The sequence below is a fragment of the Capricornis sumatraensis genome, chromosome 2, assembly GCF_032405125.1.
Source record: "Capricornis sumatraensis isolate serow.1 chromosome 2, serow.2, whole genome shotgun sequence".
Classification (NCBI taxonomy): domain Eukaryota; kingdom Metazoa; phylum Chordata; class Mammalia; order Artiodactyla; family Bovidae; genus Capricornis; species Capricornis sumatraensis.
The window spans coordinates 129,954,798-130,026,886 of NC_091070.1; the positions used below are offsets into that span (position 1 = coordinate 129,954,798).

The 72,089-nt window shown below is 38.8% G+C and overlaps 2 protein-coding genes and 1 pseudogene across 3 annotated transcripts; 2 read left to right on the forward strand and 1 right to left on the reverse strand.

Moving 5' to 3' along the window:
• The first annotated feature begins 559 nt into the window (after positions 1-559).
• DENND2C (DENN domain containing 2C) lies at positions 560-38,896 on the forward strand. The gene is made up of 17 exons (XM_068964865.1): positions 560-1,365; positions 2,733-2,869; positions 3,287-3,399; positions 10,809-10,905; positions 15,059-15,103; positions 16,970-17,157; positions 20,247-20,356; positions 21,953-22,022; positions 22,548-22,625; positions 23,219-23,359; positions 23,824-23,972; positions 24,447-24,624; positions 29,705-29,746; positions 31,030-31,135; positions 37,136-37,372; positions 37,607-37,693; positions 38,746-38,896. The coding sequence occupies exons 1-17, from the start codon at positions 560-562 to the stop codon at positions 38,775-38,777; spliced, it is 2,616 nt and encodes an 871-aa protein (XP_068820966.1). The 3' UTR covers positions 38,778-38,896.
• Positions 38,897-41,720: 2,824 nt separating this feature from the next.
• On the forward strand, positions 41,721-54,935 carry BCAS2 (BCAS2 pre-mRNA processing factor). 2 transcript variants are annotated; one of them, XM_068965841.1, is made up of 7 exons: positions 41,721-41,862; positions 41,969-42,061; positions 44,665-44,735; positions 47,035-47,196; positions 52,971-53,021; positions 53,543-53,623; positions 54,730-54,935. In XM_068965841.1, exons 1-7 carry the CDS (start codon positions 41,770-41,772, stop codon positions 54,854-54,856), a joined length of 678 nt encoding a protein of 225 aa, XP_068821942.1. In that variant the 5' UTR covers positions 41,721-41,769; the 3' UTR covers positions 54,857-54,935. The 2 variants fall into 2 exon arrangements, with proteins under 2 accessions (XP_068821942.1, XP_068821943.1); XM_068965842.1 differs by lacking the exon at positions 52,971-53,021.
• On the reverse strand, positions 50,298-50,857 carry LOC138073546 (peptidyl-prolyl cis-trans isomerase FKBP1A pseudogene; annotated as a pseudogene).
• Positions 54,936-72,089: the final 17,154 nt, after the last annotated feature.

Genomic DNA, 72,089 nt, shown 5'->3' on the forward strand with positions numbered 1-72,089 from the left:
AAATCAATAAATAAATATTAAAGTTTCTTTAAAAAAAGAATTGATTTATTACAAAATAATGTTGTATACTACTATTATAATCTCTTATAAAACCTCATTCTACTTAATATTAGGAAATATGCAGAACATGAAAGCAGATAGTTTGAGAAATACCATAAATAGTATTTTCTCTGTAATATTATGCCACTATCTTAGGAATGCCTTAATGAAGTTGAATTACTTAATGGATGACAGGTACCTCTTTACATATGAAATATAAGTGAGTTATCTAGGGATAGGTGGGCAGTGTTTTAGTGTAATTTAAATTAGGAAATTATAAAACTGTTAACATATTCATCTCATTTTAATAGGATTATTCAAGATAGAGCTGTAGCCATTTTCAACAAGGATCGATGATAAGAATTTTTCTTCTTAAAAAAAGATTTTCAAGTTAAAGATGAAAGGAAAATACTGGAATTTTTTGGATTCTAACTCGTGAGATAATGAATATAGTTTTTCACAGTGACTTCTGATGGAACCTTAGTAAAATTCATTGTTTGTCATGCACACAACTGGGAACATGGATGTTGGCTTTTCTCGTTCTGCTGTTCATACACTGTCAAGAAGCCACTGCAAAAACATCAAGCAAAAAATTTCCCAGTGGGAAGGAAGAACTAATGGTATATCTAACCCAGATAAGTGGCATCCAAAGGACTTTGGAGTGAGATATAATAACTGTAATCAAGAGAGTCTTCTTAAGAAAACGCCTATTGCTGAGGGAAAGAGCAAAAAGCTGGATGTAACCAACACTCAAAATGTTGATCAAGGTATTAATGAAGACGCCAAAAGCCACAGTCAAAGTGAGGATGAAAGTGAAAAACGTGAATATGATGATACACGCTTATTTAAAAATGAATCAGAACCCAACTGGGTGTGTTCTCGGGTCAAACAAATTGAAAACTGGAAAGAAGTTTTAGATCCAGAGACTTCATTACCTCCGGGAAATTTCTATACCTCACAAATATTGTGGAAGAAAATAGAAGCACTTTCCCCAGATAAAGTCTTAAATTTGGCTTTGGAGCATTGTGGCTCTTCAGAAAAAGAACTGAATTTCAGAGTTCTGGATAGTTCATGTGGAGTAACGAAGAGCTTAGAAAACATTTACTCTGAGCCTGAGGGACAAGAATGCAGACCTTCTATAAATCCTTTGCCAAAACCTCGTAGGACATTCAGATATTTATCTGAATCTGGCGTTATGCCATATAAAGAAAAAAACTGTGACAGAGAATACTGTGAAAATAATTCTTGTGCAGAATCTTCTTTGGCCTCTTCTCAGGAACCTGAACCAAAGAAATATGGTGGAAAAATCAGAGGGAGATCTAAAAGGTATGTTTTTATTTGAAAGGTAATGATTTTCAGTATTCTCCTTATAGAACCATTGGGCTTTCTCCTTTTCAAACCAATTTCCATTTCCATGTGTGGGTTACACTTCTAATTTGAAATACAGATGTTGATTGACCCAAGGGGAAAATACCTACAAGAGTTTTAGGAGTACAGGTAATATCTAAGACAATATACTGACACAGCCATAGAAAAACTTTTATTTTTTAATTAAAAATTTTTATTGAAATATTATTGACATGTAACATTATATGAGTTTCAGGTATACAACATAGCAATTTGATATGTATATGTATTGTGAAATGATCACCACAATAAAGCTAGTTAATAACACGATAGTGCATACTTGAAATTTGCTAAGAGATGTTAAGAGTTCTCATCATAAGGAAAAAAATGTAATTATGTGTGCTGAGATAGTTTAATGATCATATCAAGTAATGTTCATAAAATATATGTACCTGGAAGAGAGTGGATCTACATGTTAGCCACGTTATTTTTTAAAAACTTTTTATTTTGTATTGGAGTGTAGCCGATTAACAATGTTATGTTAGTTTCAGGTGGACAGCAAAGGGACTAAATAAAACATATACATGTACCCCTTCTCCCCCAAACTCCCCTCCCAGCCAGGCTGCTCATTACATTGAGCAGAGTTCCCTGTGCTATACAGTAGGTCCTTCTTGGTTATCCATTTCAATTATAGCAGTGTATACATGTCAACCCCAAACTCCTTAAATATCCATTCCCCTCATCCTCCCCCTGGTAACCATAAGTTCATTCTAAGTCTGTGAGTCTGTTTCTGAAAAACTTCCATTTTCTATCTTTAAAAACATATAGGGAAGCTAGTACGTTCTTCTTTTTCATTTAGGGCATGCTAGCTGTAGGCTCACTTTTTATTAGAGAGTAAATTTAATAAAGTACCCAAAGAAGAACATGAATGTAATTGGCTGTGTGCCTGTTAAGTTGTTGCTTCAGTCGTGTCTGACTCTTTGCAATCCCATGGACTGTAGCCAGCGAGGCTCCTCTGTCCTTGGGATTCTTGAAGCAAGAATACTGGAGTGGGTTGCCATGCCTTCCTCCAGGGGATATTCCCAACCCAGGGATTGAACCAAGGTCTCTTGTCTCCTGCATCAGCAGATGGGTTCTTTACCAGTGGCACCACCTGGGAAGCCCATGCAATTGGCTAAAAACCTTCCGTTTTCTCATGGTTCATATAAGGCTCCAGCCTAATTTATTATTTTTAGGTATATGATAAAAACATCTTTGCAATTTTTCACACAAGTCCTTTACTTATTAATTTCTGTCATGCCATAGTTTTAAAAGATACAACCTTAAAGTATTTCTCCTTTCTTAAGGAAATCCTTTGAATTTGAGGACATTCAGCACTTTCGAAATCGGAACTCACGGAAGATTCATGAAGAACTTGGAAGACACTCTGGCTCAGCACTTTATTACACACAGTCTGAGGACAATATCTATGAGGATATCATATGTAGGTGTTCACAAACTCTGCAATTCAATTTAATGAGTATGTAGTTGGGGCAGCCCTTAAGTAGAGTATGGTGTTTTCTTTTACAGTCAAGCATGTCTTGCTCTAGATTTCCTTTTTAATATTGAAACCTTTGTTGTATAAATTCTTTTGTTCTCTAATGGATTTTACATCTAATTTAGTGGACTCTTCAGTTCAGAAATAGACTTTTCCAGTGTGGTATCTTGCAAATTCTTTTAGATTGGTTAGATGCCTGAGTGGTTTGTAAGTGTAAAATACCACTGATTTTAAGACCTATAGCAGTGTAGAGTAGAGAGCTGAATCAGTCAGTTTTTTCTTTTCTTTTTACGTGTAGTCACTTTGTTCTCATGTAATTATGTTCCTCTAAACTTCTTCATTTTCCTTTTTTTTTTTTTCAAGATCCTACCAAAGAAAATCCATATGAAGACATTCCAGTGCAGCCTTTGCCCCTGTGGAGATCCCCTTCAGCATGGAAGCTCCCACCCCCTAAAAGTGCTTTCAGAACACCCAAGGTATAACCAGAGAACTGATATAAAAAACATTAGAATCTTATTTATGCTACAAAAAAAGGTTAAAATGGTTTAATTAGAGCCGAAACTGAGAGGCACTGAAATATGGGTTTGTTGTTCTTTGTTTTGAGGGGGCAGCACAAAACTATCTTTAAATTTGGTTTTGGGGAGGGGTTTTGTTTGCTGTTTAACACTTGAGAAAACTTGAATGTAAACACCTCTGGACAAGCCATAAACCTCTCAGTTCACTCTAGTTACCACAGCTCCGTAATAGGTTTGCATCACCTATGGCCTAAATTACCTGTCTGGTCCCTGAGAGCACTCACCACCCCCAAAAGCAAAGGCTGCCTTGAGCTAATGAGGACTCTGAGCTGTTGTTCTCTGTAAATTCAGTTACATTGTTGTAGAAGAACTTTGGATTAGAATCCTGAGAAATTTCTCTACAGTGAAAAAGAAAGTATGGTATCCTCACTTCGTGGTGGTGGTAGTTGTGGTTTAGTCACTAAGTTGTGTTTGGCTCTTGTGACCCCATGGACTGTAGCCTGCCAGGCTCCTCTGTCCATGGGATTCTCCAGGCAAGAATACTGGAGTGGGTTGCCATTTCCTTCCCCAGGGGATCTTCCCCACCCAGGAATCGAACCCAGGTCTCCTACATTGCAGGCAGAATCCTCATTTGAAATGATTTTAAAGGAAAGATAAATATTTGGGAGAGAATAGCTTTGACTTTGAGAACATAGGCATTACCTAGGTGATCTTACCCTTACCAATACCTCTTCTTTTTTAGCTTCCTCCCAAACCTCATTTCCTTTACCGGAAGACTATGGAACTAAAGAACTCACAAGCTTATATAAGGTCAAAGCTCACAAAAGATACTACATTGCCAGTCACGTTAACAGAATGGAAGCTTTTCCGAGCTGGAGAAGTTGCAAACAGGAAAAGGAAAAATCTTCCAAGGGTAAGAACTCCAGTATTTTCATTCTTTGACTCTTACTTCAGCATTTCCACAAATGAGAATAAATAAACTTTAGACTGAAATGAATAGCAGGATAAAACTGACCTACTGGAATTAGAAGATTTGGAAAGCAGCCTTAAGTTTTAAGTTTTGCTCATGCAAGAAGAATGCATGAATGGCTTTTGCCAAGGTTTTTGTGTGTATGTGTATGGATTTGTGAAATTGATTTTAGGTGAGTGAGTGAGTGAAAGGCATTCAGTCATATCCTAGTCTTTGTGACCCCACGGACTGTAGCTGCCAGGCTCGACTGTCAATGGAATTCTCCAGGCAAGAATACTGGAGTGGGTTGCCATTCCCTTCTCCAAGGGATCTGATCAACCCAGGGATCGAACCCTCCTTTCCTGCATTTCAGGCAGACTCTTTACCATATGAGCCACCAGGGAAGCCCTTAGAGGGCTTCATTTTGGTAATCTTTGTTGTTATTCAGTCGCTCAGTCATCTCTGACTCTGCGACCCCATGGACTACAGCATGCTGGGCTCCTCTGTCCTCCGCTATCTCCTGGAGTTTGCTCGAATTCATGTCCATTGAGTCAGTGATGCTATCTAACCATCTCATCCCCTGTGCCCCCTTCTCCTTTTGCTTTCAATCCTTCCCACCTTTGGGGTCTTTTCCAGTGAGGCAGCTCTTCACATCAGGTGGCCAATGTGTTGGAGCTTCAGCTTCAGCATCAGTCCTTCCAAAGAATATTCAGGACTGATTTCCTTTAGGATTGACTGGTTGGATCTCCTTGCTGTCCAAGGGACTCTGAAGAGTCTTCTCCAGCACCACAGTTTGAAAGCATCAATTCTTTGTTGCTCAGCTTCTTTATGGTCCAACACTCACATCCATACATGACTACTGAAAAAGCCACAGCTTTGACTATATGGATCTTTGTGAGCAAAGTGATGTTTCTGCTTTTTAATACACTAAGTTTGTCATAGTTTATCCTCTGAGGAGCAAGCGCCTTTGAATTTCATGGCTGCAGTCACCTTCTGCAGTGATTTTGGAGCCCAAGAAAATAAAATCTGTCACTGCTTCCACTTTTCCCTCTTCTATTTGCTATGAAGTGATGGAACGGGATGCCATGTTCGTAGTTTTTTAAATATTGAGTTTTAAGCCAGCTTTTTCACTCTCTTCTTTCACCCTCATCATGAGGCTTTTTAATTCCTCTTCACTTTCTGCCATTAGAGTGTTATCATCTGCAGATCTGAGGTAGTTGATATTTCACCCAGCAATCTTGATTCCAGCTTGTGCTTCATGTAGCCCAGTATTTCACATGATGTACTCTGCATGTAGGGTTCCCTAGCAACCCAGCTGGTAAAGAATCCACCTGGAATGCAGGAGACCCCAGTTCGATTCCTGGGTTTGGCAGATCTCCTGGAGAAGGGATAGGCTACCCACTCCAATATTCTTGGGCTTCCTTGGTGGCTCAAATGGTAAAAGAATCCACCTGCAATGCAGGAGACCTGGGTTCAGTCCCTGGGTTGGGCAGATCCCCTGGAGGAGGGCATAGAAACCCACTCCAGTATTTTTGCCTGGAGAATCCCCGTGGACAGAGGAGCCTGGTGGGCTACAGTCCATAGGGTTGCAAAGATTCAGACACAGCTGAGTGACCAAGCACAGCACACAGCACTCTGCATATAAGTTAAATAAGCAGGGTGACAGTTTATAGCCTTGTCGTACTTTCCCAATTTGAACCAGTTGTTCCATGTGAGGTTCTAACTGTTGCTTCTTGACCTGCATACAGGTTTCTCAGGAGACAGATAAGGTGGTCTGGTATTTCCATCTCTAAGAATTTTCCACAGTTTGTTGTGATCCACACAGTCAAAGGCTTTTGTGTAGTCAATGAAGCAGAAGTATACATTTTTCTAGAACTCCCTTGCTTTCTCCATGATCCAGTGAATGTTGACAATTTGTTCATTCCTCTGTCTCTTCGAAATCCAGCTTATATATCCAGAAGTTCTCAGGTCATGTACTGCTGAAGCCTACGGAGCTTCAAGGATTTTGAGTATAACCTTGCTAGCACGTGAAATGAGTACAATTGTATGGTAGTTTGAACATTCTTGGCACTGCCTTTCTTTGGGATTGGAATGAAAACTGACCTTTTCCAGTTACCATGCTGCTGCTGCTAAGTCACTTCAGTCGTGTCTGACTCTGTGCGACCCCATAGACGGCAGCCCACCAGGCTCCCCCGTCCCTGGGATTCTCCAGGCAAGAGCACTGGAGTGGGTTGCCATTTCCTTCTCCAATGCATGAAAGTGAAAAGTAAAAGTGAAGTCGATTGGTTATGTCCAACCCTCAGCGACCTCATGGACTGCAGCCTACCAGGCTCCTCCATCCATGGAATTCTCTAGGCAAGAGTACTGGAGTGGGGTGCCATTGCCTTCTCTGTTCCAGTTACCTTAGTTATTAAAATCAGCTGCCCATGTGAAGGAAGCACTCAAATCTCATGTAAAAGAGCCTTCTATTAGGCTGGCTTCAGTGATTCTCACTCATTTGTGTAATAGCCAAAGTTAACTCAGCTTTGTGCCTGAGTTTATAAATTTTCAGTAATGACAAAGTATATGCCAAAATTTCCATTCAGAGGAAGGAAAAAAGAAATATTACTCTTAGAAATATAAATTTTTGCCAATTATACTGAAAAAATGACTTCTCTCTCAAAGGAGAAAAGGAAGTAAGTGTGTAAATCATCTCGATGAGAGCCATTGAACCAAAATGAAGAAATTTGGGTTATTTGTAATACATAATATTTTTAAGAGAGATACTGAAGAAATTACATGAAAATATTTAAAAACTCTTTATGTTACTCTGTTCTTCTGTAATTCAGAATGTTTTCAGGATTACTATGCTGAAATGAAGAAATGAAATCTTTTAAATAGTATTTCTTCCCTTAACCCCATCTCAATTAGTTATATGTATTCATTTAGCCCATGATTTTTGTATCTGATTTTAACTTTAAACAAAAGTCATAGCTGTTTCTTGGTTTAGTAACTGCTGATTGGTTCCTTGGGAAATACTCTTTCCACAGTTACTTTAATTCTTCTGATCCATTTCCTGCCCTTCCCTCTTTAACATATGAAGTGTTAAAGACACAGAGTTTTTTCTTAAGCATTAAACTGATCTCTCTGGGAAAACAAAATTTTCAGGTATTTATTTTCCTGTGTATGGTGAGGACTACTTAAAAATCAGAGGTTTAAAGAATTGCCAGGATATACATAATATATAGGGCTTCCCAGGTGGCTCAGTGATAAAGAATCTACCTGCCAATGCAGGAGACGTGGGTTTGATCCCTGGGTCGGGATGATCCCCTGGAGGAGCAAATGGCAACCCACTCCAGTATTCTTGCCTGGAGAATCCCGTGGACAGAGGAGCCTGATGGGCTATAGTCCATGGGATCGCAGAGTCAGTAGGGCTTAATGACTAAGCAACAACAACAAAGTATATATAATGTATAACTGAATCACTTTATTATTCACTAGGAACTAACACAACATTGTAAATCAGCTATGGAAGTGAAAGTTGCTTAGTCCTGTCTGACTCTTTGTGACCCCATGGGCTATACAGTCCATGGAATTCTCCAGGCCAGAATACTGGAGTGGGTATCTGTTCCCTTCTTCAGAGGATCTTCCCAACCCAGGGGTCTAACCCAGGTCTCCTGCATTGCAGGCGGATTCTTTACCCCCTGAGCTACCAGGGAAGCCCACAACATTGTAAATCAGCTATACTCCAAAAAAAAAAAGAATTGCCAGGCATTCTGCACAGTCCTCTTTGATGAATCATGCTGGCACAACAGAACAGATCATGTGTTCACAGGAGCTAGATCACAGACACCTAGTTCAGTTCAGTTGCTCAGTCGTGTCCAACTCTTTGTGACCCCATGAATCGCAGCACGCCAGGCCTCCCTGTCCATCACCAACTCCCGGAGTTCACCCAGACTCAGGTCTATCGAGTCCGTGATGCCATCCAGCAATCTCATCCTCTGTCGTCCCCTCCTCCTCCTGCCCCAATCCCTCCCAGCATCAGGGTCTTTTCCAATGAGTCAACTCTTCGCATGAGGTGGCCAAAGTATTGGAGTTTCAGCTTTAGCATCATTCCTTCCAAAGAAATCCCAGGGTTGATCTCCTTCAGAATGGACTGGTTGGATCTCCCTACAGTCCAAGGGACTCTCAAGAGTCTTCAACACCACAGTTCAAACGCATCAATTGTTTGGTGCTCAGCCTTCTTCACAGTCCAACTCTCACATCCATACATGACCACTGGAAAAACCATAGCCTTGACTAGACAGACCTTTGTTGGCAAAGTAATGTCTCTGCTTTGGAATGTGCTGTCTAAGTTGGTCATAACTTTTCTTCCAAGGAGTAAGCGTCTTTTAATTTCATGGCTGCAGTCACCATCTGCAGTGATTTTGGAGCCCCCCAAAATAAGGAATTGTATTAAAATATGGTTCTTGGAATAACATTAGCAATTATTTAGAAATTGTGGATTATGGAGTTTGATGAGACCCGAGGAGATTTGCAGTGCTTTTGATTTCATCCCTCAGTGTTTATGTACTGTGGATCCCTTGAGTACTCAAAGCTTGCTCTCTTTCTGATTATAGGTGAGATGATTCAACTTTTCCTGTTCTAATATTTTCCCAAAGGTTTTTTAGAGAAGTAAGGAAGACAGAATGGTTTTTGGAATTCTTGATTGTCAGGCAGGAACAAACTGTTAGCATTTCTGTTTGTAAGCCTCAAGCCTCATTGGATTAAACCCCTGTAGGATATTCTGTTTGCAATACAAATTTTGGTTTTGGACTATCTTTGAGAACAACATTCCATGAGGAAAGCAGTTTTTGCTTATTTCCTCTTTGATGACTAGAGCTTTCCCTGGAAGGGAAACTGGTTTCATAGTTTGAAAATAACTGATCTAGTCCATATGCCTCTTCCCCACCCTTCCTTTCTTTCTCTGCTGTGGAAATCTGTGTGGGATTGTTTGCTCGAGTAGGTTTCCTAATGTTTTATGTTGTTTGTCTCTAGTGTGTACACAGCAATATGGTTTCCATCATTCTTAGAAGAATATTCTACAGTATTTTCTATAGCTAGAAGGTAATATAGGCTCCTCTTCCTAGCTCACAATCAAAATTTTAATTTTATTATTTTATGTCATATTTCTGGAATAGTTCCCTTTCCTTTATAACATTTCAGTGTACTTTTGAGTATACTTCTCAAATGTACATGAATATTTTTACTATTTTTGGTCCTTGTGTACCCAAAATGCATGTTTACTCTCAAACATCTTTCCTATAACCCCTAACAATAACTTTATATGTCTGGATCCTCATATTTGTTTATAATGGTAATATTTAAGAATATGGGTAGCTTTTCATTTGAATTATAGCTGCAAATATCATTAAAGAAAAATCTTTTAAAAGGATAAACTCATCCAAAAATGTGGGAATAATCTGTGTATTTAAAGCACATGTTTTTCACATGTTATTTTTCTTGCAGTGGACTGACTCACTGCTTATGGATTGCCAGGATTGCTAGAGAGACAAGGACAAAGGAAAAAAGAGCATTTTTCTCAAGCAACTTTGTTGGTTATCATCTTACATTAATATAATGCTCCTAACAGTTGTTAATTCTGGGCACTAAATATGTTAAATCAAGATTAATAGTTAAGAAAAAACTTGGAATTTTAAGAAAAAAGAAAAATATACATAGAAAACCTAATCAGTTTCTCCTTTTAAAAGTAGCTGTTGATCTTTCCTTCTTTTTAGGCTCAGTCTGTATCTGTCTCTTGCTCACTTTTATACATACTTCTCAGAAGCAAAGAAAGAATTGTAATGAATAATGCATGTTAAATGGAACATGGTTTTTGTATTTAGGCATATTTGAGAATCTCCTACTTTTATGACATGTTTCTAAAATAAATTGTAATATTAGTGTTCCTGGTAGTAAAAAGAGTATTTCTTTTGACTAAAACTTTGTAAGTGTGATTATCCTCTTTTTGCAAAAGTTCCTGGGAGCAAAAATAACTGTGCCTCACCCTGCCTTCCAAATGAATAAATGTCTCACTTCTTACTCTGGGCATGCAAAACCTTGAGCCCATTGGTGAGGCTTGGTCAGTGCAGAGAGTGCAGTACCAAGATTTCCTGCATGTTGGGACATGGAATGACAAGCAATCTCTCTAGGAGCCTGTGCTGAATTCCTCTAGAAAGGAAATATCCTTTCCCACTTATCTTACCCAGATTAAATGGATTTTGTGTTAGAATAGCATGTCATCTTACTAAAGATAATTTTAGATTCAAAATTGAAAAATGTAAAGGTTTTATTTTTAAAATGGATCTTTCTCTGAATGAGAATCACTAATAAGTTAATATTATCAAGCTGCAAAACTTGTTGGTGTTTGTTTTAACTTGTACTTTTCTGGTCTGTTTTTTAGTTTGTATTAAAAATAGATGATATATTTGAGTCTAAGAGAGGGAAGAAAAGGGTAAAGTTACACCCTTACACTGGAAAAGATGTACCTCCCTCTAAAGGTAAGAATTGTTCCAGCTGTCCATAACAATTAGCATATGTTAGGCAGATCATTATATAATTTAATGGTTGATGTGAATTATAATTTTTGGTTTACTTTCCTGTCTCTCCCACTTAAACATAAAACTTCTTTAGCCTAAGGGATTATTTCTTGTTCTTCCTCAAATCCCTTTTATTTAGTTCTGGTTGTTGATGTTCACTCACTAAGTCATGTCTGACTCTTTACCAAGTAATAGCTACTGGATGAATAAGTAAATAAATTTTAAAATAGTTATAAACCAATGAGAATGATTTTTCATAGACAGATTTCATCCATATTTTATAGTCCTTTGATTTATAGTCTTTTGTCAGTGTAGACTCGTTCAATGGAGAAATGAAAATCTTAAGTGTGTATATACTGAAGGTATGTGGTATTCAACCTCTAGTCATCTAATAAGTTCAGTAGTTTTCTCCTTCAGATGCCTAGATAAAACTTAGATTGTCTTGACTGAGAACCTTTCAACATTCATAATGAACTATTAGACTTTTCTTTACAACAAACTTGCTTGTCTGGCACAGAATATGTAGAAGTTAACAATTTTTATATATGAGATTCATAGGTGAGAAACAACAGCCAAATCATACGAGAGAAGAATGTTTCATATTTTTGCAAAGACTTCCAAAGACAGAAATTTCTTAATTTCCATTAAAAATCTATTCCTCATTCTACGAGTGAACTATGTGAAAATAAACTTCTGCGTTCAGTAATTCAAAGCTCTTTCTTCTTTGTGATGATTAAAATCATCCTGTCATCACCATTTAAAATGTGAATTTTCATATTTTCAGAAGCAATTATTAAAACATTTTAGTCTTCTATAGAAGAAATACTTCTGGTCATTGTTAATAATAATAGCTACTGCTTAACTGAATGAAGTAATAGTTTCTTTATGTACTTTATCTGGTGTATAAATATGACCACACTGGGAGGTGTGGGACTATCCTAATTTTACAGAGTAAGAAGCTGAGTGAGAAGAGGAAGCATCAATTTGAATCAAGGAACATGACACCACAAAGTATTATTCTTCTTTATCACCAACAATTACTCAGCTTTTGATTTTTAGCAGTTTGACTATCTCCTCTCTATATGTTTTCATATGTCCAGTAAAGATACAGTCAAATGCTTTTTATTTGTATAATTCAAAAAGAGATACAGAAGATGAAAAGTAATGCCAGATATTCTGCTGGATCCTTTCAGATACATTATGACTGTCTTTTCTAAATAACTGTATGTAGCAAATATTATTATTTTATAGATAAGGAAATAAATTATAAATTGCAAGTTATATGAAATATCAAGACACTGGAACCAGGACAAATTCTTAGAAAAGATTGTCAATTTTCCCAGATTAACAGCAGTCTGTTGATAAGTATATTCACCAGATATGCTACTCTAAGGACATTATCACTGATCTGTTATTTTATGTGTATGTTTTCTGGATTAGGAAGATTTTAGTAAATTTGACTCTAAGAAAAGTTTTTGAAGCGTCAAATCCTTTTCTTCACTGTCTTTATTGAAAAGAACAAAAAATCAACAGCATAAACTGCCAACTTGTAGCATATACACACGAAAGGAGGAGTCCCTACAAGTTTATTTTCTTTTGTGTGGCTCAAAGGAAATGTGCATTTACCCGGTCCCTGGCCAGCCTCTTCCCTGGACAGGAGTTTCTCTCATGCTTGAGGACTCCTGGCTCAGTAGTCACAGTTCTCAGGTTTTTGTTTTCCTCCTTAAGCTTTTGTCTGTGTATCAACAATGCCTCGTAGAACCAGATAATTTTGTTTACCTACTCTTCCAGTACATGCTAGGTTTTAGTGAATCTATTCCAACCTAAATATTTCTTAATTCTCAATTCTCAAGTATCACAAAATGATTTACTGCCCTTCTTCAAAAGTACGGTTTTGTGTGTAAAAGTCAGTTATCAAAAAGGGACAACCTAGTACTTTTTTGATCCTTACAGATTCTCAATACTGGCTTTTAAACCCCTTAACCTTCATTCCATGTCTTGGAATGCAGGTCATCAAAACCCAGAGGTGAATATGTTAAAGCCATATAAATGATCTTTTGTAAGGTCTTTGCCAGGTAAATTGCCTTTCCTTCCTTCCCATTTTCTTCTTCTTTTCTTTTCTTTTTTTCCCAGATACCTCACAGGCTCCCAAGAGGTGCCTGGTGCCAAGGATATAGATAGGGTTCAGTAGCTCACAGTGTTTATTCTTACTTATTGATTAATAGGATAGAGCCCTAGTATACTTTGTGTCATTGTAGTTTGAAGTTATAAAACCTAGATAGTACACAATATTTAGATAGCTACCTTTTCTGTAACATCTCTTGTGTACTTTTCACGCCTGTCTTATGGACAGACAGCATTTTTTAATCTTCTCTTCTCCCTTATTACAAAACTAAAATGAGCACAGCAAGAAATTACAGGAATATAGAATAAGATAAAATAGAAAGCCAGTGTTTCCAGAACTTCCTGCTACTACTCCCAGAAAATTTTATGTACATGCAAATGTTTTTCCTCCCCAAATAACTTTATACTATGTCTTGCTTTTTTTTAAAAAAAGTATAATTAATATACTTTGGAGCTCTTTCAGTATCAACACACAGAGATCCACATATCTGTACTGCATTTCTTTGTATAAATGTAAAAGAATTTATTTAGCTGTTTCTAACATATTATTTAATCTGTGGATAATTAAGGTTTATAAAGAGATATAGGTTTTTTTCTCTTCAAACAATGCTGTGATGTACACTTTTTACTTATATATAATTTTGTATATTGGTTAGACTACATCTATAGAATGAGTTCTTAGCAGTGGACTTAATCAAAGCACACATACTTTAAAGAACACATAAATTAATATTTTTATAACTGCTAACCGAATTGTCTCATAGATTGTAACAGTTTACATTTCTATGAACAACTTTTGAAAATGATATTTTCCTCATTATCTTAGTTAATTAGAGATTTTTATTTTTTACCAGTATCATGGTTGAAAAGTATATCTTACTTATTGTCTTAATTTACATTTCTTTAATTATGAATTTGGACAGTTATGTTTATCAAGATTTATCAGTCTTTTTCTATAAATTGCCTATTCCTACCTTTTATTCATCTTTTGTTGTGCTGTGTTTTTCCATATTCATTTATGACAGCTATTTGAATATTAAGAAGACAGCCCGGTGTCTACAATGTATACTACAAATATTTTCCCAGGTTGTTCGCCTTTTGAATTTACTAATGATTTTTTGTTAGATTAGAAATTTTACATATTTATACAATCAGACTTACATATATTTTTCATTTACGACTCCTAGTCCTTGTTTTTCCTGATACTTAAAACTTTTTCCCTTTCTTTACATTTTAAAATTTTGCTTTAACTTTTTAAATTTAATTTAGAAATTTTTCATTCACTTGTTTACAGTGTTTTATCTTTTGGTTGCTTTGTTGTTGTTGTTTTATAAATTGACAATACACCTAGTATTGTACACAATATTCCCTTCTGAAAGCAAAGCCCCTTAGCCCCAAAACACTTAAAATCCAATTGTGGAAAATAAGAGCAGTTCAAAGCCATCTGAGTACTGTAAGAATTCAGAGTAAAGTTCAGTTCAGTTTGGCCTTCGAGGTGGCTTAGAAGCATCATAAAAGAGGTAGAATGTAATCTTTGGTAATCTCATTTGGTAATCTTTCTTAACTTTCTTAACTTCACATTTTCTTGTTAATCTAAACTCATAGTTTGTTCCATGTTGAGACTTTTGGTTAGCCAGGTTGATGCTTCTACCTGTGATACCTTATTTGGGAATCAAAAGACAAATATGTCTACATTCTGTGAATGTAGAAATAGAATCTACTCTAACCAAGACTTCCTGCAGCTAGTTTGAACTGCTGTTAAAGTCTAGATTTAGGGGTGCGAGGGGAATTAAGGAGGGAAGTGGGTGTGGGAAGAAGGTGGAATGGAGTAGTTTCTTCTCTGAGCCTTGATACAGCTAAGTGGTTTGGAGAAAGTTTCAGCCTCCTTATTATTCCTTGCTCTTAAGTCCCCAGGTCTTTTCCCTTATTCTCTTCCTCGTGTTCCTCCTGCTGTTGTTGGACAATACAAATGGAAATTCTTTCTTTTCAGGTGAACCTGGTGGGTACGAAAGTGATGCCGAGTATCTACCAAAGAGTGAGTGAGTCAGTGGGGCTGCTCCCTTTCGCGTGATGATCCTGGTTATAGGTGGAGTCACACCTACCTTTGTGATGAAGCATATGTTTTCTACACCAAGTTTCACTTTGTCGGTGATTTCTTCATTATAAGATCCTGTTGAGATTTAGGGAACTAAACAATACACTGTCAGATGTTATGACAGCATTCAAAATCTCCCATTAAAAAAAAAAAACTCCCATAATTGAGAATAGATACATGTATATATGTATGGCTGAGTCCCTTTGGTGTTAACTATCATAACATTGTTAATCAGCTATCCCCCAATACGAAATAAAAAGTTTAAAAAATCTCCCATGGTGGTGTGAGGCAAACCTATATAGTTCTTAAGATGGAATGTTCTGAGGGGAGCGGCAGAGCTGCGTGTTCAGACACATATGCAGCCATTTCCCAGCAACCAAAACAGAGCATGTGAGTCATCCTCTGAGACAAAAATATCTGATTTTTTCATAGTCATTCAAGTGTAATTCATTAAGTGTCTTGAGATAGGCAACACTGATCTGTTTCTTATTTGTAGGCATTTATATTCTAAATTACTGTGCCATTTACTTTCTGTTAGAGTACAAACTACGCCATGCATTTTTGGTTGTACTTGTTCAAGTACTCAAAGGCTCTGTATCCTGCATCTAATGGATTTTCACAGCAAATTATTTCGTTTCTGTTTAACTGAGGCATGGGAAAAGTAGGAGACATGAATTATCAAAGCCAAGAACAGGGCAGTTCCAAGTCTGATATTCTGACTTTATGATTAATAATCATGTGCTCCTACCAGTAGCCTCAGTTGCTTCAGGTGTTTGATTCAGTAGCCTGATTTAAGGTGAAACCTAAGTCATCATCAAGTTCAACTTGGATGTGTAAAGATGACTAACTTAGTGCTGTCGCTACTGAGAATCAGCCCCTAAAATTTTCTTGATATGAGCTAAGCCCTTTGGAGTAAGAAGGCTTGCCTAGAGCACTTTTTTAAGTGTTCTTAATATTTTGATCCACATCATAACTTCTTTGGGGCAGAATGCATCACATCTCGAAAGAAAAGCAAAACAATTAGAGGGTGAGTCTTTCAGTCTTTGGCTTAGAATGACACATAAGCAAATCTCTGGGATCCTTAGATTATTTCTTCTGCAAATACTGCGTTCCCCCTGGTGGAGACTATCCCAAATTATCCAGAATTTAGAGCGATGAGAATAAAGGATAAATGTTATCCACTTTTGAGTGGGATCGCTCACACTGTATAAATAGTATGCTTCTATAAATTCTTTCTTTTGAGAAACAATCTGCTAATGAATATCTTTTCCTCTTGTGTTAAGCACCATTTATTGATATAAGTATATGTCCATCATTCATAATACATGCCAAAGAGAGAAGGGAAAACAATAGTTTGTTTCATGTGAGGATAGTTTTGTTTTAATTTTATAAAAATTGTATCTTTATGTACTTACCTTCTATAGGGCTCAATTATTTTATCAGATCTTTTCCCCCACCTATGATTTCATGGTCTCAGCAGTGGCATCTGTGGTCTGGCCAGTGCTTTTACTGGTGTCATGCCATGAAAAATGGGATAACACAGAGTATGTGTTGGGACATGCCTAGGTATCAATTGGGACACAGAAGATCAGTCCCACTGCAGAGCCCCCAGGTGCCTGTGAGAGTCTGCACTTGTCCTCCACGTGTGTCATAGCCCTGACAAGCACGTCTGGGTGCAGACGTTCGTTAGTCAACACTCACTAACAACCACTGAATGAGGGTTAGCCCCGCATGGGTCATGACCTCTGGGTGCTAGAGGGAAGATAGGGCTACAAAGGAAGACAATGCTCCATGATCTCATTGCAGGTCGCCACAAGCGCATAGCACAACTGCAGCAGTCTTCCAAGAGGAATCCGCACTACCAAACTTTAGAGCGGGATCTGATTGAATTACAGGAGCAGCAGCTCTTTGAACTCTTTGTGGTGGTGTCTCTACAGAAGAAGCCGTCAGAAGCAAGCTACATTCCCCAGGTCATACAACAATTCCCTAGCAAGGTAGGTGCATAGAGACCATGAGACATCCAGGAACGGATGGCCTTCCTGTGTCTCTGTGTATTTATCCCTCTCCTCTTGTTTACTGTTGTCTCCATCAGCTTTTACTAACTCTATACTTCTTGTAGGACATGGATCTGACGATATCTTGTGTCAGGCGTGAGCTGCAACCAAGGGGGAATAAAACTCATTATTCAAGTTGGGTTTTTATTTTTTGCTCTACTGCTTACTAAGTGACCTTTAGCAAGTTACAAAGCCTCAGTTTTCTCCTTCTTAATGAGAGCGAGTGAGTGAGTGGAAGTTGCTCAGTCGTGTGTGACTCTGACCCCACGGATTGTAGCTCCCCAGGCTCCTTTGTCCATGAAATTCTTCAGGCAAGAATACTGAAGTGGGTTGCCATGCCCTCCTCCAGGGGATCTTCCCAACCCAGGGACTGAACTCAGGTCTCCTGCATTGTAGGCAGATTCTTTACCCTCTAAGCCACCAGGGAAGCCTCATTTTTAATGAGGTGAGTGATAAATGTGGCAGAGTAGGGTAGCAGGTCAGAGCACGGACTGTGAGCCAACTGTCTGCAGTCGCCACTTATTAACTCTGTGACTTAGAGTAATTAAACTGGTCTGCGTCTTGTTTTCTTCATTGGTGAAGGAGGGGTAATCGTAACAGTGTCTACCCCATTTAGTGAGGATTAAATGAGCTCATTATATAATAATTAATATAACGCACTAAGAACAGTGTCTAGCATATAGTAGCACAATATAATGTTATCCTGTATTAGTGAGGATTTAATGAGATAATGTATATAACATGCTTAATGCAGTTTCTGGCACATAGTAAGCATATGATAAATGGTTACTATTATTAACAGTGTTATTTCCTTTACTTTGCCTTTTCCACAAAATCATTCATTCATTTCATCAGTATTTCATAAATACCTACTTTTTGCCAAGATTACATGCTGAGAACACAACTAAAATAGATCTGTTTGGTCCCTGCCCTCACAGAGCTTACAAAATAGACCCTAAATGTGGCTCTGAGCTTTGTGAGTGTAAAAATAAAGAACATGATCATTACATCAGGGCTTACAAACTGATGGCCTCTGAGCTTATTAAGCCCACAGACATATTTGTCGGGGGGTGGGGGTTTGCCGTAATAGAGTAATAAAATAATAATAAAGTTTTTGTTGTTAGTTTTTTGTTTAAAAGTCAAATTTCATATAGAAATCTGTATTTCGGCTTTTTCCTGAGAAACTAGAAAGACTGCCGGCACTCAGCCCACATTCCTAAGTGGCATGAATTGGCTGAAGCTGAGTAAGGAGCAGGACTGACTTCATGGGTCTGTGACCAGTGCAGTCGCAAAAGGCATCTCTCTCCTAGAAGAGCCCAGCTCCACAGGAAACTCTCAATTTATATTTGAATTTGTGTTTTGTAAGTGAGGAGTGAGGTCTGATGAGACAATGGGGCGTGTACCAAAGTCTTAAAGCCTGGCTTCATGCATGGTCTCACCTGCTTCCTCCCCAAAATGGGTTCTCTAGGTGTCCTCACTCCTACTTCTTGGTTCCCCAGGTCCTGTCAGGCCTTCCCCCTTTCCAGCCTCACTCATTGGCTGCTGACACCCTCTGCGGCATGCATGGGGAGGGTCAGGATCAGACAAGCATTAACCCCGCAGTGTCTTAAGCAACGCGTGGCTTTGCTTAATGCCTTAATGCAGTGTCTTAATGCCCTGCCCCGGGCATTGCTACTACTATTCATTGGGTGGTCTAGAGGTGCAAGCCTTTTCATCACCCCCAGTCCAAGTACTGAGCATGTGCCTGTGTGGAGGCTACAGCCCATTGAGAGTTGCCCAGCTGCTGTGGGTTGGAATGGCGGGCTCATAGTAAGGGAGTTACCCCGGCTCAACTTCCCTACCCCTAGTCAGGACACAGGGTTTGAGTCCTGCACCTGGCCTGAGGGGGAAACCCCGCAGCTGGTGAGTCAGTTGTGCACCAGATTGTGAGCCAGGGTCCCTGAGCACCTGTGAATGTCCCCACTTACCCCCAAGATCCTCGTGCCTGAGGGAGCATGCCTTTGAATACAAAATCAAAAACCCTGTTTTGTTTTAGAAATTAAAAGGAAGGTCATTGATATAAGTTACATGAAGTCAATATGGTAATTAGACTTATCTGCTTATTTTTGTACTAATTTTTAAATGTCTTTTGACTTAACTAAATTTAGACTGTTCTCTAAAGTACAATACCAAACTTGCACGAAAGGGTCTTCCATGCTAGAATTTTACAGGAAGTCACAAACCCATAATTAGGTAACAAAGATTACATGCTAAGGGAAATGATTATACGTGGGGTGGATTCTAAAAATACTATTTTTTCTAAGTAACGGTCATCTGACTTTTCAAAACATCTTGGATTATTGATCAGAGAATATCTTGAGCTGACTAGGTTTTTGCTATCAGTATATTATAACATAGATTTTAATTTATTTTATAGTCCATGATTCATAAAAATATTCTGACTAGTATGTGAATACTTGAATTAAGATTCTTTCTCTAGATAAGAAACTGTTTTCAATAATTTCTCTCTTACATCAGATTATAGGATCTCCTCAAGTACCCTCTCTATATAAAAACAGAATTCCTTTTACTTAGAAACTGTTCCTTAGAAAATTTCAGTGATTAACAGTCTTGGCCCTCCTGTTTTATTAAACTGCACAAAACCACTCTGAGATAATTGCTGCTGCTGCTGCTGCTGCTGCTAAGTCGCTTCAGTTGTGTCCAACTCTGTGCGACCCCATAGACCCCACCAGGCTCTCCTGTCCCTGGGATTCTCCAGGCAAAAACACTGGAGTGGGTTGCCATTTCCTTCTCCAATGCATGAAAGTGAAAAGTGAAAGTGAAGTCTCTCAGTCGCATCTGACTCTTCGAGACCCCATGGACTACAGCCTACCAGGCTCCTCCGTCCAAGGGATTTTCCAGGCAAGAGTATTGGAGCAGGTTGCTACCTCGACTTATCGGATACCCTTTTCCTGAGAACAGGCTGAGTTTTTTATTTCTACACTCCACTTACATAGAATATTAGTCACTTTCAGTGTTATTTTTTTCAGGGTGATCATGGCTTTAAGCAATCCAGAGACACTGAAGAGAGGCTCAAAGTTATCCCCAAATTTTGTTTTCCTGATTCAAAGGACTGGGTGCCAGCCTCGGAACTCAAGAGGTAAATAGACTACTTTATCTGATTTCTGTTTGTTGAAACTGCAAAAGTAGAATCAGAATGTTCGAGAAACAGATAGAACCAGTAGTGAAGCTATGTGTACTCTGTGGCAGGGAAGGAAGGAAAAGAATTAGGACATTTCCTATGTGGGGCTCCCAAAAGGAAAGCACAGTGTTAACGGGAAAACAAGTTTGAGAGTCTCTTCAATTTGCCAATTCTGCAGGAAAAAAAGTTCCACTTTACATACAATCAGAAATGCTACCAAGTGGACATAAAAGGAAAAAAATACTGAACTTAAAAACAAAAATAAAACATGGCAGTGTCTGCATCTTGTATCTCCCTCAAATTGTTAGAAAAAGCTATAGCCCAGATTGTATGTTCCCCTGTCAAACTTGTACAAAAAGGAGGCTGGAGTTTGGAAGGTTTAAGTATATTGGAAAGGAACTATAAGAAATTTCTTCCCAGTATCTAGAGGAAATTACTATTTTCAATTAATAAGACATCATCATCTCATATCCTGCTTGTAAATAGATGACTGCTTCTTTCAAAACTGGAATTACTGGTCATGTATTTAGGCTGAAAAGCATGATTATGTGAACCATATCACATTCTGATGACCTGCTGGAAGACAGCCTCAGCTGTTGCCTAAGTGGCTGTGCCTTTCCTCGCCGCGTTGCCTCCAGACTAAGCTGCTGTCTCTCACAACCAGTTTGGCCTGATCGCCGCTCTCGTCTCTGAGCCATCAATCCTGATGCCTTTGTGCTGTCTGTTGCACTGCTGACCACATAGGCAGCTTCTTTCATATCGACCTGGCTGCTCCATGGTTGGCTTTTCCCTCTCCCCGGGTTATGTGTGTTCATTCTAAAATACATGGAAAATACAGAGAAGTAAATACAAAGCAAAAATTAGAAATCACTGGCATTCTGGTTTACTCAGAGATAATCACTGTAAGTGTTTTGAGATGTTCCCTTCCAATCTTTAATTCTTGGCTGTATATAGACATATGTATATAATGTTGTTCAGATTTGAATTCCTTTTGATTGTTAATGAATTTATTTCTTGGGCCTCTCTAGGTCTTCATTTTGTAAGTTATCTATGCATTTTATCTTTTGCCTATGTTTCTAATGAGATATCGATTTTCCTATTAATTTTTATGTATTAAGAATATAATCTTTTGCCTATCACTGTTGCATATGACCTCTCAAAACTAAGTAGAAGAATTTGGAAGGGAAGAATAGCTTATTAAAATCCTTTTTAGCTTACCTATGTGTTTGGCTAAACTGAGCATTCAAGAAAAGGAAAACAGACTTGATTAATAGCTGACCGGATAGATAAGAAAGTGAAAGGAGGTGGTGGCCTCAGCAGCTCATCCCATACCTGTTCTCTCACTCCAGTACAAAGCAAGACATTCTCAAGGGCTGGACCTTTGAGAATTTGAGAATTTTCTCTCAGGAAGAACATGACTTGCAATAAGTATAATATCAATGCTTCCTCTTACATCACAAAATTGCTGCTGTTAGACACTAATTTTTAATTGCTTGTTCCAAGGAATGTCATAAGTAGTAGTTTGAATCTCAAACTATTGACTATTTTTTTCAGTGAAACCTTCTCCTTTGTCTTAACTGGTGAAGATGGGAGCCGGTGGTTTGGTTACTGTAAGAAGCTCTTGGTAAGTCCCAGACCTGTGCTCTAGGCAGCTTTGGTCAAGAAACAATAGAGTCAGACTAGGAACTTCAGAAGCATAATTTCTAGATGAGTCTGGGGGCTACTCAATGATCTGTGTATTACAAAGAAGCTATGTTAGCTTTAAACAGTAAGAGCAGGGTGGAGGTTAGCCACAGAGTGTTTTGGAATAGAAAGGGTATGGATTTATTTTATTTGTTTGTCTCTAATAGATAATGAAAGCACTGACATTGTAGCTGAAGTCAGTCTGCTTATGTTTGAGGAATGGCGTACAATGAGCTAGTCGAGGGAGCTCTGAGTTACTTTCTTCTTGCTTAGATGCCTTCATTAAGCTGGAATGAATCATACTATCTTTTTTTTTTTTTAGCATTTTTCCATCTTTCAGTGTTCACTGAGAATGAGACCTTTGGTTCCTACTCTATACTAAGGAGTATTAAGAGGTATTAATAGTCCTAATTAGTAAAGACTTGTGCTACTTAATTTTTGCTTTGTTGTTCTTGTTGTTGTTTAGCCAGAAGGCAAAGGAAAGCGACTCCCTGAGGTGTACTGCATGGTCAGTCGCCTAGGCTGCTTCAACCTTTTTTCAAAGGTGAGTGGAGAATGGGTGCTATGAAAGATGGTGTCCTTTCTGAGCTCTGAGTACATCTTTGTTTCTGATGACTTCACTAGACAATGTTAAGTGGCATAGACTTTTAACATTCTACTTTAGAAAGGGCTTTCCATTAGTAGATTCGAACTACAGGTTTGAAGGCTTAAACTTAGATCTCTAAACCACATGATATTGCCCTATAATCCTCATTTCGGTTTGCTAAATCTTGCTGCTTAAAGCGGAACTTTGCCTGAAGTTTTCTTGTCTCATGTCTTTTCCAGGCACCAAACTGCTGGATATTATTGTGTTACCTTCTTTGTCCCTTCCTTGGTGATATAAAAAGGGGCTCCTTTCTAAAATTAAATTGATTCATTTTAGTAACTTTTCTTAGAGATTTAAAGATACCTCCAAGAGAAAGGAGGCCTTTAATGAACTTTTTTTAAAGGTGGCAGAAGCTTATCTGTCTTAAAATCTGGTGACCGTATTATTTTCAAGTTTGTGCACCCAGTTTTTCAGTTCCTTTAATAGGATTCCTTTATGTCTTTGAACTGAGTCCTTAATTTAAAATATATATATATGTTTTGTGTATGTAGATTCTGGACGAAGTAGAGAAGAGAAGAGAAATGTCTCCAGCTTTGGTTTACCCCTTCATGCGAAGTGTCATGGAAGCTCCTTTCCCAGCTCCTGGACGCACCATCACAGTGAAGAGCTACCTCCCTGGGGCTGGAGATGGGGTAAGTTAGTTAATTTTGAGGAGACTCGCTAGCTGCCAAAAAGCAGTCCTTATACTAGTAGACCTTACATGATAGAAACCTTTCTCCTTTTCATAAATTGCACAGAGTGTATTTCAGTCCCAGAAGCACTAGAGAAACATCCAGTTCATTGGTGAGATTGTTGATCCTAGACCCCAAGAGCCAGAGGTTTCTCTACCATTCATAGACTGAACCACTCATAAGTTGACCTGCATGAGGTCAATTTCAATATGATAAATGTTGTCCGGTGGGATAAAAGATTTCAACAGAAATTTATGGCGTGAAACTAAAGTATTAAGTGTTGAGATCAGTGTAGGCTGCTTCACGAACTCTGCAGGAGCCCCTCTCTTGAATTTAATGTGTACAAGAGAGACAGGGTCCGTTAGTATTGTCATTAAGGGTCTCTTCCCACCTCAGCTCCCCTGATTGAAGTGTTTGCATTTCAGTCCATTGAGCTGTGCCGACCACTGGACTCGCGGCTGGAGCATGTTGATTTTGAGTGTCTCTTTAAGTGCCTGAGCGTGTGCCATCTCATTCGAGTCTGTGCCTCTCTCCTTTTGGAGCGGAGGGTAATCTTTGTCGCCAACAGCCTAAGGTGAGAAATAAGTAAGATATGCCACATTGGACTGGGGTTTTACTTGTTCTCAGTGTTTTAGAATTTGGCCATATTTAAAAAAAAAACAAAAACATTTAGGTAGGACCTCAATTGCTTAATGCTGTAGCAACATGGATAATCCAAAAGCTATTTGTGTTCAGCTATACCAGTTTCTTTTGAGGGTTGCAATTAATTTCCCTTCAAAATGTGTTTTGTTGAAACTTGTTAAAAATTGGTATTGCTTCTCTGAGTATACACTAGTTTTTAGCAATATAAATTGTGGGAAACAGCTGGATTGAGATTAAAGATTTTCAGAAAATTAAGTTAAAAATTTAAATAGAATGTTAATGAGTAATCACAGAATTGTTAATCTGCGATCACTGGCACCAGTTTGTAATCCTGTAATATCATATCTGACATGCCCACCATATGTTGCTGTTTGTGTGACATCAGTTTGCTTTCTCCTCTGGCTAGCACCCTGTCAAAATGTGGTCATGCAGTGGTTGCCACACTCTATCCATTCACCTGGCAGCACACCTACATCCCAGTCCTGCCAGCATCTATGATTGACATTGTGTGCTCACCTACTCCATTCCTTATTGGAATCCTGTCTTGCTCCTTACCGCAGCTCCAGGACCTACCCATTGAAGAGGTAATATGGGAGAATTTGTACCTGTGAAAAAGATTGGAGCACTGGCAAATGAAAACAAGTGATTTTTAACAGTGACGGATATATCATTAATTAATAAAATATGTACTTATTATTGTTATGCTATCATATTTTTGTATCTGCTTATTAAAATGAGAAAAATACTATAGTACACGTGAATCTGAAGTTATATCTTATTTATAGCATTGAACCATGGGCTAATTCTTGTGTTATCCTGAAGAATAGGTCTTTTTTAAAACTTTTAAAATCATGCACAAAAACTACTTTGGGTTAATTTTTAAATTCTTTCAAATATCACATACATTAGATAAGTGCCCAAAACAAAATGTATAGCTCAGTTAATTATCACAAAGTGAATGCTAATGGTAACCAATGTTGGACTAGAATAGAGACATTACAGCCATGGAAACAAAGTCCTCATCATGCCTTCTTTTTCTTGTTTAAAAATTTTTTTTAAATTATTCTTATTTATTGTTTGGCCACACTGTGTGGCATGTGGGATCTTAGCTCCCTGACCATGGATCAAACCTCTGCCCCTGCATTGGGAGCTCGGCATCTTAACCACTGGACTGCCAGGGAAGTCCGCCTCATGCTTTCCTCTAATCACTGTTCTCTTCCCCACTCCTTGCAAAAGGTCACTATTATCTTGACTTTTTTTGATGCTCATTTTCTTGTTTTTCTTTATAACTTAACATCCTGGGCATGTATCCCTAGACAACATAGTTCAGTTTTGCCTGGTTTTAAGCTTGATATAAATGGATTCATACAGCAATATTTTTCTTTTCTTTTTCTTTCTTAGTCTGGCTTCTTTCAAGCAACATTATATCTTTAAGATTCACCCATGTTGATGAGTTTAACAGTAGTTTGATCATTCTGATTGTGTATAGTAATCCATTGTGTGAATGTACTGCAATTTTCTCATCCATTCTACAGTTGATGGACATTTGAGTTGTTTCCAGTTTGGAGTTATTATTAATAATGCTGCTATAAATATTCTTGTTCATGACCCTTGGTACATATGTGCATGCAGTTTTATGGGCAAATATTTGGAAATGGAATTGCTGGGTCATAGAGCACACATATCTTCAACTTTAGTAAGTAAAGTCAAGCTTTTCCAAAGTAGTTGTGCCAAGTTAAACTTCCTCCAGCAGTGTATGAGAGTTCCTGTTGCTCCATATCCTTGTCAGCCCTTGTTGTGATCAGTTCATATTTAGCTTATCAGATAGTTGTATTTTATTTTTGTTTTATTGGTATTCCTTGATTATGGTTGAGGGTGAGCATCTTTCTATATGTTTATTACCCATTTGAATGTCATCTTCTGTAAAATCCATAGGCTATCTTTCTGCTGAATTATTTACTTTCATTGATTTGTAAGAGGCCTTTTCATACTCTGAATATGAACTCCTTTGTGGTTTGCCTTTTCATTCTCCAAAAAGATTTTTTTTTTAATATGGAAATGTTCTTAATTTTAATGTGGTCAGAACTGTCAATCTTTTTTTTTTAGTGGTTAGTGTTTTTGTGTGTGTGTGTGAACTGCTTAAGTTTTTCTTAATATTAGCTTCATGGAAATAGCCTCCTCTGTTAGTTCCTGGAAGCTTTATTATTATGCCTTTAATTTTTGGCTCTTAAGCCTGGGAATTGATTTTTTATTTTTTTGTATATAATAGGAAGTAGGGGGAATTCCCTGGCAGTCTAGTGATTAGGACTCATTACTTTCACTGCTGAGGATGTCAGTTCAGTCCCTGGTTGGGAAACTAAAACCTCACAAGCTGCGTGATATGACCAAAAAAGAAGAAAGAAAGGAGGTAGGGATCATTTCATTTTTTTAAATGTGGATAACCTACTATCCAAGTACCACTTAATGAAAAAACTCTTCTTTATTACACTGATGGGTTAACCTCCCCCCTCCAATTTTATTGAGAAATGATTTACATATAACATTGTATTAGTTTAAATGTACAACATTATGATATGATATGATATGATATATGCATATATTTGAGGGCTTCCTTGGTGACACTAGTGGTAAAGAATCCACCTACCAATGCAGTAGGCATAAGAGACGTGAGTTTGATCCCTGGGTCGTGATGATGCCCTGGAGGAGGAAATGGCAACCCACTCCAGTATTCTTGCCTGGAGAATCCCATGTACAGAGGAGCCTGGCAGGCCACAGTCCATAGGGTCACAAATAGTCAGACATGACTGAAAGGACTTCGTACACACACACACATGCATATATTTCAAAATGATTACCACAGTAAGTTTAGTTAATATCCATCACCTAACATAGTTAGAAAAAATTTTTCTTGTGATGACAACTTTTAAGATGGACTCTTAGCAAGTTTCAAATATATAATATAGTATTGTTAACTGTAGTCATGTACATTACATATCCAGCACTTACTTACCTTATAACTGGAAATTCGTGCCTTTTGATCCCCTACACCCATTTTATCTATCTCCCAACCCATCTCTGGCAACCACCAATCTGTTCTCTGTTTCTATGAATTCGGTTGTTTTAGATTCCACATGTAAGTGAGATCATAGGGTATTTGTCTTTCCCTGCTTGGCTTATTTCACTTAGCATCCACATTGTTACCACTGGCTGGATTTCCTTCTTTTCATAGCTGAATAATATTCCTTTGTATATATGTGCCACCTCTTTATCTAGTCCTCTGTTATGGCCAGGTTGTTTCATTGTTATGGCTGTTGTAAATAATGCTGCAGTGAACACGGGGGTGCAGCTGTTCTTCAAAATAGTGATTTTGTTTCCTTTGGATACATGCCCAGAAGTGGCGTTGCTAAATTATGTGCTGGTTCTATTTTTAATTTTTTGAGGAACCTCCTTACTGTTTCCAGAGTGGCAAAACCAATTTACATTTCCATAAAGAGTACGCAGTAGTTTCCTTTTCTCTACATTCTTGCCAGTATCTGTTATCTCTTATCTTCTGTTAATAATCATTCTAACAGGTGATAATATCACGTTGTGGTTTTTTGGTCGGCATTTCTTTGATGTAGAGTACCTTTTCATATGTTTATTAGTCATCTGCATGCCTTCTTTGGAATAACATTATTCAATTCCTCTATCTGTTTTTTGTTTTTTTTTCCCTCTGCCTGTTTTTAAATTGGATTCTTTGGGGTTTCTCTTTTTGCTGTTGAGTTGTATGAGTTCTTCATATGTTTTGGATATCAACCCCTTATCCATTATATGAATTTCAGGTATTTTTCTCCCACTCTGTAGGCTTTCTTTTTATTTTACTGATGGTTTCCTTTCCTGTGCGGAAGCTTTTTAGTTTGATGTAGTCCCACCTGCTTATTTTTGCTTTTGTTATCTTTGCTTTTGGTGTCAAATCCAAAAAGTCATTGCTAAGACCAATGTAAAGATGCTACCCTGCTATATTTTCTAGGAGTTTCATGATTTCAGGTCTTATGTTTAAGTTATTAATTCATTTTGAGTTGATTTTGTGTATGGTATAAGATAGGGATCCAATTTTATTTTTTAGCATGCAGCTAATTTTCCTATAACGATTTATTGAGATTGTCCTTTCCCTGTTGTATATTCCTGGCTCCATTGTCATAAGCTAATGGGCTATATTTGAGGTTTATTTTTGAACCCTGTATTCTGTTCCATTAAGCTATGTGTCTGATTACTATAGCTTTGTAATATAGTTTGAAATGAGAATGTATGATGGCCTCTACCTTTATTCTTCTTTTGTAAGATTGCTTTGGCTATTTGAAGTCTTTTGTGGTTCCACAGAAATTTTAGAATTGTTCTATTTCTGTGAAAATGGCCATTGGAATTTTGATAGGGATTGCACTGACTCTAGATTGCTTTGGGTAGTACAAACTTTTTAACAATATTGATTCTTCCACTCCATGAGCACAGAATATCTTTCCATTTTTTTGTGTATTGTTCAGTTCCTCTTACCAGTATCTTATAGTTTTCAGCATAGATATCTTTTACCTCCTTGTTTAAATTTATTCCTAGGTATTTTATTCTTTTTGATATAGTTGAAGATGAAGTTGTTTTCTTAATTTATTTTTCAGATACTTTATTGATAGTGTATAGAAACATTTCTAATTTTGGTATTAACCTATTTTTTACCTTGTTACTATGGAAATTTTAAACATATGTAAAAATGAAAAAAGAGTAAAATTAATTACCCTCCTTGCTGCTGCTGCTGCTAAGTCACTTCAGTCGTGTCTGACTCTGTGCGACCCCATAGACGGCACCCCACCAGGCTCCCCCGTCCCTGGGATTCTCCAGGCAAGAACACTGGAGTGGGTTGCCATTTTCTTCTCCAATGCATGACAGAGAAAAGTGAAAGTGAAGTCGCTCAGTCGTGTCCGACCCTCAGCGACCCCATGGACTACAGCCTTCCAGGCTCCTCTGTCCATGGGATTTTCCAGGCAAGAGTACTGGAGTGGGTTGCCATTGCCTTCTCCGAATTGCCCTCCTTAAATACTTATAAAGTTGAGGCTAATTGTACTACCTCTCTCCCATATTATTTTGAAGCATATCCTGATGTCATTTCATAATTCTAAATATTACGATATGACTCTCTAAGCCTAAGATCACTTTAACATAATCACAATACCACTATCACACCTAAAAATTTCATAACAGTTTTTTAATATCAGAAAAACTCAATATTCAGATCTCTAATTATTTCATAAATTTTTTATAGCTTGAATTAGGTCCCAAATAAAGTCTATGCACTGTATTTGGTTGGTGTGGTTTTTTTTTAGTCTCTTTTAATCTCTAGGTGTGCCACCATCATTTTTTTTAACTTGAAATATTTTTTACTAATGTTGATGAGTTAGCTATTAAATGGGCTAAAACTTTAATGCATAACAATATCCAATCACTTTATATACTGGAAACTATTATAATATTTAAGTCAGTTATATTTCAATTAAAAACAGAACCAAAAAACCCTTTAAGTCTAAAACTGTTCCCATTGCATGAAAGAATCAAAACATTCTTCCTGATCTAACAGCGCCTAATGTATTTCTCTCTGAATGTCTCTGGTTTAACTTGCCTGGCTCCTTTATTCCATAGGTGCTGATAGTTGATCTCTGCGCAGACAAGTTTTTACAGGAGGTGAGTGACAAAGGAGATGATTACATAATGTTTGGGGATAATTGGCCAGAAAATATGTGAAAGTACTTAAAGAAGGTGACTCAGGCAAGACCTATAGTTCCTGCACACACACTTGACTTGACACTGTGGCCAATCATACAAGATTGACCTGAAAAATTTGTCTTGGGTTCATAGCTGTCTGTCTCAATTTAAGGAAGGAGGAAACAGATTAAATGTCATTCTCAAAAGAGGTAACCCTCCCTTCAAGTCTTATGGGTTGATATATAGGCCTCTAATTTAATTAAATTTAACAAGCATTCAACACCAATTATTTCTAGATATTCTGCTAGTCAGTCAGAAACTAAAGATGAGTAAGACACTCAGCTTGATCCCTCAGGCCTTATAGTTTACAGTGGGATAGGGAGCAGATATAGCCATAAAGTTTTAGAAATGATATATATTTGAAATTTGCACAAGATACAGTAGGGGCAAAAAGAAATGGTCACTTATTCTGGATAGTGAAGAGGAGAATTAGAAAAGCCTTAGAGCAACCCTCTGTATGTAACCTGTATATAGGTTTGTGAGCACTGAACATAGGGTGAAAAGAACGTTTCCTGAGACTTTCTTTTTTTATAATCAATCAGCTCATCACATTTGAAGCACCATTTATTTGGGAACGATCTTTATAATATATCATAAGACTTGGAGATGAGAACTATTTGGTTTGGAAACTTCCAAAGAGTCTTATAAGACATATTATTTATTTTTCTTAAATTTAATTAAGATGTTCCCTGGAGAAGGAAATGGCAACCCACTCCAGTGTTCTTGCCTGGAGAATCCCAGGGATGGGGGAGCCTGGTGGGCCGCCATCTATGGGGTCGCGCGGAGTCGGACACGACTGAAGTGACTTAGTAGCAGCAGCAGCAGCAGCTGGTGGCACAGATGGTAAAGAATCTGCCTGCAGTGCAGGAGACCAGGGTTCAATCCCTGGGTCGGAAAGATCCCCTGGAGAAGGGAATGGCTACCTACTGCAGTACTCTTGCCTGGAGAATCCCATCGACAGAGGGGCCTAGCAGGCTATAGCCCTCAGGGTCATGAAGAGTCAGACACGAGTGAGCGACTAACACTTCCACACCATAAACATCATGGATTCTGTTCAGTGTAGGGAAGGAAGCCTCAGACAGACTCCTTTTAGCAGAAATACATACAAAGCCACCTGTGGAACCTGGGGGACTTTAATAGGGCCCTAAGTTTGAGACTTTCTCTCTCAAAGCTCATGAAAATCTCAATTTTCTTCTCTTAAGGTATCTGATGAGGATGAAATTCTACCACCTAAGCTACAAGCTGCCCTGGTACAGATTTTGGAAGAACGAAATGAAATATTGGCTCAGGAGCAGAATTTTTCACAAGGTATGAGACAAGTGGCAGAGGATTTATGGTCCAGACAGTAAAAACCAAATGCCCAGCATCCTGCCAAAGCATATACAAAAATAGTCTGAGATTGCCTGTGCCTTCATAAGCTGATAGCTTCCTTGCTTACCCGCGATGTGCCAAGTCCCCTTCTTTTTCAGGACTTTGGCATTTGCTCAGTTCCATGTATGGAATGCTATTCCCCTAGGCACGTGGCTCCTGCTCTTTGTTCTTGTAGATCCATGCTCAAATGTCACTTTCTTAGTGAGGCTTTTCCTGACTGTCCTGTTTAAAATTGTCCCCATTCCCTTAGCACTTCCTGTCCTCCTTCCTGACTTAATTTTTCTCCAGGGTCTTCATTACCATCTGATGTGCTAGAGTGTAAGTTCTGTGAGAACAGTGACTGTCTGTTTGTTTTCTATTTCCAATACTTGGAACAGCATTCACTAAATAGATACTCAGTAAGTATTTGTTGAATGAAAAGATGAATAATATTTATTGGGTGGCTTACTGTATGTCAGGCATTATTTTAAGCACTTAGCATACATCTTATTTGATCCTGTAATATCTGTATGAAGCAGGTATTATTATTTAATCCCCATTTTACAGATGAGAACTCAAAGGCTGTTTGCTGATGGGGATCATTAGAGAAGGAGCAAGTTTAGAGGAGTAACTAAAAGTTCAGTTTTGAATATTAAGTTTGAGATACCTGAAAGTGAAAGTTGCTCAGTTGTGTCCAACTCTGTGACCCCATGGACTACGCAGTCCATGGAATTCTCCAGGCCAGAATACTGGAGTGGGTAGCCTTTCCCTTCTCCTGGGGATCTTCCCAACCCAGAGATCGAACCCAGGTCTCCCGTGTTTCAGGCTGATTCTTTACCAGCTGAGCCACAAGGGAAGCCCAAGAATACTGGAGTGGATGGCCTATCTATTCTTCAGCGGATCATCCTGACCCAGGAATTGAACAAAGCAAACTGGGGTCTCCTGCATTGCAGGCAGATTCTTTACCAACTGAGCTATCAGGGAAGCCCAGAATTTCAGAGAGATTTATATCATTCTTTTAACAGCTTCATCTTCCCAACTCAGGGATCAAACCCAGGTCTCCTGCATTGCAGGCAGATTCTTTACTAGCTGAGCCACAAGGGAAGCCCAAGAATACTGGAGTAGGTAGCCTATCCCTTCTCCAGTGGATCTTCCTGACCCAGGAATCAAACTGGGGTCTCCTGCATTGCAGGTGGATTCTTTACCAACTAAGCTATCAGGGAAGTCCCTTGAGCTACCTATTGGATACCTATCTAATATGTTGCAGACATTCAGCTGGAGATATCAAGTAGGCATTTACATACAAGAATTTGAAATTCAGAGGAAAGATTTAGGCTAGAGACATACATTGCTATTTTAAAGCTGAGGAACCAGATGAGATAACCCAATAGAGTGAGTATAAGCAGAAAATTTAAACAATTTAAGGCTTGAGCCCTGGTTGGGAATGATGTGCTTGAATTTACATTTGACAGTTGGGAAGAGAAGAATCCAGCAAAGGAGACTAAAAGGAGCAGCTAGTGAAGTAGGTGGAAAACACAGGAGTATGGATTGCAGAAGCCGAGTGAAGAAAGTATTCCATGAAGGAAAGAGTAAACAGTTATATTTAATGCTGCAAAGAGGCCAATAATATGGAAACTGAGAATTGACCAGTGGATTTGACAATGGGAGGGGTCCTGGAAACCTTGGTAACAGCTGATTCAATGAAATGGTGGGAAGAAAGTGAGACAGGGGAATGTTCAAGAGAAAACTAGAATGACCTGCATCTTGTAAAATTTTAGTGGAAGTGCAAAAGGCCAAGAATAGCTGAGACACTCCTGAAAAAAAACAAGATTGACGAGCTTGCCCTATAGAACATCAAGATTAACTCTAAGTCATAGTAATTGAGATTATTTAGTTTGGGTTCAGAAAGAAGCAAATAGAGCAATAAAAATGGGAAGAATAGAGAATGCCCATGCATAAGGAAACTTGATTTGTGTCAGTCAGCACCAGCACTGAATAGCAGTGGGAGAAGAATGAACCAATCAGTAAACAATTCTAGGGCAACTGGTTTTCCACATGAAAAGAAACAGAGATGGATCTCCAGTCCACATTATACACAGAATTAATTCGGATAAATTAAAGACTTGAATGTTACAAGTAAAACATTAAAAATGTTTAGAAAATGATAGAAAATATTTTATGTTTGGGACAGTAATGGATTTCTGAAATGTGGCTCAAAGAACACAGACTATAAAGGATAAGATTGATTAATTTGACTATGCTAATTAAAAAAATATTTATCATATATTTATTTGGCTGCGTTGGGTCTTTATTTGCAGCATGTGGGATTTTTTTTCTTTTTAGTTGTAGCACGTGGAATCTTTTTGTGGCATATGAGATCTTTTTTAGTTGCAGCCTGTTGGGTTCCAGTTACTGGACCTGGGATCAAACTCGGGCCCCTGCATTGGGAGCATGGAGTCTTAACCACTGGACCACCCAGGAAAGTCCCTGACTATGTTAAATTTTAAAATTTTCTGTTCATCAAGGGACACCATGGAAAAGGAATAAAAAACAAGATACAAACTGAAGACATTTTCAACAAATATAACTAACAAAGGAATAGTATCTAGAATTTAGTTTTAAAAATTCCTCCAATTTAAAAGTAAAAAGATGATCCACCCAAGAGAAAAATGGGGGAAAGATATGAATAATCATTTCATAGAAGAGGAAACATGAAAGTTTAACAAATATATGAAAAGATACACAACCTCATCAAAATCAGGAAAATATAAATTAAAACCACACTGAGATACCATTTTATATCCACCATATTCGTAAAAATTTTAAAAGCCTGACAATATCAAGTATTGATGAGAATGTTTAAATTAGTTCAATACCTTTGAAAAAACAATTTGGCATCATCTAGTAACGTTAAAGGTATATATATCCTGCTGCTGCTGCTGCTGCTAAGTCGCTGCAGTTGTGTCCAACTCTGTGCAACCCCATAGATGGCAGCCCACGAGGCTCCCCTGTCCCTGGGATTCTCCAGGCAAGAACACTGGAGTAGGTTGCCATTTCCTTCTCCGTATATATCCTTCAACCCAACAATTCCATTTTAAATATATACACAAGAGAGCTCTTGCACATGATAACTAAGAAACAAGTATAGTAATTTTTGTAGTGGTATTGTATGTGATAGCAAAAACTAAAAACAACCTACATTTCCACTGACAAGAGAATATAGCATTAAAAAAGAGTCTTAAAAACACACACTGAGGACTTCCCAGTGGTTAAGAGTCTGCCTGCCAATGCAGGGACAGCGGTTTGATCCCTGGTCCGAGAAGATTCCACAAGCTGGAGCAACTAAACCTGTGCGCCACAACTACTGAAAACTGCACACCCTAGAGCCCGTGCTGCAATAAGAGAAGCCGTGGCGGTGAAAAGCCCACGCACTGCGACTAGAGAGTAGCCCCCACTCCTCGCAACTAGCAAATGCCTCTGCGCCAACACGAAAACCCAGTGCAGCCAAAAGAAACAAGATTAAACACACACACACACTGAATAAAATAATAAGTTTCAGTAGAAGATACTGTTTTATATAATGTTCAAAGACATACAGAACCTTGTTAGGGGTTGGGGTTATGTTGCTGGGATTGCATGTGTGTAGTAAGACTATGGAAAGTAAATGAAATACCAAAATTCCAAATAACAGTCACCCTCTATTGGAAAGTAGGGGAAGAACGCCACTGAGAGGGCATCACACAGAGAACTTCAGAGATACACATGATGTTCTGTTCTAAGCTGATGGTGGGCATTTGTGTGGTCATTTCACTGCTGGGCTTATGAAATATTCATGCATGTAAAATAATGTATAATGTATATACATTAAAAGAGAAACAAAGAATGGGAGATAAGGTATTGAAAAACATAATTTTTAAAAGAAAGGGAATTAGGTGTAAGAAAGTGGTTGTTGTTTAGTCGCTAAGTCGTGTCCCACTCTTTGTGATCCTATGGACTGTAGGCCGCCAGGCTTCTCTGTCCGTGGGATTTCCCAGGCAAGAATACTGAAGTGGGTTGCCATTTCCTTCTCCAGGAGAATGTCCCAACTGAGGAATTAAACCCAAGTCTCCTGCATTGGCAGGCGATTCTTTACCACTGAGCCACTAGGGACCCCCTAAGTATAAACAAATCTTCCAAGAAATTGTTTGCTGTAAACTGGACGAGGGATGGGACAGTAACTGAAAGGGATGAGAGAGTGGGGCAAAGGTGTTGGCCTTAAAAGCAGTGATGGATTCTCAGTTGCAGAAAAAAACAGATGAGAAGAAAATTTGTTGAACAAAATATAATGGAAATCTAGATTAGAATAAAAACATAAGGACTTCCATGGTAGTCCCAAGGCTAAGACTCCACGCTCCCAATGCAGGGGTCCCAGGTTCAGCCACTGGTCAGGGAACTACATCGCACATGCCACAACTAAGACCCAGCACAGCCAAATAAATAAATAACTTAAAAAAAAATTTTAAATGTAATGTCAAGAGTGAGGTTTGGGGGAGAAAGGATACACATATATGTATGGCTGAGTCACTTTGCTGTGCACTTGAAACTATCACAACATTGCTAATCGGCTATACTCCAATATAAAATAAAAAACTTAAAAAAATGTAATGTCAGAAGAGACCTTAGAAATTGCCTATCAGCCACCTCATTGTACAGATACAGAAAGAGAGGCCCTAAGAGGTAAAACAAGTTGCCCACTATTATACAGCTGTTTCATGGTAGAAATCTGATTAAACCTCAGTCCCAGATTCCCAGTCAGCCCATGGGAAAGAGCAAGAGACACATTGTGCTAGATTACAGTGGTTACTACTCACCTGACTTGGGGGTCCTGCAGCTTCTCTCTGGCACTGGGTGAGGTGACCTAAGAATGTCTTTGATTTGAGCTTTATTTTCCTCAGCTGTAAAAGGGAAATGATACGTCTGCCTCTCTGGATTATTACTATATTTGTAAAAGCACTCATTAAATTATTATTTATTATGGAATAATCATGATGCAATATGAAATGAGAAAGTTGAGCAAGAAACTGATTTGGTGGAGAAATATAATGAATTTGGTTTTGACATGCATTGTTTATTTATGTGATTCATAGTCTACCAATTTCCTAAAAGGACCTGAGATAGTGACTTTTTGTTTTTGGCCAAGCCCTGTGGCTTGTAGCATCTTAGTTCCCAGACCAGGGATGAAACCCGTGCCCTGGGCAATGAGAGCACAGAATCCTAACCACTAGACTGCCAGGAAATGCCCTAGATGGTGACTTTTAGACAAAAGGAATATAAATGCTAATGGGACAGCCAATTGGTGATCACCTAAAATGTAGCCTGAAAGTGTGAAAGGTGAATTTTTGTGAAATATCAGGACTGGAGATCTGAGGTTGAGAATTATTGACAAAGAAGGTCAGCTGTCTCTCCATGCCAGTTAGCTCTTTAAGGAAAGGAATGTTGAAGAGAAGGGGTCCAAAGACCAATCCCGGGAAGAGGAAGAAGAGTCAAGAGTAAAACAAATGTTTGGTCATAAAGGCAGGAGAGGAATCAGGAAGAGCATCAGATTGTGGGAGACAGAAGGAATGAGGAGGAGGGTAGCACAAGCGCAGCATAGAGTTTTAAGGAGGATTAAAAATTGAAGAGTGGATTAGACTCAGCTGGTTCTCACTGGTGGTCTTTGAAAGAGCAGGTCCAGGGAAATTACAGATATGCAGACCACAGTATGTGTGGGAAGACAGTGAAGGTAAGGTTATAAGCCATTTGCTAATTTTCTGGTCATGAAGAGAGCAAGAAAGCTGAGAATGAGGATTCCTATATTTATTCTCTGACCTTTAATCTATGATTCCCTAGGTGTCACTTTTATAACCAGAGCCAGTGTCCCTATAAACACAAAACTTAGGGGATTTTCCCCCCTTTCTATTTTCTTTCATTTTGCAGAAGATGTGACACTCAACTCTCTGGTGTCTGAAGCATTTGTCAGGTTTTTTGTGGAGCTGGTGGGACATTATTCTTTGAGCATGACTGTCACTGAGCGTGGGGAGCGTGTATTCCAAAGGGAGCCATTTCGTAAATCTCACACCTCCCGAAGCGTACGCCACTTCCTGGATCTCTTCATGGAAACTCAGATGTTTGCAGGATTCATCCAGGACCGAGAGCTTCGGAAAAGTGGGGTGAAAGGTCAGTTTCATCATAAAGGTCTCCCTCTGTATTTAGTGAGCACTTGAAAGATTTGAAAATAATATAAACAAAAAAATAAGATAAGGCTACAAGGACTCATGATCAGTTGTTTATTATGGGAAAAATTTTATTTTGTTATATTGTTTTAGCTCTGGAAGTACACTGGTAATGAGCACAGAGTTTTTTTCAGTCTTGAGTGTATGACAGTTTGAGCAACATGAGTTTTCTTTGTAGGTTTGTTTGAGGTCCGGGCGCTCCAGTATTTGGAAACAATTCCTGAGTCTGAGCCCAGCGGAGTGAATAGAATTTTGCGAAGTCTTGGTAAGTTGCTGTGTTTTCCTATTATTATTAGATAAATATAGTTTAAAAAAAAACAAGATAACAAACTTTTGTGTAAGCATGCCTCATCACAAAAGCTTTACCATCACATCAACGATAGAACCTCACATACAGTGGCCAGAAACCATGGCCCTATTTCCACAGTGTTTGGAGGATGACAGGACTCTCAGCAGTTAGGATTCTCCGTCAGAGTTGTCCATGGGACTGTTTTCCTCAGATGAAGCTTCCTCATAGTATAAGAATGTTGCATATCATAATTGTTCATCTTTTTCTAGACCACATCCTATGGAGAATCTTATTAAAAACTGCACCTTTTTCCAGAAAAATACCCTTGGAGTGTATAAACACATTTTGCAAATACTTTTAGGGTGTTCATGGACCCCCTTGAAGCCCATCCATGCACTCCAGGTTAAAAATAACCTGGTTAAGGGCATCTGAAGCAAAAGAGGATTTTCTGCAAGTCTCTAATTTTACACTTCAAATTATGCCTGGGGCTGTTACTTCATCTTTATACCACAGTGTTAGATTAGATCAGTGGTTTTCAGCTGTGACTACAATATTAGCCTCTCTTGGGAACTTAAATGAAAATTCAGGGAATTCCCTGGAGGTCCTGTGGTTAGAACTTGGAGCTTCCACTGCAATTGGCATGATTTAATCCCTTCTCGGGAAACTAAGAGCCCACACTGCAGGCTGCATGGTGTGGCAAAAAAAAATTAATCAAACCCACTCCCACCCCTCACCAGGCTCCAGGAAATCTCTGGAGAACAGGAAAAGCAATTTTAACTGCAGTCAGATTTGAAAAAGGCAGGATTAGATGATGTCTGAGTTTCCTTCTATGTCTACAATTAGACATTTGGGGGTTCTGTGTGTGTATGTTTGGTTTGGGTTTTTTGGTGGTTAAACACATCAACTGATAACTTGAGATGGCAGCTTACTCCTGGGCTGTTCTGAATGACTAGGTTTAATCCCTTACATCAAATAATATATCCTAAATAAAAATGAACTAATGAGAGTTCACTCTTTTTTTCCTTTAGGAAGTAAAATGAAATTTCTGCAGAAGAAATGAAATTTTGACTGCCTCCATCCTGAATAGAACAGAAACTGCCAAAGAAACTATTTTTCCAAGAGTCAGGGTGCCCTGAAGTATTCTACAAAATGTTGAAATGTTACAGAGTGGGCCAGGTTCTTGGAGGATTCTCCTGTTGCTGCTGTAGTAACCATTGGAGAATTGTTGGGAGTAGTCTGGAACCTATACTTCCTTTAGTCTGTCTGCCTCCAGATTTTTTCAAGTGGCCTTTTGAGTCTTGGCTCATTCTTTGTGTTTTGAGTTTAGCCTATGAAGACACTTGTCTTTTACAAGAGAAGGACATGGTGTTGCATTTTTAAAAACAGCTCAAAGTCGAGCACAGTGAGAAAAGTGCTGCATTTAAGGTACTAGGGAGGCATGATATAAGTAGAGGACACAAGCCCCTCACACATAATTCTCATCACTGAAATACCATGGCAGCTTTAAACCTATGGGCTGTTTAAGGAATATACTCATCTCCTTTTTTAGGGGCGGGGGGGGGGGGGAAGTGTTTAAAGCTAGGGGAATCTCACATGGAAGTCCTATTTATTAACACTGTTGTTGAGTATCTTATAAAAATAGATACCCTACAACATTCCTTCCACATTGTGTGGCACTTGGGTAGCTTGTCCCTCATGTATCAACATTAAACATTGGGAAATTACAGCTAATAGGGGGACTTCCCTGGTGGTTCAGTGCATAAGACTCCACACTTCCACTGCAGGGGACACAGTTTCCATCCCTGGTCTGAGAGCTAAGATCCCACGTGCTGTGCGACATGGCCAAAAGAGAAAAAATATATAACTAATAGGAAAATTTTGTCTCAAGGGCATGAAAACTACCTTCTTTTTCAGGATCCATCTTGTGCCATGAATGGTACGTGTGTGTATGTCATCTTTAATTTAGTTTTTATTTTTATTTTTTTTAATTTAGTTTTTAAATCAACTGTTTGCATCTCTCATTTTATTGATGAAGAAAGTGGAATTCAGAGAGTTTAAATAACTTTAAGCCAGGACCATTCATTTTTTAAAACAAAGCTGGTTATTCCTACAGATGGAAAATTGGGCTCTGTGGGATTATAGCTATTGGAAAAGGTTATTTTGTTTTGTTTTTTGTTTTAAGCTGAAGTGCGCCAGAGCCAGCTTGCAGCTCTGAGGATATAGGACTTCATGCTACAGGTGTCCAGCTGAGACTCTTTTCTTGGTTCTAGAAATGTTGGACTTTTTCTCTAAATTGGACTCAGAATATGGACATTTCCTGGGCACACACCACATAAACACCCCAACTTTTAATATCTAAAGTAGCCGTGATTTGAAAGAGAAATTTGTCAGCCATGGTGTAATTTTAATTGATAAATGTTATAGCAAGTGTCAGTTTGTTTTCTTCAACTCCTGCTGATGGCTTTAACTGCATAAAAAATATTCAAACTTAAAACATCGTAAGTTGTGTTATGATACAACTTACTGACTTGTGCAGTATTGTCATTACAACCCATTCAGGTGTGTGTGGATGGATCTGAAGCAGACAACATGTAAGATGGGTGCTGTATACTACAATTCCTATAGATTTGGGTCCAGAAAATAGAACTGAGCCCGTGTCTTAAAAAAAAAAAAAGGTTTATTAAGCAGCTTACCCCAGTGGGACTTTTACCAGACATTTCCCCATTTGGTCTCTTCTGACACTCCCACCCTGAGGGAACAATCAGTAACTGGGAATTGAGTGTTTATCCCTCTGTGAGGAGCCCTTTACTTCAGGGATGGGAGTCTTATTTTTATCCCTCCCATCTGAAGCTGCTTCCTTAAGTCTGTTTTGTTTTGTTTTTGTAAAGAATTACGAATTCTGGACATATTTGTAAGATAATCGCTCAGGATTTGTATAAAATATTGTTCACAGATCTTTTAATGAATAAACACAAAAAAATACCATGGCTCTCTTGGAGAATTTGAAATAAAATTGCTTAAGTTGTAAAGATGTTTTACTTCATTTAAATCTATAGCTAACACACTTATCTAAAGGTAGGTAAAGGATAAACGGTCTTAAATTAACCAAGCCTGATAACCGTGGCCAACATTTTCAAGCTCTTGGCGAAGTCCAGGTCTAGATTTGCACACCGGGCACAGTGTATAGTGCTACTACATTTTTTGGTCTTTTGCTGCTTGGTCGAAGGGAACTGGAAGCCAGGGACCAGAGACTGGGCATCAGCAATAGCAGGAATGGTTGGAGGCAGTGAGAAGAGCTCTTCTTCACCGAAAGGTAAAAAGGCAAAATGATTGGATTTTAGACACGCCCAGAACGCAAAAATCGGCCTTTTTAAAAGATGGGATTAACGTGCAATCACCCATCTCGCCCTGGGGCGAGGAGATCAGGTTCATTTCCTTCTGCAGGCCTAAAGCCTCGCAATTTTAACTGGAGACTAGAGCCCACTCCCTGCATTTATTCACTGCAAAGCTCCTCAGGGCGCCGAGAACAAAGAATAGTGGGAATACAGGAAGGAACTGCAAAGGAAAAGAAGTTTAAGGGAAGAAGGTGGAAGGTTACGGGAGTAATGCCGAGGTGGGAACCCAGTATCTTTCTCCCCGCCAAATCCTGCAGCCAGTTCCCTCCAAAAATTTTAAAGGATTCCACTCCCAGATTTTTTTTGTCAGTGATGCTATCCAACATCCTGGTCGAAACCGAAAGCCCCAAATCCTCCGCACTTCGTTGCTGGTCGACAGCAAAAAGATGCAGCAAGCGGGAACAGGAAACAGACGCAACGGGGACTCTGGGAAACCACGAAGTGACGTCATATCCGACCAAAACAAAAAATGGCCGGGCAATTTCTAGCGGGCGTGCCCTCAGAATTAGCAACTGGGCGTGCACCAAAGCAGATGCACAGGTGACGTCATTACGTTAGTGTCGGGCGCAGGTGACGTGATTACGTTAGCGTCGGGCACTGGAGTATCGAAGTGAACCTGAGCCCGCGCAGACTTAGAAAACTCCAGTGAACCTAAGGATGGCGGGCACTGGTTTGGTGGCCGGGGAGGTTGTGGTGGATGCGCTGCCGTATTTTGATCAGGGTTATGAAGCGCCTGGTGTTCGCGAAGCGGTAAGTTCGGGGTTTTGTGTAACTGGCTCAGCGCTCGCTGGCCCATAGTGCCGGAAGAAGCGCCTAACAATCTGCTGCTCCTACCCTGGCCTCTTCTCGTTCTTAGGCTGCGGCGTTGGTGGAGGAGGAAACTCGCAGATACCGACCTACGAAGAACTATCTAAGCTACCTGACGGCCCCGGATTATTCCGCTTTTGAGGTAAGTGTGATGTTTTGAGCCCAGCGCACAGTGAACCCTTTTAGATAGGGAGCCTTTGCCACTTAAAAGGCAATTGTAAATTCCAGCTAAGTGTTCCTGCTTCACTACTACTTACCCTGTTGTCAGTAATGTCAGTCAGTTGAAAATAGCTGCATAGATAAGCCTTCTCCAGAGTTCTGAGACCCACAAGACTTCCTAGGGCTCCGCAGACTGAGCTAACAATGCAAAAATTAGTGTTACGTCTTTTTGCGTAAATTCTCAAAGGGATCCTCTTCCTCTAAGTATAAAACAAGTGATCTAGGCTTTTTTTAAATACACAAAAGCCTAATTACCTAAGCTTCTGAGAGCCACAGGATTTTGGCCTTTGTTTCAAAGCCTAAATACTTAATGTATGTCGTTGCTTGTAGAGACAAATAATATCTAAGTGAACCATATCAAACCGTTTAGATATTTAGCCTAGAAGTGAAACCAAAATACTGTGGGTGGTAGTTTAGTCGCTAAGTCGTGTCCGGCACTTTGCGATCCCATGGGCTGTATGTAGCCGGCCAGACTCCTCTGTCCATGGGATTCTCCGGGCAAGAATATTGCAGTGGGGTTGCTATTTCTTTCTCCAGGGGAACTTCCCAACCCAGGAATCGAACCTGAGCGTTCTGTATTGCAGGCAGATTCTTTACCAACTGAGCTACAAAGGAAGCCCATCCAAAATACTGTTTTGGGTCTAATTGTTGTTTAGTCGTGTCTGAGACCCCATGGACTGCAGCGCACCAAGGCCTCCCTGTCCTTCACTATCTCCCACAGCTGGCTCAAACTCATCGTGTCCATTGAGTTGATGAGGAGAAGTGGGCGGTAGAGGATAAGATGGTTGGATAGCATCACTGACTCCAAAAAATAATGGTTAAGTTTTAAGTAGGAGAGAGATGTTCCTACTGGCACGCTTGTTTTCCCATGATTTTTTCTAGATATTGTTACCCAAATATAGATGTTACCACATTAAGAACTAAGGACAGTAATGAGTCCTTATTAGCTTGATTTCTGAAAGTTTCAGATAATTGCATTCAGTCACAAACTTAAATACTTGAGCCAGTTTTGTGTTTAGCTCTCTTAGATACAACCTGTGCTTCCTATCTTTATAGTTCATATACTGATTATTTCTATGCTTCCTGTCTTTATAATTAGTATACTGATTATCTAGCGCATTTTATAGTGGGAGCTAATAATATATTGCGTTCACTATCTCAGTCCTAAAAAAACTGTGTAAACTATGTATGTTTAATATCCCAATTTTTTAGATGGGAAACTGGAGCTTAGGCTACGTAATTTGCCCAAGACCTTAAGCACTTCTCAAACTGCCTTTGAAACTGCTCTTTCATTAGTTCATTTAACAACTAGAGAACAAGAGTTTACATTCTAGTGTGTGGAGACAGATAAATCAGAAAATACCAAATTGTTGATAAAGCTATATAGAGAAATAAAGTAATAATATATAGAGTGACTAGGTGACTACTTCAGATAGTTTGATTGAGGAAGGCCTGTCTAAACTGAGATGAGAATGCTTCATGAACAGGGATCTTTTTCATCTTCTTCACCACTGTATTTTCATCATGTAAAACAGAAAATAGGCATTCAAATATTTATCACTGAATGTATGAAGTGGTTCTAAGCCAGTTTAATGAATGCTTAATGTATGCCATCCATGCCTAGAATTCCTTTTATAACTTAGCCCTGTGAGTGCTGCCTCAGTCTTTGAAGAGAGTTAAGTTAAAATTTCAGATATGTCACTTGTCACGTTGAGTTAGGTAAGGGCTCTAATGTTACACGGCTGAAGACAGCTTGTACTGTATATTTGTAGTTTCTTTCTTCCCTAATTGTTAATTTTTACTCTGTCACTGTGCATAGGGTTCTGTCTAGAATGCCTTAGTTTCTACTAGAAACTAAATAACCATATTTTCTCAGAGTAATGTGAAGCTCAGCAGTAGTCCAGAAAAGGCTCTCTCCAACGAAGACATACTTAATGCAAAACTTCTAAACAGTGAATGTGGACATCTAGAACCCCTTTTTAGCTTACTCTTTAGTCTAAATGAAATAGAATGTTGACTGAAACATTGGACCTAAAGAGGTAGAACTATACCACATTTTTTTGAAAATAGTAAAATTGTTAGAGGCCTCTCAGGTGGCTCAGTGGTAAGGAATCCACCTGCCAATGCAAGAGACATGGGTTCCCTTGTTGGGTTGGGAAGATCCCCTAGAGGAAGTGGCAACCCACTCCAGTATTCTTGCTTTGAAAATTATATGGACAGAGGAGACTGGAGGGCTATAGTCCATGGAGTCATAAAATAGTCAGACATGACTTAGTGATTAAACAACAAAAACGGCTTTTCTTTGAGGGCCCCTTTCCATATGAAATGGGTCTGTGTCTGTGCACGTTTCACATTCTAGAGAGCACTGACTGCAGAGAAGAGTTGGGGGTGGGGGGTGATCCATTATAATAGGCAGTAGTAAAGTATAAATATTTAAGTAGGTTAGATCCGTTATTTGTTTGGTGGTTTTTAATTTGTTTGTTGATATGATTTTGGAAATAATTCTTTCTTCAATTTATATGTCAGACAGACATAATGAGAAATGAATTTGAAAGATTGGCTGCTCGACAACCAATTGAATTGCTCAGTATGAAACGGTAAGTCCTATTCTTGGTTCAGCTGGGCTCAGATCATTCTTTAATTTTAATTTATTAGTAAAACTTTTGTCAGTTCAGTTCAATTCAGTCTCTCAGTCGTGTCCGACTCTTTGCAACCGATTGACTGCAGCACACCAGGCCTCCCTGTCCATCACCAGCTCCTGGAGTTTACTCAAACTCATGTCCATTTTGAGTTGGTGATGCCATCCAACCATCTCATCCTCTTTCGTCCCCATCTCCTCCCACCTTCAATCTTTCCCAGCATCAAGGTCGTTTCCAAGAGTCAGTTCTTCACATAAGGTGGCCAAAATATTGGAGTTTCAGCTTCAACATCAGTGCTTCCCATGAATATTCAGGACTGATTTCCTTTAGGATGGACTAGTTGGATCTCCTTGCAGTCCAAGGGACTCTCAAGAGTCTTCTCCAACAGCACAATTCAAAAGCATCAATTCTTCGGTGCTCAGCTTTCTTTAAAGTCCAACTCTCACATCCATACATGACTACTGGAAAAACCATAGCTTTGACTAGACGGACCTTTGTTGGCAAAGTAATGTCTCTGCTTTTGAATAAGCTGTATAGGTTGGTCATAACTTTCCTTCCAAGGAGTAAGTGTCTTTTAATTTCATGGCTAAAATCACCATTTGCAGTGATTGTGGAGCCAAAAAAATAAAGTTAGCAACTGTTTCCTCTGTTTCCCCATCTATTTGCCATGAAATTATGGGACCAGATGCCATGATCTTAGTTTTCTGAATGTTTAGCTTTAAGCCAACTTTTTCACTCTCCTCTTTCACTTTCATCAAGAGGCTTTTTAGTTCCCCTTCACTTTCTGCCATAAGGGTGATGTCATCTGCATATCTGAGGTTATTGATATTTCTCCCGGCAATCTTGATTCCAGCTTGTATTTCTTCCAGTCCAGCATTTCTCATGATGTACTCTGCATATAAGTTAAATAAGCAGGGTGACAATTGTTACTTTCTCTAAAATGGGGAGTTGGGTTGCTTACCATCTGAGGTCCCCTTCAGCTCTAAGATAACTCTGAAATGATGAGAACCAATATATAATCTGGCAGAGCGGAGAGGGCCGCGTGAACAGTGGAGTTATCCTCTCAGCATATGTACAGATTATAAGAGGGATTTGAGCCTATAGAACCAAAGGACTGGATTTCTTCTTATCTTATGCTCCATTTCCTATCTGGCCTGACATGATAAAAGCAGAAAAACTTCCAAGGCTCCTTAGTTCTCACATTTCTAGGTGCTTCTGCTGTAAAGGTTTTCACAGTAGTAGCTCTTTCATAACAGCATATTTTAAACCCATAAGTAGGTTATAATCCATTAAGCAGTTGATTGTGAAGTTTAGTAAGACATCACAGCACTTTCTTTTAAGGAAGATTAAAAAACAAATCCAAATGCATTGCATGTAAAGTTAAGTACTGTTTTGTGAAACTTCTGTTCAGTTCTGTGTATTTGTATACTGTGTCACAGTGTAAAATATTTCTTATTGTGGGTTATGATCTGAAGTTCTTAAAATGATACATTTATGATGTATGTGTAAAGTTTGCTTTAAAAAAAAAAAAGAAAGAAACAAAGTGGTTTATTACTTCTTAGTCCCAGCTGCATGTCCCTCAATTTTTCATAGGAATGATGTGAAGTTTTTACAGTATCTAATAAAAATAACAAAATGGAAATTGAAAGTTAGTTTGTAACAACTCAGTAATGAGCTGGGATTTATGAAGAGTATATGTTGCTGGCTACATTGGCAGTATTGAAGGACTGGGTATTATTAAAAATAGGGAAAAGACTGAGTGTGAAATGTAAAAATCATTATATACCTTTGCCATTTTTTTCTCTAGAGGGGTGTAGATATGTGGGTAGGAGGGTGCATAGATGTAGGTGTGTTTTACAGAATGATAGCATAGTTTTTCATATCCTGATTTTTTTCCCTTAATTTATTACAAACATTTTAATATTCCAAGTATTCTTTAGTAACATTTAATAGTCAATATAACAGTCCTTTTTGTGAATGTAGACTGTAGCTTATTGTATCATTTCACAATGAAGTGAACAGTTTTTTGTTACTGTATATCATAATGCTAGACCTTATTTGTAAATCAATTCTTAGCATAAATGCGCTTCTTATTATTGCAAGGTCTACGTGTTATCTTCAGTCTTCTGGTTGGCTTTCTTTTTTTCTCCAGTCTTCTGTTTTTACAGTGTGCGTAGACCTATGAGGCATTCTGTTGGGAGTAGAGAGAAAGATTTGGAGGAATATATGGTTTTATTTCATTGTTGTTTAATTTCAGATACGAACTTCCAGCCCCTTCCTCTGGTCAGAAAAATGACATCACTGCATGGCAAGAGTGTGTAAACAATTCTATGGCGCAGTTAGAGCATCAGGCAGTTCGAATTGAGAACCTGGAACTAATGTCCCAGCATGGATGCAATGCCTGGAAAGTGTATAATGAGTAAGAACCCTTTTTTTTTTTTAACCCATCCCACCTGTTTAAGGGGACCTAAACCTAACACATTTATTGTGTAACATTGCAGTAGCAAGTTCTGAGGTCTGATTTACAAAACAGCTTGGTAGTAGACTATAATCCTTAATGTGGGGGGTTGCTTATACAGTCAGCTCTCATTAGTTGCACTTTCTGCTTTTTAAAGTGGCCTTGAATATTGAATTAGCAAATACTGAACCATTTCAGCATTTGGGAGAAATAACATGTGTGTATATATACACATCTCACATAGATGATAATCTTACACACTTTATAACAACTCACCCTGACAGGCTCTGGATTTCATTTATTTTATAAAAGAGAAGACAAAGTTCAGAAGTGTTAAGTAGCTTGCCAGAGTTGGAAATTACACTCTCTGCTCTGGTTATCTCTGCATGAGACCTGAAACAAGAAGGTGGAGTATCTCCTTGTTCTGCTTTAGCTAGAAATGCGCATGTCCAGCAACTCTGACTTTTTTGCTGCTCTTGAGCACATCCATGAATGATTACAGAACTCTGCATGGATTGATTTGGGGGTTACAAATAAATTTGAGTTAATAGGCAAATTCTCTTGTACAGAATCTGCAGACAATGAGAATTGATTGTAAGTAGAGACTTAACATCAGAAACAAGAGTGCTACTGAACTCCTATTTCTTTTCGACATAATTAGCTTTAGGTTTTGCTGTCTGTAGTATTTAAGGTTCAGTTTCCAATTTGTAAAAGTTAGTGGTTAGATGATCTTCATGGCTTCTTTGAGCCCTAAAATCACACATTTCTATTAACAGTTTAAGGCCATTGAACCTCATGACTGCATAAAACCGTTTGTTAGAGGATGAGTCCTGAAACAGTAAAGCAAAAATCACAAAATGGTAAATAGCTTTTCTCAAGTTTTCATAATCATCATCAAACTTCTGTGGGCACATAAGGATCTGTGGGCAAAATCCAGAATTTAAGAAACTGCAGAACAAACAATTCAGTTTCTGTTGTGAATGTTGCAAGGCAAATAAAGGGACAGTGGAGTTAGGACGATTAAGAAGTGAAAGAGAACAGATCAGTCCAAAACAGCGTGTATTTCATAAGTGGGAAAATGTGATTTTTGTTCTTAAGAAGCTTTCTTTATCTAGTTGAGGAGGCAGGATATTCTAGGCCAGATAACCAGGTAGTGCATTTTGGCAGTGTGGAGGCGTGTGCTGCATGTGGTCTGTAATCTACAGCGATCCAGAGAAGGGGACGTTAAGGATTAGGTCCACTGTAAAAGGATGAGATGTGAGGGTGGGGATTATTGAAGTACAGTTGAGTTTTGTGTTAGTTTGAGATGTATGGCACAGTGATCTGGTATTTTTTCAGATTATACTCTATTACAAGATAATGGCTATAATTCCCCATGCCATACAGTATACCCTTGTTGCTTATCTACTTTACATATAATAATTTGTATCTGTTACTTATCCCTAATCTGTCCCTCCTCCGCTTCCCTCACCTTTGTTAACCACAAGTTTGTTTTCTATATCTGGGACTCTGTTTCTGTTCTGCATGTATATTTTATTTGTATTATTTTTTGAGATTCCGTATATAAGTGGTATCATACAGTATTTGTCTCTGACTTATCTCACTAAGCATAAAATTCTCCAGCACCATCCGCATTGCTGCATATGGCAGTATTTCTTTCTTTGACTGAGTGGTGATTCCACTGTTGATGTGTACATATGTGCCACACCTTAAATTCAGTCATCCGTTGATGGGCACTTGGGCTGCTTCCATGTTTTGGCTGTTGTCAGTAGTGCTGCTACAAACATTGGGGTGCATGTGTCTTTTCAAATTACAATTTTCATTTTGTTTTCAGATATATGCCCAGGAGTGGAACTGCTGTATCATATGGTATTAATAGTTCTATTTTTAGTTTTTTGAGGGACCTTCATACTGTTTTCCATAGTAGCTGTACCAGTTTACATTCCCATCAGCAGTGAAGAAGGTTTTCAGAAAAGGGTGAAATATAGATGTTTAGAGGAGAGTGAAAACATTCTAGGAATGGAGGAAAACAGATGTGCGGCAGGGGGGAGAGATGCCTCAGATTGAACATTGTTTCCATAATTAAAGCTGTAAAGCTTTAATAATTATTCTTTACTTAAGGTCTAGGCTATTTTTTCTTTCTTTCTTTCTTTTTTTTTTTTGAGAAAAGCCAGCATAGAGCACTTTTATTGCAATCATGTGTAGCGCAGGGGGTGGGGGTAGGCTGGGGGAGTGGACGGCAATTTCTCTCACCAAATCACTACACAGGACAGTAAAGAGGTGAGAGAGGGCAAGGAGAAGCCAGGAAACTGTGCGATCAGCAGGGGGAGCTGAGCATCAAAAAACAGGAGATTCTGAAGCTGTGATGACCAGCATCATCTTCTTAAGACAACACTCAAGGATTTGTCATGATGGCTACGCTTTCATGGGTGTTAAGTGTCTGCAAACAGCACCTTCAATTTAACTTTCGATTAAAGTTCTTAAAATTTAGGAAGTAGAGCTTGGATAGCTATGCGATTACAAAAATCCTGGATATCCATTAGAAAAACCACAGGACGGAAGAAAAAAACAAAGGCCAGGCCATGAAGGTTTCAGAGGTCTCTGCTGGCCCAGGGAACAGACATCTGCAATGTCCAACATCTCAGTGAAAACGATCTGCTTTCAAAAGGCAGAGGGTCTACGAGGAGGGTGAGGGTGGGGCAGTGGAGGCAAATGCTCTCCTCCTTCCCACTGCAGCTTTGGGTAGGGCTTTCAATTCAGCCCGAGGACATCTCTCAACTTGGAAAATAATTGGCCCTCAAAAGCGCCTTAAATCTGCTATGGCTTTGCAGCAGCAAAAATGTTTAATATATAATAGATAAAACTTTCATCCAAAAAACTAAAGATTCTTGCACCCCGCCCCCCCCAACACCAATTCCTAGTCTAAAGTTAACCCATTACTTGTGCTGTTGATACTTGACTAATACTTAATTGGAAACCTAGATCCAAAGGACTGAAACTCAATCTTCACCCCAAAACAAAAACAAACTGAGTAATTTGAGGTTTATGGCATGTAACTCAGGTCAACACACATACGGGGAGAAAGGGGAAGAGCAAAGCCGGTGACAGAACACATTCCTCTGGGAGCGCAGTGGAACGTCAGGAAGAGCTCCATGTGGACTCGGTGTGTGCGTCTGGAGGCGCCAGATCCTCCTGTGGCACACCCAGGAACGGGGAGCTCGGGGAGGAGGCCACTCCTGCCATTCCAGTTTTAGAAGTTCCATGTCAAAGATGAGAGTGGCATTTGGTGGGATGATGCCTGGGTGCCCAGTGGCACCATAGGCATAGTCTGGGGAGATAGTCAGCTTGGCTCTCTGACCCACACTCATCTGGGCAGCCCCTTCTTCCCAGCCTCGGATCACCTCCTGCTTGCCCAGCACAAACTTCAGGGCTTGTTTCTGTCCCAGGAGGAATCGAATTTCTTTGCATCGTCAAGCATCCCTGTGTAGTGCACCACGCCGGTCTGGCCGCGCTTCGGGAAGGTGCTCCCGTCTACGGGAGAGAGGGTCTCCACCTGCACTCCCATGGCTGCGGTAGCGGCGGATGCTGGGGTGGCTGATGGGCTCCGCTACGGGCAGCGTGGACCGAGCAAGGTCCAGACTATTTAACGTGATATTCAAAGCAAAAGTCTAGTACTCTCTTTGGTGACTAGCATAGAATCTGCAAGGAGATCCAACCAGTCCATTCTGAAGGAGATCAGCCCTGGGATTTCTTAGGAAGGAATGATGCTAAAGCTGAAGCTCCAGTACTTTGGCCTCCTCATGGGAAGAGTTGACGCATTGGAAAAGACTCTGATGCTGGGAGGGATTGGGGGCAGGAGGAGAAGGGGATGACAGAGGATGAGATGGCTGGATGGCATCACTGACTCAATGGACGTGAGTCTGAGTGAACTCCGGGAGTTGGTGATGGACAGGGAGGCCTGGCGTGCTGCGGTTCATGGGGTTGCAGAGTCGGACACGACTGAGCGACTGAACTGAACTGAACTGATAAAATCTGCCTCCGAGCCTTTACTCAGGCCTTACCTCCTCCTGAAATACTTTTTAACTATTCTATCCAAATTCAACTTATTCAAGGCATGACTTTAGTCTGTTTCCTTTTCTTCCCTGATTAAAATTCTGCCTCTGTTACTCTCCCTCTTTTGAGTAACTATACAGATCACTGTGTGCATCACTGTTTTCCATTTAATTGCACAACACTTTCTAGTGTTGGTCTTTCTTTTGCCCATTATTTTGTCTCCTCCAAACCCAATGGATGTTTCTCCAGAGGAACTATACTATATCTTATCAAAAGTAAATTTTCTTTCTTTTTTGATAGGATTCACAGATGTCCAATATGCTGGGCAGAAAACTTTTCAATTTTAAGTAGGTCTTGGTGCAGAACTACTTTTAAAAAAACAGTGTTTCATTAATAAGGAGGGAATTCTTTACTTGAAACTGAAGGGAAACCTTCAAGGTCAGCCCCTGATTTTACAAATAAACAGACTTTGCCCTCTTGATATCTAATGGCCCATCCCAGGAAGCATAGCTATTTAGGGCAGAGCTGAGACTAGACGTCAGGTCTTCTGATTCCCATGGTACGGTGTGGTCAGTGTCAGCATTCAGAATACTTGAGGAGGGACCTGTGTGTTTAAGAGGGAAGCTAAAAGAAGGGAGAAAACAACAGATAAGCCAGCCTTCCAGAAAGAGGTGATTCAAAGGAAAGTTCCCTATTAATGGTCGGAGGTCAGGAATACAGTACTAAGCTTTATTGTCTCCAGGGTGGAATAATTGTCAAAGTGGGATGAGCTGAAAGTAAGCCTGGAGAGGCACCACTGTTTGAAGACCAAATTTCTATAGAATTAGAGTTAGTTTCTGAAAATCAATTGGTAGAGATAGGAGAATTAACTCAGAAGGAAAGCAGGAAATTTGAGCCACAAAAGCCGGGAAATAATACTGAATCTAGAGCAAGAGCTTAGCAGAGCCAGTATGGTTGAAATGGACTCTACTGCCTTAAGAGAAATTGACAGGGTATGTGAGTTATATCTTAGTAAAGCTGTAGTTTAGGAAAAGAGAGAGATTGAACTCTACCCTTGAGTCATTTCTCTAAGGATAATTGCAGGGAACTCTGTCTAACTCAACGTCTCCCCTCTGCTGGTTCGAGCTGATTTGGACTGGAATCTGAATCTCCAGCCTTCCATAACAGTTCTTTTCTTCTCTCTAGTTAGCAGTAGACAGGAGGAGAGAGTGACACACTGAATGTAGGTGAAGAAACAGAAATAAAAGGAGGTATACGCATGAATGATGAAACAAGTATACTCATCAGATACTCCCTCATCTTCTCCATGTAAAGAAAATAACAGTTTAAGACTTGACATAAGTATACAAAATCAGAATTATCAGTAAACAACTTGGGTTCAAGAGTTTTGTAAGACCTGAATTCACCTCTGAGGCTTAATCATGTGTGTTACCTTGACCAAGTTACTTAATCTGAGTATAGTGTCCTAACCTGTGAAATGGGGATAATGATGTCTACCTCAAAGAACTCTTGTGAGAATGAAGTTAGTATTGTAGAGTGTCTAACATGATGTTTGGCACAGGGAGCTCAAAAAATACTGGCTTATTTTTAGCAGAAAAACTTGGCCTTGTGTCAACTAGACAGTATACTTTTAGTTAGCACTATTTGATTTTAATGTACATTAATCTGATTTTCTTTTTTAGAAATCTAGTTCATATGATTGAGCACGCACAGAAAGAGCTTCAGAAGTTAAGGTAAATTGTTTTTATTTCTATTTTAGAATGAAGTTTAGGTGAATCCTTAGTAAATACAATAAGAAGGAAAAGGAACCACTGGACTGTGGTCATATAAGAGTAAATAATTGATGATCCACTCTGTCCACTGTTTAGTGTTGGGTTTGCCCTACCTGAGTTGAAAAGAAATAGACCTGAGATCTGAAAACATCTCTCTGGGGTCATTTGCAGTTTGCAAGTTTGCAATTATTGAAATGATACTTCTAGAAGGAAAAGTAGTAAAATAATATGTATAATATGATTTATATTAAATTAAAAACACACACACACCCTAATCTCTGTATGCATATACACATACAGGAAAGTATCTGAAAGAATACTCACCAAAAACTGAGCAAAAGTTATCAGAGAGAAGGAAAAGCAGGAAGGAGGGACTATCCATTCTTAAGCAATTAAAGATATATTAATTACAGACTTTTCTGTTGATTTTAGTCTTACGTTAGAATGTAGGTGGGTTGTATGAACTTTTTTTTTTTAAACAGGAAACATATTCAAGACTTAAACTGGCAACGGAAGAACATGCAACTCACAGCTGGATCTAAATTAAGAGAAATGGAGTCAACGTGAGTATCTGTAATTCCATCACCTTTTAAATTGTTTGGCACATGTTAAGATCAAGATTCAACAATATGATTATAACAGTATTCAAATAGAGTGCCACAGGTATCAAAGAAATGCTTTTCCGGAATCCCAGTCTTCACTGCTTCTGCCTGTTTCTGAAGTATGGACTTGAAAGAAAGTTAGAGTTACAAACACAAAACTGAACCACTGCTAATTTATTCTGATTTTAGAGTCCCCTGTTTTCCATCCACTACTTCTGTTCTGAATAGAATTCTGCCTTTTAAAAGGAAAAAAAGTCTATTTTTAAACTCTTAAAGGAGGGGAATTCCTTACTTTCTTGATCATTTGTGTATGTCTCAGGAGTTTTTCCCCTTTGTTTATATATTTTGTTTTCTTAATGTTGTTCTTCATATACGCAAATAAATTTGTACAGATCTCTGAATATAGTCATTTTTTTAATCATGTCTTTTTTGACTTGCTCTTTCCCTGATCTCCCTGCCTCCATCACCCACACCACTGTCTTTATTCTACCTTCCCCTCATTCTCTGAGTACCCCATGTTATCAGTCTGTTATTGCATCTTTCCACACTGTTCTTCAAACTGATATAATCTGCATGTACATGTGTGTTTGTTTCATTTGTCCTAGAGATTTTTTTCTGGTAGAAGGGGAAGGTTCTTTGAATCTGTGGAATTGTATCTTAGCAGCTGTAGAAATTTCTTCATCATTTTTAACTATTGCCTTTGCCCTATCTTCTATCCTTTTCTAACCCAATTAAATACTAACTTCAATCACTCTTTCATATCTCTTCAGCTCTTTCTGATTTGTTCTTTTTTTACACTTTTTATTTTGAGATAATTGTAGGTTCACATGCAATTTAAGAAGTAGTGCAGAGGTCCTATATACATACCCTTTACTCACTTTCCTCCCTAATTGTGCCTCAGCTTTTGAAAATGTAAAGCTAAAAGTGAAGGTTAGTATTATGGTTAAAAATATATATACTGGTTAAAAATGTGTGTACTATAAATGTGTATAGTTATGTGTATACTATAAACATCTTGTAAGAGAAATTTCGCTTTAGGTAATTTTCCCCTGTGTTTTCTTTTCTAGCTGGGTATCCCTGGTCAGTAAGAATTATGAGATTGAAAGGACTATTGTACAATTAGAGAATGAGCTCTTTCAAATGAAGCAGCAACACGGAGAGGCAAACAAAGAAAACATACGGCAAGACTTCTGAAATAGACTGGCTCGGTGGGTAGAGAGGAAGGTACGCTGGGCTTTCACAGAAGATCAGGCATCTTAACTATGAGGAACATCAGCATCTTTTGGAAACCATCAGTGGTTATATGTTTAGAAACCATAAAATGTGGTAGTTGTATTCTCTTTGTACATTTTAGCAAAATAAAAAACTTAAACGTGATGGTGGTTTGCTTTGTTTTGTGTTTTTGCTATTAAAAAGAGAAGTTTAGATTTCCAAGATTAGTATGGCTTTAGAATAATATTTTGTTCTTAAAATTAATTTTGAGTCACTGTGACCATATTTTGTACCCAAGAGATCCTTACTGAAAGTTTTCAACATGTACAAGAAGTTGGAAATTTTGGTTTATTAATATAAGTATTTCAAATAAAGAGGTAGTTCTAAACAAATTTTTAATTACCAAACAAGAGTAAAGAAATAGAGTGGCTCTATATATGTTACCTGTGATCATCATCACTGTAAGCAGCAGTTACATTAAGCTTAGTATGTGCTGAGCACTGTCTAAGCACTTTAGGTAGATGAACTAAACTTACATGAGTTAAAAAAAATGGATCCGCACAAAAGCCTATGGAATTTCATATTCTCATATACAAACTGACAGGTTCTGATGGAGTAATTTGCTGACGTTTTTTTAGCCAGAAAGTGTCATCAAGGTTTTGAATCCAGTAGTTAGCACCATGGGTGTGTTCTTATCCCTCTACTTGTAAATATTTAAATTATAGAAGATTCCTAACCAATTCAGAAAAAATAATGGCAACATATCAAAGGATACATAGTCTTCCTGTACAGAGACCTTTTACAAATCACTGAGATGAACTCCCACCAGAAAAAAGTTAAACAATGTTTAGCATTAAAACCTAGAACTTGTCAAACCTATTACATTAATAGTGCTTTTTGTTGTTCAGTCACTAAGTCATGTCCAACTCTTTGTGACCCCATAGACTAGCACACCAGGCTTCCCTGTCTTTTACCATCTGGAATTTTCTCAAAACTCATGTTCATTGAGTCGGTGATCCCATCCAACTGTCTCATCTGCTGCCCTCTTCTGACCTCAATCTTCCCCATCAGGGTCTTTTCCAGTGAGTCACCTCTTTGCATCAGGTGGCCCAAGTATTGGGAGCTTCAGCATCAGTCCTTCCAATGAATACTCAGGATTGATTTCCTTTAGGATTGACTAGTTTGATCTTGCTGTCCAAGGGACTCAAGAATCTCCAGCACCACAATTCAAAAGCATCAATTCTTTAGGACTCAGCCTTCTTTATGGTTCAACTCTTGCATCTATACATGACTACTGGAAAAATGATAGCTTTGACTCTACAGATGGTATAGTGCTTTTTTGGGGGTGGAGTATAATTGACAAGGGTCAGTGGTTTTAAAGCTACAAAAAAGTCAATAATTTGTATATGACTTTTTAAATCAAAAATTTTGTGTCAATGCACTCATTCTTTTTCTCTATATAATAATACGGAGTTTCGATGCACTCATTCTTTTTCTCTATATATAATGATGGAGTTTCATTTATGATCTATCAAATATTCAGTATTATTAGGTAGAGCTCATACCATCAGCTTTCAGTTCAGTTCAGTTCAGTTCAGTTGCTCAGTCGTGTCCGACTCTTTGCGACCCCATGAATTGCAGCACGCCAGGACTCCCTGTCCATCACCAACTCCCGGAGTTCACCCAAACCCATGTCCATCGAGTCGGTGATGCCATCCAGCCATCTCATCCTCTGTCATCCCCTTCTCCTCCCACCCCCAATCCCTCCCAGCATCAAAGTCTTCCAATGAGTCAACTCTTCACATGAAGTGGCCAAAGTACTGGAGTTTCAGCTTTAGCATCATTCCCTCCACTGAACACCCAGGACTGATCTTCAGAATGGACTGGTTGGATCTCCTTGCAGTCCAAGGGATTCTCAAGAGTCTTCTCCAACACCACAGTTCAAAAGCATCCATTCTTCAGCGCTCAGCTTTCTTCACAGTCCAACTCTCACATCCATACATGACCATTGGAAAAACCATAGCCTTGACTAGACGGACCTTTGTTGGCAAAGTAATGTCTCTGCTTTTCAATATGCTACCTGGGTAGTCATAACTTTTCTTCCAAGGAGTAAGCGTCTTTTAGTTTCATGGTTGCAATCACCATCTGCAGTGATTTTGGAGCCCAAAAGAATAGTCTAACACTCTTCCCACTGTTTCCCCATACATTTCCCATGAAGTGATGGGATCAGATGCACCATCAGCTTTACTCATCTTTTATATAGCAGTATTTATATAATGTATCGAATATTTTCATATGTTGCTCTTAAAAATGACTGGAAAATGAATATATGAAATTTGTTGAAACTGGCAAGTCTTTAGCTTCATTCAGAAGCCCATTGACCTTGAGCTGTTGACTGCTTAATTAGAGAAGGACAATAGAGAAATGTATGAAGTACTTAGAAAACATGTCCAAAAAAAGGTACAGTGGTGAAGTTTAAAAATCTTTAAAGATTTAGAATCAGCATCTAAAATGCATCACAAGAGCCCAAACCCTAGGGAAAGTTCAGTAGCATGTTAAGACTGTTGAAGATAAACCTCGCTATGTATGTCTTTATGATGGGGAGGGGAATTAATTACACTTTAATTTCAACAATTTTTAAAAGTTTTATGATGTGTTGAACATGACTTGGTCAAACATGACTGAGCACCATGGGTTGACAGTATACTTTTCAAAGTTAGCCACATTCAAAGGGAAAAGTCCTTGTATGATTTAGGATTTTTCTATGTTCTAGTTTTCTGGAAACAGCATCCTCCCACCCTCTCCATTTCTACTTCTAACTTTTCTGAATTTATTTAGGAAAATTCCTAAGTAATATACAAAAGGAAGTGATTTTCTATCATATGGGCAAATATCTGAAAGGTTCTACACAATATTTTTAACTGGTTTAAGATCTATGAAAATCTTCAGGGGTTCCATGAATTACTTCACATCCTGTTTTATATGTATGTATGCATTTTTTTAACAGAGTATAATTTACATCAGATTCCCAAAGGGGTTCATATGCAAGAAAGATCCCTCCCCTGGTAGACATGACTGTTGTATCACATCAAGTTCCATTCTCCTCCGTTCTTTCTCTCCCTTCTCCCCAGATTCAACCTCAGCTGAACTATGTAATTTTTAATAAGAAGGCCATCATCTCCAGGTGTCTTCTGCACTGCCATGACTGAGTGGTTGGATGGGAAGCACATGATTTTTGGCAAGGTGAAAAGAGAGTAAGGGACTTCACCAGTGGTCCAGTGGCTGACTCTGCAGTCCCAGTTCAGGAGGCCCAGGTTCCCTTATCAGGGAATTAGATCCTACATGCCCATCCCACACACCACAACGAAGATGGAAGATCCTGAGTGCTGTAACTAAGACCTGGTACAGTCAAATTAATTTTTTTTTTAAAGTATGAATATTGTGGAAGCCATGGAGTATTTTGGGTCCAGTAATTATAGCAAGACCAGCAGGAAGATCACCATTGCTGACTGTGGACAACTAAAAAATTTGACTCCCAGACCATTTCTCCTGTAGCTCAGGAGAGCACCCTCTACCTCCATCTGCTCACAGTCTCCTATAATCTTTGTGCTTTTGCTGCAGTTCCTTGGGTTCCATGTTTTCTTTACCTTCTGCCGGAGTGCAAAGATAAGTTTATGATTATGTTATAATGACAGCAAAGCCTGTCCTGCAAGATCGCAGGGAGGGGAGATCTGTTACATATTTGAAGAAAAAAAAAAATCAGTCAAAATATCTTCCAGCTCATTCAACATCATTTCTGGAAGCTAGAAAGAAAAAAAAGGAGGCATACCTTCAGAATTCTTACAAAAAGTTTACAACCTAGGCTCATCAGGTGGTCAAATTATCAGTTAAGAATAAACAGAATAAAGACATTTTCAGTCAAATGAGATCTTAAAAACATTTACTTCCTGAGCATCATAAGGAGCTACTGGAAGATGAACTCTTCGATCTAACGCAGGGGAAAGGTAGGGGGACTCTTCCAAGGAGATGAGTGAAAGAAGATCCCAGGATTATATCTGTACACTCAGTAGAGGGTAACCAGTTCGGATTGGAGTGATGTGATTCGAGACAAGCATTTGAGAGCTCTCATCACAGAGATGTCCACTACCATGGTATCTTTATACCTTGAGGAGCAAGATGCCCAGGTGAGCTGGCACACATTTCTAACTTGCACTTGAGTTGCTCAATGTCCTCATGAAATTCCTATTCTCCTCCGCCTTGACCTACTGGGAGTGTTCTGCTGTGTCCTACTTCTGAGGAGTTTTAGTTCAGTCACTCAGTTGTGTCCGACTCTTTGTGAACCCACAGACTACAACACGCCAGGCTTCCCTGTCTATCACCAATTCCCGGAGCTTGCTCAAACTCATGTCCACTGAGTCAATGATGCCATCCAACCATCTCATCCTCTGTGTCCCCTTCTCCTCCTGCCTTCAGTCTTTCCCAGTATCAGGGTTTTTTCCAATGAGTCAGTTCTTCACATCAAGTGGCCAAAATATTGGAGCTTCAGTTTCAGCATCAGTCCTTCCAATGAATATTCAGGACTGATTTCCTTTAGGACTGACTGGTTTGATCTCCTTGCAGTCCAAGGGTCTCTCAAGAGTCTTCTCCAGCACCACAGTTCAAAGGTATCAATTCATTGGTGCTCAGCTTTCTTTATGGTCCAACTCTAACATCCATACATGACTACTGGGAAAACCATAGCTTTGACAATATGGACCTTTGTTAATAAAGTAATGTCTCTGCTTTTTAATATGCTGTCTAGGTTTCTCATAGCTTTGCTTCCAAGGAACAAGTGTCTTAATTCCATGGCTGCAGTCACCATCTGCACTGATTTTGGAGCCTGAGAAAATAAAATCTGTCACTATTTACATTGTTTCCCCATCTATTTGCCATGACATGCTGGGACCAGATGCCATGATCTTAGTTTTTTGAATGCTGAGATTTAAGCCAGCTTTTTCACTCTCCTCTTTCACTTTCATCAAGAGGCTTTTTAGTTCCTCTTCGCTTTCTGCAATAAAGGTGGTATCATCTACATATCTGAGGTTATTGATATTTCTGCCAACAATCTTGATCCCAGCGCGTGCTTCAGCCAGCCTGGCATTTCACATGATGTACTCTGCATATAAGTTAAATAAACAGGGTGACAATATACAGCCTTGACATATACCTTCCCTAATTTGGGACCGGTCCATTGTTCCATGTCCAGTTCTAACTGTTGCTTCTTGACCTGAATACAGATTCCTCAGGAGGCAAGTAAGGTGGTCTGGTATTCCCATCTCTTGAAGAATTTTCCAGTTTGTTGTGATCCACATAGTCAATGGCTTTAGTGTAGTCAATGAAGCAGAAGTAAATTTTTTTTTTTTAATTCTCTTGCTCTTTCTATGATCCAGTGGCAGTTGGCAATTTGATCTCTGGTTCCTCTGCCTTTTCTAAATCCAGCTTGAACATCTGGAAATTCTCAGTTCATGTACTGTTTTTTGTTGTTGTTGTTTTTTCCCTCACCTCTACTCTCCTCCCACTGGTTAATGTACTGTTGAAGCCTAGCTTGGAGAATTTTCAGCATTACTTTGCTAGCATGTGAGATGAGTGCAGTTGTGTGGTAGTTTAAACATTCTTTGGCATTGCCTTTCTTTGGGATTGGAATGAAAACTGAAAGGGGTAAACTCAGTTTCCTCTCTCAGTGACTTACTGTTGGAGGGATAACTTGTCTCTCTGGTATGTATTATCTTCTCCTATAAAGAAGTTTTGGCTGGGCCCACAGCTGCTCAATTAGAAACTGATTTTCCAACTTCCATCTAATCATTCATGTGTGCCATGTGGCTGGGCTGTGTTCAGTGAGATAGGAACTGAGTGATGTTTACAGCTTGCAAGCTGTGCTCTTTTTAAAATGTGTAGCTGATTTGCAGTCCCATGTTAGTTTCAGATGTACAGCACAGTGACTCAGTTGTGTGTATAACTGAATATATCTATTCTTTTTCAAATTCTTTTCCCTTGTAAGTTACTACAAAATATTGAGTATAGCTCCCTGTGCTATCCAGCAGGTCCTTGTTGGTACAAGTCTTGCTCTTAATTTTTTACCATCCAGGAATCTGACACCTGAATAGTGATGACATATCTAATATCATACCATAAATTACTGTTGAGCTACATTAGAAGAAATGGTCGTATACAGACAAGGAAAAAGGAGAATTCTGTGCTTATATGATGGGAATGATTTACTTAGTACTTGTTTTACTTAAATGATTAAATAGTCTGTGTACAGTAGCAGGACATTTTCATTTTGATAAGGCTTGGCTACAGCATAGCAATTCATATTTATTAAAATAGGATTTTACTGCATAGTAATTGACATTATTATCAACAGCAATGTTTTGAGTTACCTTTGGTTATACTTTGGCTTTCCCAAAGTTGATTTTGCACCATCAGTTAAAAATTGATTACAAGAGAATGTCAAACCAATTGAGAATAGAAAGAAGTGTGCTAGAAATATTAATTTATATGAAATTTGCTACAGATAAAAATGCCTTTAAAATGGGCATCATCATTTATTACAACCAAGTTTTGTTCATGTGAGTGTCTAATCTCACTCTGCAGAGCTAGCAATGAAATGGATGGTACTGCAAATGTACTATTATATCTCAGTAAGTGAAAAGAAATGCTTTAAATAGAATAGGAGAAGGAAGGGTGTTCATACCCCTAATATGAGATTTTCTCTCTCTAGATCTTAAAATTTTTTGTTCAAGTGATTTGGATATGGAGTTTAAGATTACACAATTCAGGACAGTAAAAAGCTCAGCTTCACAGATTTAATGCTATCCGTATCAAGTTACCCATGACATATTTCACGGAAGTAGAATAATCCAAAAATTTACATGGAACCATAAAAGACTCAGAATTGTCAGAGCAATCCTGGAGGCGGAAAAAAAAAAAAAACCAGGAGGGAAAACTCTCCCAGACTTCAGACAATATAACAATACTACAAAGTTGTAGTAGTCAAAACAGTGTGGTGTTGGTACAAAAACAGACATATGGATCATTGGAACAGAATAGACAGCCCAGAAACACACCTATGATCAATTAATCTTCAACAAAGGAGGCAAGAATATCAAATGGGAAAAAAGACAGTCTCTTCAGCAAGTGGTGCTGGGAAAGTTGGACAGCTGCATGCATGTAAATCAGTGAAGTTACAACACACCCTCACACTATGCACAAAAATAAACTGGCTTAAAGACTTAAACATAAGACATGACACCATAAATCACCTAGAAGAGAGCATAGGTAAAGCATCCTCTGACATAAATCCGTACCGATGTTCTCTTAGCTCAGTCTCCCAGGGCGATGGAAATAAAAACAAAATTAAACAAATGGGGCATAATCACACTTACAAGCTTTTGCACAGCAGAGGATACCATTAAAGAAAATGAAAAGACAACCTACAAAATGGGAGAAAATATTTGCAAATGATGCAACTGACAAAGGCTTCATCTCTGAAATATAAAACAGCCCATACAATTGAACAACATAAAAAAAACAATCAAAAAATGGGCAGAAGATCTTAACAGATATTTCTCAAAAGAAGACATGCAGATGGCCAACAGGCACATGAAAAGATGCTCAGCATCACTAATTATTAGAGAAATGCAAATCAAAACTACGACGCAGTACCATCTCACACTGGTCAGAATGGCCATCATTAAAAAGTCTACAAATAACTAATGCTGGAAAGAGTGTGGAGGAAAGGGAACCCTCTTACACTGTTGGTGGGAATGTAAGTTGATACAGCCACTATGGAAGACAGTATGGAGGTTCATCAAAAGGAGGATCATCAATAATAATAAACAACTCCTGAGCCCACGCAGTCTGGAGCCCGAGCTTGGAAATGAAGGATAACTAAGACTTGATGCAGAGAAATAAATAGGTATTTTTTAAAAAGAAGAACCAAATAATGTCATTTGCAGCAACATGGATACATCTAGAGATCATTATACTAAGTGAAGCAAGTCAGAAATAGAAAAATACCGTATGATATCACTTATACGTGGAATCTAGAATATGGCACAAATGAACCTATGTACAAGACAGAAACAGACTCAGGGACATAGAGAGCAGACTTTTGATTGTCAGAAGAGAGGAGGGCAGGGGGCGGGATGCACTGAGAGTCTGGGGTTGGCAGACGCAAACTGTTACATTTAGAATGCATAAATAACAAGATCCTAATATATAACGTGGGGAGCTATATTCAATATACTGGGATAAACTGTAAAGGAAAAGAGTATTAAAAAAGAATGCATCAATATGTATGTGTATAACTAGGTCACTTTGCTGTATAGCAGAGATTGACACAACACTGTAAATCAACTATACCTTAGGGGGAAAGTCTCACCTTCATTTCCCCTCAGTCTTCCGTTTATCCTCCATACTATACAAACAAACTCTTTCAAAGGAAAGATGTTAGTACAACTTAGGAAATAACTTTCTTAAATTTAATTCGGTTAATGGCCATACATGTTAGGCTTTTGCTATAGCTGTAATTAAATCTTGGGTTTCCCAGGTGGTGCAGTGGTAAAGAATCTGCCTACCGGTGCAGGAGACACCAGAGACGTGGGTTGGATCCCTGGGTCAGGAAGATCCCTTGGAGGAGGGCATGGCAGCCCACTCTAGTATTCTTGTGTGTGCCCAGTCATCTCTGACTCTTTGCGACCCCATGGGCTGTAGCCCGCCAGGCTCCTCTGGCCATGGAGTTTACCAGGCAGGGATACTGGAGCAGATTGCCATGCCCTCCTCCAGGGGCTCTTCCTGACCCAGGGATCCAACCCACATCTCTGGTGTCTCCTGCACTGGCAGGCGTGTTCTTTACCACTAACACCATGAGGGCACACATACATAGTTAAATCTTAACCACTCACTAAAATTGGCCCTAAGAACATCTCTCTAGCCACGCTTAAATATTCTTTGCCTTATTTTACATCTTGTACTTTTTGCTAAGTTTGAAGGTCTTTCCTTCAATCCGCATTCTGTTATGCTCTCTTAATTTGAGAAACTGCTTATTTCTTGCAGTATTTTTGTCTGACCATAGAGGGCACAAGGTCATAAAAAGTTAAGTAAAGTATTTATGCAGGAATGCATAATACCTGTCTGCTCTCCTTTTTATGACTTGAGAAAACGGAGATAATTAACTTACTCTGATGTTTCACATATTGAAGGATCCTTCTGTTTTTTTCAGAGGTTCAATTTAATTTCAAGACTTCACTTTCGATGTTAAAACTATGAAGTATGTCCTTAACAGAAACTTCTCCAAAGACATGCAGCTGGCCAGTAGGCACATGAAAAGATGCTCATCAAAAAAAAAAAAAAAGAAAAGATGCTCATCACTAATTGCTATTGATGATAGCAATAGAGCCAGCGTTTTCAATAGATGTTTCCCTTTACTGAATTTGTATGTATTATAAAGAGTACAGGGTAAATCTATTTACTTCAGGGTTAAAAACTATAAAGACAACTCCTGGATTATCAACTTGTTCTGCTAAACAGTCAAATGCATACTTTGTAGATCTGCAAAGAAGCAGAGTTCTACTTTATATAGAATAGAATTACTCTGTCACCTTTAATCTCAATTTCTAATGAGAAATAAACAATAGTGGATACTGATATACTCACTTATTACAGTTATTTTGTGTTATTTTGTTCTATATAGAAATTTAGTGATTTAAAAAATGCAATGATAGTATTCCAAAAGCACAGGAGAAACAGATTAGGAAATTAGAAATCATAGTAACATAAAGCAATGAAAATTGTAGCTAACTAAACAAAATTTCATCATGGTAATACAAATTCCCAGTATTCTTCCAAGTTCGCTGAATGTAATCAACTATAAAAAGGGATTTTAAAGAGGAACAAGATATCTCCATACATGAGTCTTCCTGTGGCATAAGATGGTACGGTATACTAAAATGAGCACATTTTAAAATGTTAATACCAACTAATCAATTGTAATTGGAATAATTACTGCTTTGCTATTTTCTCCTAGTATTCATTATTGCTGAATACGTAATTACAGCACAGGATATAATTTATTCTTTGGCAATATGTCAATTGCAGACCCAGCATTTTCAATAGATGTTTCCCTTTACTGAATTTGTATGTATTACAAAGAGTGCAGTGTAAGCCTATTTACTTCACGGTTAAAATTTTGATAATTTTAGTGAGCAATGAATGCTACTTGTTTCTAAACTACATCTATTAATATTGTTTAGAAAAAGACATTTTGAAAAACAAGGCATCATACGGACAAAAAAGTGTCTGTAGCCCACCAGCATTATAGATGGCCAATCTCTCCATCCCCTGTCCATTCCACTTCTTTCCTTCAAAAACTGCCAAGCCAAGAATTCCCAGGCGGTCCAGTGATTAGGACTCTTGAGTTTTCACTGCCATGGGCCTGGGTTCAATCCCTTGTCAGGGAACTAAGGTCCCACAAGCTATGCAGAGTGGCCAAAAGAACCAAAAGCTGCCAGACCAGTCATTGTCTTAGCAAGACATGTTTCACAGGCACTTTGATGCTGTGGACACATTGAGGCAACCTTTCTAACAATGCTAACCACTTTACCACCAACTTTAGAATGACAATGTTTCGTTGCTCATTTTTATTCCAATTTTTAAATTTCTGAACTTTTTTCTTGATGTTTTTAAATTGGAGGAGAGTAATGTGTTTAGCTGAGAGCCATCTGGCAGTATAATTGTTGGTGATTTTTTTTAAGTGGTGCTAAGTGCAAAATACATAAAAGTAAGATATTTTGGACAACTGCAAAAAAAAAAAAAAAAAAGAAATCAAATGGTGTTGCAATTTCTTTGTGACCTGAAATAGCACTCTGTAAAATCTTCAGCTATGGACTACCTCTGCGGAGCATCTGTGACTTGCAAGAATATTACTATACAAGGTACCCAACAATGTTCTCCATTAGCCAAGCGTATGTTCTGCCAAGCCATGGTTACAACAAACTCAGTATTTCCTTTTGATTGGTGTTTATTATTTATGCTTAGCTGTTTGTAGCTATACTCTCTTCCCAAACTGAACTGATGTACATTACCAAAAAAGGTATGTGATCATAGATATTACAGGTTTTATAAAAGGTTGTTCTTGGTGTTCTAGACTACAGATGTCAACATTATTGAGCAAAACTGCTCAAATCAAAATCTGGGTTCAAAAACTTTCTTCAGTTCCATTGTTAAATAGTGTAGATGAAAAGTTGAGTGAAAATATAATTCTCTTGGGTGTTGCAATGTGGTTCACCAGGAAAAAAAAGTCCAAGATGGAGGTTAGCATGCAAGAAGTTCATTAGGGAGTATTCCTGGGATCCACACCTGTGAGAGAGTGAAAGAAGGAGTGGGCAGGAAAAGAAGTTGAACTGTTGCAATGAAGACTTCAATCAATCCCTACTGGGAGCTCTCCATCTGGGATGACACTTTTGGAGTTTTCTGAACTGGGATGGTTTGGTTGGGCCATTGTAAATGCAATCAACTAGTTATTGAATGAGGGCTGCTCCCTGTGAGGTAACATTACATTGGACAAGGTGACTGTCTTCAGCCCAAGGCAAGATCCAGAGAAGGACTTAGCTGAGAGTTACCAGTTGTCTACTCTCGAAGAAGCTGGAATGCTTCAGACCTAGAGGAGGGTGATGAGGATAGCATCCACCACACTGAAGCTGACAGCAGTAAAAATTCTGTGCAAAAATCACCCTAAGAATCTACAGCAGCTCTCTGCTCACTCCAGGTCAATCTAAACCCCTCCTCTGGTTTACAAGAACCACCACAATTTGACCTTACACTACCTAGTAAAACCCTACTTCCCATGAATTCCCAACTGTGATTTTTATTTTATTTAATTTTTAATTTTTAATTTTTATTTTTACTTTATTTTACTTTACAATACTGTATTGGTTTTGCCATACATTGACATGAATCCACCACGGGTGTACATGCGTTCCCAAACATGAGCCCCCCTCCCACCTCCCTCCCCATATCATCTCTCTGGGTCATTCCCGTGCACCAGCCCCAAGCTTCCTGTATCCTGCATTGGACATAGACTGGCGATTCGTTTCTTACATGATAGTATACATGTTTCAATGCCATTCTCCCAAATCATCCCACCCTCTCCCTCTCCCTCTGAGTCCAAAAGTCCGCTCTACACATCTGTGTCTCTTTTGCTGTCTCGCATACAGGGTCATCATTGCCATCTTTCTAAATTCTGTATATATGTGTCAGTATACTGTATTGGTGTTTTTCTTTCTGGCTTACTTCACTCTGTATAATCGGCTCCAGTTTCATCCATCTCATTAGAACTGATTCAAATGGATTCTTTTTAATGGCTGGGTAATACTCCATTGTGTATATGTACCAAAGCTTTCTTATCCATTCATCTGCTGATGGACATCTAGGTTGTTTCCATGCCCTGGCTATTATAAACAGTGCTGCGATGAACATTGGGGTACATGTGTCTCTTTCAATTCTGGTTTCCTCGGTATGTATACCCAGAAGTGGGATTGCTGGGTCATAAGGCAGTTCTATTTGCAATTTTTTAAGGAATTTCCACTGTTCTCCATAGTGGCTGTACTAGTTTGCATTCCCACCAACAGTGTAGGAGGGTTCCCTTTTCTCCACACCCTCTCCAGCATTTATTGCTTGCAGATTTTTGGATTGCAGCCATTCTGACTGGTGTGAAGTGGTACCTCATTGTGGTTTTGATTTGCATTTCTCTAATAATGAGTGATGTTGAGCATCTTTTCATGTGTTTGTTAGCCATCTGTATGTCTTCTTTGGAGAAATGTCTATTTAGTTCTTTGACCCATTTTTTGATTGGGTCGTTTATTTTTCTGGAATTGAGCTGCATAAGTTGCTTGTATATTTTTGAGATTAGTTGTTTGTCAGTTGCTTCATTTGCTATTATTTTCACCCATTCAGAAGGCTGTCTTTTCACCTTGCTTATATTTTCCTCTGTTGTGCAGAAGCTTTTAATTTTAATTAGATCCCATTTGTTTATTTTTGCTTTTATTTCCAGAATTCTGGGGGGTGGATCATAGAGGATCCTGCTGTGATTTATGTCGGAGAGTGTTTTGCCTATGTTCTCCTCTAGGAGTTTTATAGTTTCTGGTCTTACATTTAGCTCTTTAATCCATTTTGAGTTTATTTTTGTGTGCGGTGTTAGAAAGTGATCTAGTTTCATTCTTTTACAAGTGGTTGACCAGGTTTCCCAGCACCACTTGTTAAAGAGATTGTCTTTACTCCATTGTATATTCTTGCCTCCTTTGTCAAAGATAAGGTGTCCATATGTGTGTGGATTTATCTCTGGGCTTTCTATTTTGTTCCATTGATCTATATTTCTGTCTTTGTGCCAGTACCGTACTGTCTTGATGACTGTGGCTTTGTAGTAGAGCCTGAAGTCAGGCAAGTTGATTCCTCCAGTTCCATTCTTCTTTCTCAAGATTGCTTTGGCTATTCGAGGTTTTTTGTATTTCCATACAAATCTTGAAATTATTTGTTCTAGTTCTGTGAAAAATATGGCTGGTAGCTTGATAGGGATTGCATTGAATTTGTTCAACTGTGATTTTTAAATTCAGTCAAGTAAATGGGCTCACATCTTTACTTCTGTCCACACTTTTCTTCTTCTCTATCTGAATCCCAATTCCACTCTCTCTCCTTTAAACTTTTATACACACATTATCGTACTCTCATCTCTGAGTTTGCATCCCACGGGCTTTGCCACAAAATTCGCTCCTTAATTATAAATGTCATTTCCAATGTTTTTCATCTACCATATTAGTGGGTGTATGATAGACATTGAATAGATTCAGAGGTTTAGAGACAAAAGGGATTTCAGAGACCATTTAGTCCAACTTAATTTTACAGATGACTTAACAGGCTCAGAAAGATTAATCTTCCTCTGAACTCCCACATTACTTTGTTTGTAACTCTTTTATGGTATTTATTGCTTTCTGTTTTTTAAAATTATCTTCCTACCTGTTTCACCAGTCTTTATCTCTGTTTTTAGAGACTACTTCTCTTCTTCTGCTTATTGCTTACATTCTGGTATTCCCTAAAGCTCTCTTTTGTTGTTTTATGTGGGGTTACTATTCCCATAGGCTTCAACTACTACCAATAAGCTGATGACTCAATAATCTGGATCAGGGGTCAATAAGCCTGACTCCCCAGCAGTTTTTTATTTGTTTGTTTTGGCCAAGAAGCTTGGTTTCCAGAATCTTAGTTCCCCAATAAGGGACTGAACCCAGACCCCAGCAGTGAATGTGCTGAGTCCTAACCACTGGACCACTGGGGAATTCCCTCTCCACTGTAACCTTGAGGCAATTCCACCTGGATGTTTTGCAAGAGAGGTGTTAATCACTCTGTACCCCTTATATTGAACTGGCTACCCAATCCTATTCATTTACTTTGGACATGTTGCACTAATCCTGGTTTCTTTTGTATTCACTGCCACTTGTCATGAATTCAGGTCCTCCTTACCTCTAAATGATAGGAAGAGCTTCTTCCCTATTTTCCTTATAACCATTTTTTCCTACTGCTGCTGCTGCTGCTGCTAAGTCACTTCAGTCGTGTCCGACTTTGTGCGATCCCATAGACAGCAGCCCACCAGGCTCCCCCATCCCTGGGATTCTCCGGGCAAGAACACTACCACTCACCCTCAAAGCTGCTACCAAAGTAATCGTCTTTCCAAAGTTAGCCTAATAAGTCATTCCTTTCTTTAAAATTCTTAATTGGCTCTTTGTTACCTATAATTAAAACCTAAACTTTTTATAGTGGCATACAAAACTTTTCAGAGAGAGGCAGATAGTGAGCCTAGTACTTAAGTCAAGCTTCCAGGAGTAAATTTTGATGCACACCTATAGCTATGTGACTTCAGGCAAGTTTATTTATTCTTTGTGTCTGTTTCCCATGTGAAAAATATATACAACAATCGAACCTGTCTGACAGGGCTGTTGTAAGGAATGTGTGAATTAATATACATAGAGTGCATAGAATGCATGGAACAGTGTGTGGCACACGTTAAGCTCTGCTACAGATTCTAAAATTAAGACAAGTTATCTTTTATGTCTCATCTACCAATACATTATGTGAATGCAATTCTTAAGCCATAGTGAAATTTTCATCATTCTCCAAACTTATCATGACATGCCCTTTCATTATTTCATCTCTTTTCATATGCTTTTTCCTCTCCTTAGAATACTTTCTCCACTTGCTGCTGCTGAGTTCATGCTTCTCTTTCAAGGAGCAGGTAAGGGTCTTAGTCTCCTTGCAGTCTTCCCTAATATCCTCCACCGTGTAGCGGTTACGTTCTTTTGTACCTGTTCTCTAAGTTGTAGACATGCTTTTATATTTCCTTGCCGCATTTTATGTTAGAACTGCTTGTTTCTTTGTCAGTGCTGCTAGGCATCAGGATGTGGCTCCTAGAGGCCATGTTTTTATTTTTTTGGCCACACTGCTTGGCAAATGTGATCTTAGTCCCCTGATTAGGTATCGAACTTGTGCCCTCTGTGGTGGAAGCCTGGAGTCTTAACCACTGGACTATCAGGAAAGCTCTCCTAGCATTTCTCATAGGGCAGGTCTACTGATAACAACCCCCCTCAGTAATTTTGGTTTGTTTTAAAATCTAGTAATGTTTTCACTTCTCCCTCACATCTGAAGGACAGTTTTCCTATGGATTCTTGGTTTAGTGTTTTTTTTTCTTTTGGCACTTTAAATATATTGGCCTGTTGCCTTCTGGTCTCCAAAGTTTCTGATGAGAAATCTGCTAACAATCTTATTGAGGGAAGTTTGGAACCAATCACTTCTCTTCTGCTGTTTTCAACATTTGTCCTTTGCCTTTATCTTTTAACAGTTTGATTATAATGTACTTTGATGTGGGTCTCTTGGAGCTCATTATATTATACTTGGATTCATTAAGCTTTTTGGATGTTTATACTTGTGTTTTTCAATTTGAGAAGTTTGGGGCCATTATTTCTTCAAATAATTTCTCTTTTCTCTCTTGGATTCCTACAATGTTTGTGTTAGTCTATTCGATGTTGTCACCTAGGTTCTTTAGATTCTGTTTAGATTTTCTGTTCTGATTTTCTTCTTTTTCTTTCTACTCCTTAGACATGATAATTTCTGTTATCCTATCTTCAAGTTCATTGATTCTTTCCTCCACCTGGTCTGCTATTAAATTCCTCTAGTTACTGTTCATTTTTTTCCCTCATATTTTAAATTGTTTGTTTACTCATTTATTTTGGCTGTGCTGGATCTTTGTTGCTATGTAGGCTTTCCCTCTAGTTGCAAAGAACGGGGGCCACCCCAGCTGTGGTGCGTGGGCTTCTCATCGCAGAGGCCTCTCTCTTTGCAGAGGCCTTCCCATCGCAGAGGCCTCTGTCATCGCAGAGGCCTCTCTCTTTGCAGTGGCCTCTCTCTTTGCAGAGGCCTCTCTCACTGCAGTGGCCTCTCTCTTTGCAGAGCCCTCTCACTGCAGTGGCCTCTCTCACCGCAGAGCCCTCTCTCATTGGAGAGCACAGGCTCTAGGGCTCATGAGCTCCAGCAGCTGTGGCTCCTAGCTCTAGAGCACAAGCTGAAGAGCCGTGGCACACAGGCTTAGCTGCTCCTCAGTGTGTGGGATCTTCTCAGACCAGGGATCAAACCCGTGTCTCCCGCACTGGCAGGCAGACTCTTTACCACAAGCCACTGGGGAAGCCCCCCCTGTTTCATTTAATTTATTGTAACTTTTGGCTTTGGAATTTCTTTTTGGTTTAATTTTATGTTTTGTATCTCCTTGAATATCTTTCAGACACTTATTTTAAACTCTTTGACTAATAGTTCTGCCATTTTGTCTTTCTTAGGGACACTTTCTGTTGGTTTATTTCTTTCCTTTCAGTGACTGTACTTTCTTGTTTCTTTGTATGCTTTGTGACTTTTTGTTGAAAACTGAACTTTTGAACCTAGTAATATAGTAATTCTAAAAATCAAATTCTCTACCTTCTGCAGGACTTGCTGTTTTGAACTTTTGTTTTTATTTTTTATTATTATAGATCTCTCTGTGCTGATTGTCCACCTGCAATGTAAAATAAAAAATTAATTAATTAAAAAATAATAAAGCTACAAAAAAATAAGTAAATAAAATGCCCTCCCCACCCAAAAAAGAAAG

Bases quoted from the DNA above. Each gene is read 5' to 3' on its own strand.
- BCAS2 (XM_068965841.1), top strand. From the start codon at position 41,770: ATGGCGGGCACTGGTTTGGTGGCCGGGGAGGTTGTGGTGGATGCGCTG. The intron at 42,062-44,664 runs GTAAGTGTGATG...TTTATATGTCAG, and splicing joins CGGATTATTCCGCTTTTGAG to ACAGACATAATGAGAAATGA. The intron at 53,022-53,542 runs GTAAATTGTTTT...TTTTTTAAACAG, and splicing joins AAAGAGCTTCAGAAGTTAAG to GAAACATATTCAAGACTTAA.
- DENND2C (XM_068964865.1), top strand. From the start codon at position 560: ATGGATGTTGGCTTTTCTCGTTCTGCTGTTCATACACTGTCAAGAAGC. The intron at 2,870-3,286 runs GTAGGTGTTCAC...TTTTTTTTCAAG, and splicing joins TATCTATGAGGATATCATAT to ATCCTACCAAAGAAAATCCA. The intron at 22,626-23,218 runs GTGAGTGGAGAA...TTGTGTATGTAG, and splicing joins GCTTCAACCTTTTTTCAAAG to ATTCTGGACGAAGTAGAGAA.